The 72,089-nt window shown below is 41.3% G+C and overlaps 4 protein-coding genes and 1 long non-coding RNA gene across 9 annotated transcripts in view; 2 read left to right on the forward strand and 3 right to left on the reverse strand.

The window, feature by feature from the left end:
- The window catches only part of cfap58 (cilia and flagella associated protein 58), a 21,564-nt gene extending 21,333 nt beyond the window's left edge, over positions 1-231 (reverse strand). The window contains exon 1 of the mRNA XM_029776523.1: positions 70-231. Within this exon, the coding sequence (XP_029632383.1) occupies positions 70-75 (6 nt within the window). The 5' untranslated portion in view covers positions 76-231. The remainder of the gene's footprint in view (positions 1-69) is intronic.
- An 11,075-nt stretch (positions 232-11,306) lies between these two features.
- Positions 11,307-36,945, reverse strand: bdh2 (3-hydroxybutyrate dehydrogenase, type 2). 2 transcript variants are annotated; one of them, XM_029776525.1, is made up of 10 exons: positions 36,871-36,945; positions 26,422-26,524; positions 25,384-25,462; positions 20,235-20,331; positions 19,580-19,688; positions 16,666-16,726; positions 12,760-12,873; positions 12,285-12,343; positions 11,998-12,090; positions 11,307-11,753 (listed from the first exon to the last, which is right to left on the reverse strand). In XM_029776525.1, the coding sequence occupies exons 2-10, from the start codon at positions 26,491-26,493 to the stop codon at positions 11,700-11,702; spliced, it is 738 nt and encodes a 245-aa protein (XP_029632385.1). In that variant the 5' UTR covers positions 26,494-26,524; positions 36,871-36,945; the 3' UTR covers positions 11,307-11,699. The 2 variants fall into 2 exon arrangements, with proteins under 2 accessions (XP_029632385.1, XP_029632384.1); XM_029776524.1 differs by lacking the exon at positions 36,871-36,945 and adding an exon at positions 35,148-35,237.
- On the forward strand, positions 36,679-45,741 carry LOC115208460 (acylphosphatase-2). 4 transcript variants are annotated; one of them, XM_029776526.1, is made up of 4 exons: positions 36,679-36,944; positions 37,697-37,713; positions 38,098-38,207; positions 45,274-45,741. In XM_029776526.1, exons 1-4 carry the CDS (start codon positions 36,812-36,814, stop codon positions 45,386-45,388), a joined length of 375 nt encoding a protein of 124 aa, XP_029632386.1. In that variant the 5' UTR covers positions 36,679-36,811; the 3' UTR covers positions 45,389-45,741. The 4 variants fall into 4 exon arrangements, with proteins under 4 accessions (XP_029632386.1, XP_029632388.1, XP_029632389.1 ...); XM_029776528.1 differs by having other exon boundaries at positions 36,904-37,010; XM_029776529.1 differs by having other exon boundaries at positions 36,942-36,996.
- Positions 45,742-51,556: 5,815 nt separating this feature from the next.
- Positions 51,557-55,236, reverse strand: LOC115208461 (uncharacterized). Its single transcript, XR_003881181.1, has 3 exons — positions 55,044-55,236; positions 53,012-53,149; positions 51,557-52,574 (listed from the first exon to the last, which is right to left on the reverse strand). It is a non-coding gene; the product is annotated as an uncharacterized LOC115208461 (long non-coding RNA).
- Positions 55,237-68,531: 13,295 nt separating this feature from the next.
- Positions 68,532-72,089, forward strand: part of LOC115208462 (uncharacterized) — a 5,867-nt gene continuing 2,309 nt past the window's right edge. Inside the window, exons 1-4 of the mRNA XM_029776530.1 lie at positions 68,532-68,645; positions 68,990-69,212; positions 69,356-69,512; positions 69,777-69,883. Coding sequence (XP_029632390.1) covers positions 68,578-68,645; positions 68,990-69,212; positions 69,356-69,512; positions 69,777-69,883 — 555 coding nt within the window. The 5' untranslated portion in view covers positions 68,532-68,577. The remainder of the gene's footprint in view (positions 68,646-68,989; positions 69,213-69,355; positions 69,513-69,776; positions 69,884-72,089) is intronic.

The raw sequence follows: 72,089 nt of genomic DNA on the forward strand, positions 1-72,089 counted from the left end.
GCTTTTGTTTTGGCAAAACAAAACGAAGCGTTAGCTATCTAGCTAGCTATACAAACCAGCACAACCTACCTCCATGTTTCCTGTCCCGTTAGTCAAAAGCGCTTAGTTATAATACACAAGATTGTAATTTCCAAATGTCTGCGACTCGTTTGTTAGGAAACTGACAGCTGGCTAGCTCCAGTAGCTAAACTATCCCTCTGCATGTTGTTCATTCATACACTCCAAGGAAACGCGTCCCGTTACCTGGCAACGACTGCCGGTTCTCTGCGCTCGAGTGGGTGGGGCATGAAGATGATGACTTGAGCCTGCCCTGGGACAAAATTACTTTAATACGTTTCAACTAACTTCACTTTGTAATATCCACTATTTGTTATGAACATTAATAAGCACTCATTGTAACTTAGAAATATATACGTTGTTTTACCGTGGTAAAACGTTTGTTTGATATTCAATATTCGCCGGACATTCGAGCCTTCAAAATCACAGACCTCAGATTAGGCTCTTCATGAAGGAAAAAAAATGTACATCATTGCTCAGGTCTTTTCCCAATTCTGAACCGAGCTTCGTAATCACATGGCTACGGTGTACGCATCCTACAGCACAGTCGATGCAACTATACTGAACAAAAATCTAAACACAATATGCAACAATTTCAAAGGTTTCACTGAGTTACAGTTCATATAAGGAAATCAGTCAGTTGAAATCAATTCATTAGGCCCTAAACTATGGATTTCACGTGACTGGGAATACAGATATGCATCTGTTGGTCACATATACATTCAAAGAAAAAGGAAGCCATGTGGATCAGAAATAAAAATGTCAGTATCTGGTGTGAGCACCATTTGCCTCATGCAGTGCAACACATCTCCTTTGCATAGAGTTGATCAGGATGTTGATTGTGGCTGGAACTGGAACACGTTGTCATACACGTCAATCCAGAGCATCCCAGACATGCTCAATGGGTGACATGTCTGGTGAGTATGCAGGCCATGGAAGAACTGAGACATTTTCAGCTTCCAGGAATTGTGTACAGTTCCTTGTGACATTGTGCCGTGCATTATCATACTGAAGTATGAGGTGCTGGCGGCGGATGAATGGCACGACAATGGGCCTCAGGCTCTCGTCACGGTATCTCTGTGCATTTAAATTGCCATAGATAAAATGCAATTGTGTTCGTTGTCCATAGTTTATGCCTGCCAATACCATAACCCCACCGCCACCATGGGGCACTCTGTTCACAATGGTGACATCAGCAAACCGCTCACTCACACAACGCCATACACGTGGTCTTTGGTTGTGAGGCCGGTTGGGCATACTGCCAAATTCTCTAAAACAACGTTGGAGGCGGATTATGGTAGAGAACTTAGCATTCAATTCTCTGGCAACAGCTCTTGTGGACATTCCTGCAGTCACAATGTCAATGGGGTGGCAGGTAGCCTAGTGGTTAGAGCATTGGACTAGTACCTGAAAGGTTGCAAGATCAAATCCCCGAGCTGACAAGGTAAAAATCTGTTGTTTTGCACCTGAACAAGGCACTGTTCCTAGGCCGTCATTGAAAATAAGAATTTGTTCTTAACTGACTTGCCTAGTTAAATAAAGGTAAAATAAAATGTAATGCTCCCTCAAATTTGGAGACATATGTGGCATTGTGTTTTGGGACAAATCTGCACATTTTAGAGTGGCCTTTTATTGTCCCCAGCACAAGGTGCACCTATGTAATGATCATGCTGTTTAACCAGCTTCTTGATATTACACACCTGTCAGGTGGATGGATTATCTTGGCATGGAGAAATGCTCACTAACAGTGATGTAATCAAATTTGTACACAAAATTTGAGAGAAATAAGCTTTTTTTGTGCAAATGAAACATTTCTGGGATATTTTATTTCATGAAACATGGGACCAATACTTTACATGTTGCGTTTATATTTTTTTTTCAGTGTAGTTAGTGACTGTCAACAAAGTGCAAGATCACAATATTACATTTCAATAACCCTTTGACCACATCACCCTAGCCATTGACAGGGAAGAGAACATTTAAGCCAAGTGCAGTCAAAAATTAGATTTTCCTGTGTTTTATATATATTTCCACACTATGAGGTTGGAATAATACTGTGAAATTGTGAAAGTGATGATAATCCCCTTTTAGTGTAAGAGATGTTTGAAAAGGCTGTGACAACACCAGGCAGTAAATTAGTCAATAGATCAATAAGAAAAAAAATTCCAAACCTCTCTGCCAATGACAGCTAGTTTTCAGTTTTCCGCTTCCCACTCAGACCACTCCCAGACAGTCTTAGTGAAATTCTTGCTTGAGAAATTGCTCTTTGCTTAGATGCTATTTTAGTTTATTTTGACAATTTTAATGGAAAACAATCACAGTAAGGTACTTCCTTGTCACCTAGAAATGATTTGATATTGATATAAAAATGGCTGCGTTGGACCTTTTAAGTTTTAAAGTAAATGTCCTGTTGTAGTTTTAAAGCAAGTTTTCTGCAATTCTACACATTTTGCCATGGGGATTTTTGCCGTTTTAAGGCTAATTTCCTGAAATTCTACACATTTTGCCATGACTATTGCAATGTTAATATGATATCTGAGTAAGAGTGAATAGCAAAATCAATGGGGGCCCACTGGAAGTCAGGCCGCTGGGCACATGCCCTTCATGTCCGGTCGGTAATTCGGCCGTGATTAGATAGCTGGCTAGACTAACTTAACAATTCAGATTTTTTTTAGCAGACATGGGCTAATTAAGTGACTGATGCACAACCACATTTTTAAATTGCACCTTGTGTATTCTATTATTCTAACTCTCAACAGTAAGTTGAGACCCCGACTGAGTTCCGCTTATATCGCTTATGTCTATGGCCAGCCCTGACATCGCCTAGAAACTTCAAACCAACTTTAAACTGTCCAGAAGGGAGAGAAACATGCTGAACATCCTTTGTTCTTATTTCATAAGAATTTTTATATTCAAAGTTTGGTTTTACATTTTAATTGCCCAACCGTGTGACCTAGACACCTCAAATCAAATTTGGACTGTTTACAGGATAGGGACACACATTGCACACCATTTGGTTTTCCCATAAAGCCCTTACACAATTATATACACATTTTAATAGCTCTTCACCATGGGATTTAGAAACCTCTATTCACCTTTATATTATTCCTTAAATAGAGGCATGCTGCACACCATTTAGTTTTTACAATAATAATTTTTTGAAAATCACTTTAATATGCAATAGCTCCTTCACCACATGACCTAGACACATCGAACAATGACCCTAAGCACACAGCCAAGACAACGCAGGAATGGTTTTGGGACAAGTCTCTGAATGTCCTTGAGTGGCCCAGCCAGAGCCCGGACTTGAACCCGATCGAACATCTCTAGAGAGACCTGAAAATTGCTGTGCACCGACGCTCACCATCCAACATGACAGAGCTTGAGAGGATCTGCAGAAAAGAATGGGAGAAACTGCCCAAATACAGGTATGCCAAGCGTGTAGCGTCATACAGAAGAAGACTCGAGGCTGTAATCGCTGCCAAATGTGCTTCAACAAAGTACTGAGTAAAGGGTCTGAATGCTTTTGTAAATGTGATATTTTTCTATTTTTCTATTTTTTATAAATTTGGGGTATTGTGTGTAGATTGATGAGGGGGAAAAACAATTTAATCAATTTTAGAATAAGGCTGTAACGTAACAAAATGTTGAAAAACTCAAGGGGTCTGAATACTTTCCGAATGCACTGTAGACCTATCACAAGAAATATGCTTAGTGGTGAACTAGAATTGTTGTGGGGGTGCTTTGCTGCAGGAGGGACTCGTGCACTTCACAAAATAGATGGCATCATGAGGGAGGAAAATTATGTGGATATATTGAAGCAACATCTCAAGACATAAGTCAGGAAGTTAAAGCTTGGTCGCAAATAGGTCTTCCAAATGGACAATGACCCCAAGAATACTTCAAAAGTTGTGGCAAAATCGCTTAAGGACAACAAAGTCAAGGTATTGGAGTGGCCATCACAAAGCCCTGACCTCAATCCCATAGAAAAATGGTGGGCAGAACTGAAAAAGCCTGTGCGAGCAAGGAGGCCTACAAACCTGACTCAGTTATACCAGCTCTGTCAGGATGAATGGGCCAAAATTCACCCAACTTATTGTGGGAAGCTTGTGGAAGGCTACCTGAAACGTTTGACCAAAGTTAAACAATTTAAAGGCAATGCTACCAAATACTGATTGAGTGTATGTAAACTTCTGACCCACTGGGAACGTGATGAAAGAAATAAAAGCTGAAAGAAATAAAAGCTGAAATAAATCATTCTCTCTTTTCTATTATTCTGACATTTCACATTCTTAAAATAAAGTGGTGATCCTAACTGACCTAAGATAGGGAATTTGTACTGGGATTACATGTCAGGAATTGTAAAAAACTGAGTTTAAATGTATTTGGCTAAGGTGTCTGTAAACTTCCGACTTCAACTGTACATGTAAAACCACTTGATGTTTGGTCACTGACCTCCCTCCTCCATAGTGCACCCATTAGAAATGCTATTTTTCATTTAACTGATTTCCCATGAATATTTCCTGTGATAGATATAATTTTCAATAGATCACTGTCCATATGAGCTATGGATCTACAATGCGGTGGGTTCTTCGACCTCACTTATAAAGCATACACCTTTTATTTTTTCAAAATTCCTGACCTGTGGTTATTCATTAATGTACAGATTTAGTTTTCAATAGCTTCCTGTCCAAATGACATGAGTGTGGTCTATGGCATTTCAGATTTAGATATGATAATTTATCAGAAAGTATTTTGGATGTACTGATCTACTTTTTTAAAGTAACTTTAAAAAGTAAACTATTTTTTTTCAAGGGTAGCTTTAGTGTATACCTTTTTCCAGTATGAAGTAATTGGTAGCTTGGTGAACTATGTTTCACAGTAGCTTCTCCGACATTGTCCTATCTTTTTTCGGAACCACCAACAAAAAAGGCAGAAATTGTACATTTATTGAGAGCTAGAAAGTGAAATAGTGCCATCAACATGTTTTGCCAATTACACAGTGAGGAAGTTTCAAAGATATAGCACACATTGAATTTACACATCGAATTTAAGTAGTTATTTACATTTTAATATGCAATTAACATTCTTGCATTTCGTTTTCCTAAATTCCAAAACGTTTTATGTGCAAAACATGTATTGGCAGGCCTACAGTGAATATATAAATGCTATGATTTATATGTTGAGGGGTTTTAAAGTCAATCTTTAGGGGGGTTTAATAAGTAGTTGCCAGAATGCAGAATGACTGTTAGATGAGTTGGTATTTAATATGGCTTTTTTTTACATTTTACATTTTACATTTAAGTCATTTAGCAGACGCTCTTATCCAGAGCGACTTACAAATTGGTGCATTCACCTTATGATATCCAGTGGAACAACCACTTTACAATAGTGCATCTAAATCTGTTAAGGGGGGTTTAGAAGGATTACTTTATCCTATCCCAGGTATTCCTTAAAGAGGTGGGGTTTCAGGTGTCTCCGGAAGGTGGTGATTGACTCCGCTGTCCTGGCGTCGTGAGGGAGCTTGTTCCACCATTGGGGTGCTAGAGCAGCGAACAGTTTTGACTGGGCTGAGCGGGAACTGTGCTTCCTCAGAGGTAGGGAGGCGAGCAGGCCAGAGGTGGATGAACGCAGTGCCCTTGTTTGGGTGTAGGGCCTGATCAGAGCCTGAAGGTACGGAGGTGCCGTTCCCCTCACAGCTCCGTAGGCAAGCACCATGGTCTTGTAGCGGATGCGAGCTTCAACTGGAAGCCAGTGGAGAGAGCGGAGGAGCGGGGTGACGTGAGAGAACTTGGGAAGGTTGAACACCAGACGGGCTGCGGCGTTCTGGATGAGTTGTAGGGGTTTAATGGCACAGGCAGGGAGCCCAGCCAACAGCGAGTTGCAGTAATCCAGACGGGAGATGACAAGTGCCTGGATTAAGACCTGCGCCGCTTCCTGTGTGAGGCAGGGTCGTACTCTGCGAATGTTGTAGAGCATGAACCTACAGGATCGGGTCACCGCCTTGATGTTAGTGGAGAACGACAGGGTGTTGTCCAGGGTCACGCCAAGGTTCTTAGCACTCTGGGAGGAGGACACAAGGGAGTTGTCAACCGTGATGGCGAGATCATGGAACGGCCAGTCCTTCCCCGGGAGGAAGAGCAGCTCCGTCTTGTCGAGGTTCAGCTTGAGGTGGTGATCCGTCATCCACACTGATATGTCTGCCAGACATGCAGAGATGTGATTCGCCACCTGGTTATCAGAAGGGGGAAAGGAGAAGATTAATTGTGTGTCGTCTGCATAGCAATGATAGGAGAGACCATGTGAGGATATGACAGAGCCAAGCGACTTGGTGTAAAGCGAGAATAGGAGAGGGCCTAGAACAGAGCCCTGGGGGACACCAGTGGTGAGAGCACGTGGTGCGGAGACAGATTCTCGCCACGCCACCTGGTAGGAGAGACCTGTCAGGTAGGACGCAATCCAAGCGTGGGCCGCGCCGGAGATGCCCAGCTCGGAGAGGGTGGAGAGGAGGATCTGATGGTTCACAGTATCAAAGGCAGCAGATAGGTCTATTGCTAAATTTCAACATGTTTATGAAGACTTACACCCAACTGTTAACTCTAGGGTAGGTGGGACGAAATCTTCCCGCACTATTCAATAGCCAGTGACACATCAGAGCGCCAAATTTAAAACCACAAAATGTCATAATTCAACGTTCTCAAACATAGGACTATTTTACACCATTTGAAAGATAAGACTCTCGTTAATCTAACCACATTGTCCGATTTCAAAAAGGCTTTACAGCGAAAGCAAAACATTAGATTATGTTAGGAGAGTACATAGCCAGAAATAACCACACAGCCATTTTTCAAGCAAGCATATATGTCACAAAAACCAAAAACACAGCTAAATGCAGCACTAACCTTTGATGATCTTCATCAGATGACACTCCTAGGACATTATGTTATACAATGCATGCATGTTTTGTTCAATCAAGTTCATATTTATATCAAAAACCAGCTTTTTACATTAGCATGTGATGTTCAGAACTAGCAACTAGCATACACACCGCAAACTTCTGGTGAATTTACTTAATTACTCAGCATAAAACGTTCACAAAATACATAACAATTATTTTAAGAATTATTGATACAGAACTCCTTCATGCAATCGCGGTGTCAGATTTTAAAATAGCTTTTCGGCGAAAGCACATTTTGCAATATTCTGAGTAGATAGCCCGGCCATCACGGCTAGCTAATTTGACACGCACCAAGTTTGGCCCTCACCAAACTCAGATTTACTATAAGAAAAATTGGATTACCTTTGCTGTTCTTCGTCAGAATGCACTCCCAGGACTTCTACTTCAACAACAAATGTTGTTTTGGTTCGAAATAATCCATAGTTATATTGAAATAGCTCCGTTTTGTTCGTGTTTTCAGGTCACAATCCGAAGGGTGACGCGCGAGCGCATTTCGTGACAAAAAAAATGCTAAATATTCCATTACCGTACTTTGAAGCATGTCAAACTCTGTTTAAAATCAATTTTTATGCGATTTTTCTCGTAAAATAGCGATAATATTCCAACCGGGCGACGTTGTATTCATTCAAAGACTGAAAGAACAAAATGGAGAATTCACATGAACGCGCATCTCCAGTGTCACTGTCCCCAGGCAGGCCAGTAACAAACAGAGCTGCTGTACTTAGCCCAGAGACGGCAGACATCTCATTACACTTTCTGGCGCCTTCTGAGAGCCAATGGAAGCCTTAGAAAATGTCACGTTACAGCACAGATGCTGTATTTTCGATAGAGAAGCTACAGAAGGACAATAAATTGTCAGACAGGGCACTTCCTGTATGGAATCTTCTCAGGTTTTGGCCTGCCATATGAGTTCTGTCATACTCACAGACACCATTCAAACAGTTTTAGAAACTTTAGAGTGTTTTCTATCCAAATCTACTAATTATATGCATATTCTCGTTTCTGGGCAAGAGTAGTAACCAGTTTAAATAGGGTACGTTTTTTATCCGGCCGTGCAAATACTGCCCCGTAGCCCCAACAGGTTTTAATGTGACATTGTCAATGTGACATTAATGTGAAATTGTAAAGGATTTTTGTAGGATTTCAGATTATTTTGTGATTTTAAATTAGAAATGTGTGACATTTATGAAATAATTTTATTTGATATTTATTATATTTATTTACCAAATTGATAGGTTATTTAAGCAATAAGGCACGAGAGGGTGTGGTATATGGCCAATATACCATGGCTAAGGACTGTTCTTAAACACGATGCAACGCGGAGTGTCTGAACACAGCCCTTAGCCGTGGTATATTGGCCATATACCACAAACCCCCGAGATTCCTATTTGCTATTATAAACTGGTTACCAACGTAATTAGAGCAGTGAAAATAAATGTTTTCTCATACCCATGGTATGTCAGCCAATCAGCATTCAGGGCTTGAACCACCCAATTTATAATGTGTATTAGGTACTTTAAAGTTTAATAAACATATACACATTTTGTACTACCTTGTCTCTATTCCTTTTGAATTGTCTCATTATCCATTGAGTCATCGTTTACCGAATTGTGGGGTGCAACCCCTTGGGGCGGGGAGAGGTAACTTAACTAAATTGTTGCACCTACTCGAGCAAATACAGTAGTTGGAACTATTGCAATATTGCTTGTCAAATCCACCCAGATCTATAGGGTATAGGGTCTAGGGGTTAGACCATAAACCACTTCCAGGACCATTTGGTGTGTAATACCAAATTTCTAACCATATAGGCTGCCCAGCTCACTTCATGCAGAGGCAAGTCAGCATTTGGGGTAAAGGAATTTAATGTCGCAGAGTGGTCATAGTGACCTTAAACTATGAAATGTTAGTTTTAAAATGTGGAAAGAAGTGGAAGGCGAAAAAAAACAAAGCGAGTAATTTAATTACTAGTTACTTTTGTCTTATTCTTATCCATATTTTTTTAAACTGCACTGTCGGTTAGGGGCTCGTAAGTAAGCATTTCACTATTGTATTCGGCGCATGTGACTAATCAAATTTGATTTGAGTAAAAAAATATATATATAATAAAAAAAATAAGGCTGTAACCTAACAAAATGTGGATAAAGTCAAGGGGTCTGAATACTTTCCGAAGGCACTGCTGACCTATCACAAGAAATATGCTTATAAAATCAGGGAAGTGGTGAACTGGAATTCAAAGGAATGGGGGGGGGGGAAATTCATATTCAGTGAATTCATATTGTGGTTTTTACATCTCGAATGGATAGGAAGCTTTTGAATAGTATCCTTGTAAATGGGTCAAATATAACACAGTAGTTACAGGTAACCAATAAAAATGTTGGGCCATTTAGCGACTGAAGGTCCTTTGCAGTGTGTGTAATATTCATATAGTGCTAATCCTCCTGGATGGGAAAGAAAAAACATATTTCGGTCCCTAAAACACCTTTGCGCCAGAAAAGTTTGTCTTATTGATTTAAGCCTGAAATCTTAAAATTACACCAGCAATCAGGTCTTTCAAGTTATTGAATAACAAAAAAAAGACACAGACAGGTGAGGAAACTTATTTTCCTATTGTAAGCAAGTGAGATAGATCAAGTACAGTATGCTGAAATATTTTGGTCTGTATTGTCTTTCGTTATTTGTCGGACCCCAGTAAGACTAGATGTCGCCATTGGCGTCGGCTAATGGGGATCCTAATAAATCATATCAACGGTGCATGTGGAGGATGCATACAAGGTAATGTGGATGGAGAAGTAAATGCGTTGCTTTACAATGACCCTCAGGGTGTACCCTTTCCATGCATACTAAATGTTTGCTCTTTTTGGTGACTTGACCTACATTGCATACTCTATGACTATGACCTTTATGGTGGGTGGGTGGGTGGGGGGGGGGGGGTGAGATTCTTACGACATCGCCAGCAGTATGATTTGAGTTCAATATCCAAAAGACAAGGGCTGTAGCTTTCAAATGTCAATTTATATTTTCTGCTGCCTCTTCCTGGGGTCCAAACAAGATTAAAGCATTTTTAAAAAATCTAAATGAAACAGTACATCATACAACACATTATTACACCACTACTCTACCACTACATATCTACAATACATGTATAATACAACATTACAATGTACGTGTGTGTGTAGTGCGTGTTAGTGTGTGTGCGTATTCTTGTGTGTGTGCCTGTATGTCTCTTCACAGTCCGCATTGTACCATAAGGAATAGTTTTAAATAAAACATTTTAAACCTGATTTTACTGCTTGGAATATAGTTCCATGTAGTCATGGCTCTATGTAATATTGTGCATTTCCCAGAGTTTGTTTTGGACTTGGAAAGAAACCCCTGGTGTCATGTCTTGTGGGGCATGAGACTCCTGAACAGGTAATCAAATGGCTACCTGGACTATTTGCATTGTGTGCCCCAACCCCTCTTTTTACACTGCTGCTACTCTGTTTATCATATATGCATAGTCACTTTAACTATACATTCATGTACATACTACCTCAATTGGGCCGACCAACCAGTGCTCCCGCACAGTGGCTAACCGGGCTATCTGCATTGTGTCCCACCCACTACCCCCTCTTTTACACTACTGCTCCTCTGTTCATCATATATGCATAGTCACTTTAACCATATCTACATACTACCTCAATCAGCCTGACTAACCGGTGTCTGTATGTAGCCTCGCTACTGTATATGACCTGTCTTTTTACTGTTGTTTTATTTCTTTACCTACCTATTGTTCACCTAATACCTTTTTGCACTATCGGTTAGAGCCTGTAAGAAAGCATTTCACTGTAAGGTCTACACCTGTTGTATTCAGCGCACGTGACAAATAAACTTGATGCATGGTATCTGTGCTGTGTGCTAGTCGCTTGAAAGGCTCTGCACAGGTAGCAGTGGATAAGTGAGGATCTTTACTGAGCTGATCAGCACCCCAGAGAAGGCACTCTGAGCCCAGGAGAAGACTGAAGTGAGTTTGACTAAAGAACTCCTGGAACAACTGGAGCAGGAGGCCACTGAGTTGAGACGCTAAGCTGGAGTAACTTTCACACACACAGAGGATCACAGAGAAAAAAACATTTAAGCTATACACAGTGTGACGGCACAGAAGGATAGCGGTTGTCACGATTGGTTTCACTCAGCCAATCAACTGCTTGCAAACACCTAAACACTTATCAATTGTGATTACCGGTATGCTTCACAAACTAGCAGTTACAACACATTACAAAATGTTTTAAATGAGTTACAAAAATAACAGTCAAGTATTGCATTTTGTTTATTAGCTATATGTAATCATTGTGTCAATGAGCACAAAAATCACATGTACAATGAGATGGGTGTTTAAAGCTAGTTGATTACAGTATATTATTGTACACTTACGAGGTACTATTGGTGCTACAAAACAAGGAAACCAGAAGTCATTATTCTTAAATTATTTTTGAAGAGACTATTAAATGTACACCACATAATCAAACACTTCATGAAAAATTTGAAAAATCTGTAAAAATGTCAGCAGCTTCTGCATGATTTCAAAATAAGTCAAGATTTTGGCATACCATAAGGCATAGGCCACTGAAATTTCTATTACTGTAACTAACAGTAACTCATGGCAGTTTTCTAGAGCTTCCTTGTGCTCTGTACTGTAGGTTCTTCAGAGCCTCCATCCTCCATCAATGATATGCTCAGTTCCAGTGACATAGGCAGACTAGAGGGAGGTGGAATAAAGAGTTACAGTTTACTTGGATGCTACGTCATAAGGGCGACAACGTCATAACTTAGCTTAACAGATGTTTCAAATAAATTGTTGAAGAACGTAACTAAACCCCGGCTACATCAGCTATCATTTAGCACCCAGTGGCATGCTAACAGAAACAAAACATTAACCCAACATTCAGATACTTTTTATTGTTGTTGCTGCTGTGGGCTCTGCAGACCATGAATGCGCTCACCTCGTCTGAGGCCAGGTAGACACAGAGGTGTGCCACCTCCTCGGCAGTGCACATTCGTCCCGTCTTCTGTCTCGCCATGAAGTCTTTTAGGGCCTGCAGAGATGAAGCAGGACATATATCATATAAATATATTTACTATTGGCATCTTTCTAATGGAGCGTTTCCCACTGTGGGTTAAAAGGGCCACGTAAAATAGCCATCGAATCTAGTCAGCGTTGGTACTTCGTACATGCAACACTGACAGAAATCTGTTAATGATAGTAGTAGTTGTGGAAGGTAGAGAGTACCTGTTCTGGATCAGGCTGAGCCTGGATTCTCCCCCTCAGAGACGGGGTGTCCACAGTCCCTGTTTAGCAGAGAGGACACTTACATTTTGTACATAATCACTATTCTTTATACAGTGTATGGTACATCACAATGATTAAACAAAAACAATACACTTTTCACAGGGAGACATCTCTGTACTGTGAACTCGGGCGTGAGCGGCATGTCAAATTCTTGAAAATAGAACCCGAGCGTAATTTTAAGATGTGGCTCTGCGAGTGGCTCGCGCTGCTCATGGCTTATGCCCAGGTTTCATTGAAATAAATGGGAGCGTATCATGATTGACAAAAGTTCCCTGTCCAGTGTAGCATTCCTGTAAACAGTGTGTGTTATAATCTAACACAGATCATGCCATTCCTGAGTCATGCTAGGGTATGATTAAAAAGGAAAGGCACGTTAATCAGATTTTATACAAGGAATGTAGGGTTCAGTGCTTACCAGGACATATGCAGTTACAGCGAATGCCTTGCTCGAGAAAATCGGCTGCTATAGATTTGGTGAGTCCAATGACAGCAGCCTTGGAGGTGCTGTACACGCATCGATTCACCACACCTATGGAGGGAACACACGCAGCCACAAAGGTTTTGCTTGACTAAATACAGAGGATTGGATAGAGTGGACATGGACTGTGACCAAATTTCATTGGATGTTCATGATGAATTACCATACATACATACATACATACATACATACAGTGTGTGTGTGTATTTATTTATATATACACACATATATATATATATATATACACACATACACACATACACAGTGGGGAGAACAAGTATTTGATAACCTGCAAAATCGTCAGTGTTTCCTACTTACAAAGCATGTAGAGGTCTGTAATTTTTATCATAGGTACACTTCAACTGTGAGAGACGGAATCTAAAACAAAAATCCAGAAAATCACATTGTATGATTTTTAAGTAATTAATTAGCATTTTATTGCATGACATAACTATTTGATACATCAGAAAAGCAGAACTTAATATTTGGTACAGAAACCTTTGTTTGCAATTACAGAGATCATACGTTTCCTGTAGTTCTTGACCAGGTTTGCACACACTGCAGCAGGGATTTTGGCCCACTCCTCCATACAGACCTTCTCCAGATCCTTCAGGTTTCGGGGCTGTCGCTGGGCAATACGGACTTTCAGCTCCCTCCAAAGATTTTCTATTGGGTTCAGTTCTGGAGACTGGCTAGGCCACTCCAGGACCTTGAGATGCTTCTTACGGAGCCACTCCTTAGTTGCCCTGGCTGTGTGTTTCGGGTTGTTGTCATGCTGGAAGACCCAGCCACAACCCATCTTCAATGCTCTTACTGAGGGAAGGAGGTTGTTTGCCAAGATCTCACGATACATGGCCCCATCCATCCTCCCCTCAATACGGTGCAGTCGTCCTGTCCAGGTTGCAGAAAAGCATCCCCAAAGAATGATGTTTCCACCTCCATGCTTCACGGTTGGGATGGTGTTCTTGGGGTTGTACTCATCCTTCTTCCTCCAAACACGGCGAGTGGAGTTTAGACCAAAAAGCTCTATTTTTGTCTCATCAGACCACATGACCTTCTCCCATTCCTCCTCTGGATCATCCAGATGGTCATTGGCAAACTTCAGACGGGCCTGGACATGCGCTGGCTTAAGCCGGGGGACCTTGCGTGCGCTGCAGGATTTTAATCCATGACGGCGTAGTGTGTTACTAATGGTTTTCTTTGAGACTGTGGTCCCAGCTCTCTTCAGGTCATTGCCCAGGTCCTGCCGTGTAGTTCTGGGCTGATCCCTCACCTTCCTCATGAGCATTGATGCCCCACGAGGTGAGATCTTGCATGGAGCCCCAGACCGAGGGTGATTGACCGTCATCTTGATCTTCTTCCATTTTCTAATAATTGCACCAACAGTTGTTGCCTTCTCACCAAGCTGCTTGCCTATTGTCCTGTAGCCCATCCCAGCCTTGTGCAGGTCTACAATTTTATCCCTGATGTCCTTACACAGCTCTCTGGTCTTGGCCATTGTGGAGAGGTTGGAGTCTGTTTGATTGAATGTGTGGACAGGTGTCTTTTATACAGGTAACGAGTTCAAACAGGTGCAGTTAATACAGGTAATGAGTGGAGAACAGGAGGGCTTCTTAAAGAAAACTAACAGGTCTGTGAGAGACGTTATTCTTATTAGTGATCAAATAATAATGTCATGCAATAAAATGCAAATTTGATGTGATTTTCTGGATTTTTGTTTTAGATTCCAGTTGAAGTGTACCTATGATAAAAATTACAGACCTCTACATGCTTTGTAAGTAGGAAAACCTGCCAAATCGGCAGTGTATCAAATACTTGTTCTACCCACTGTACACACACACACACACACACACACACACACACACACACACACACACACACACACATATACACAGTATATCTATCACACACACAGGGTTGGGGAGTAACGGATTACATGTAAGGGATTACAAAAAACGGTAACTAACCCGTTACCAGCTAAAATATTGTAATCAGATTACAGATACTTTTGAAAAACTAGACGATTACTTTAAATCCAGAAAGGATGTTCGCGTAAAAAAATCTTTGGCACTTCTGTTTTCTAAATGACATTCAAATCAGCATTGAAAAAAGCCGCAAGTTTAAGTTTGTTCCACCTGAGTGAGTCTGACCACAAGTCAGAGACCACTATGATGACACCAAATGTGTTTGATGGATCGCGGGAAAAGAACAGGAATAGTCTTTTGTAGGCTACAGTCCAAGCTATGGCTTCCAATGGTGCGACTGCTGTTGGCATCCAATGACTATCCAATTTGAATAAACGTTTGGAGGTAAGGATGACAGCAGTGGTGTAGTGTGCGGCGATACGAATATCACTTATTATTGATATCTACATAGCGCATTGATGTGAATCACACTGCTGCTCTCTCATTTAGCTATTTGCACCTCATGAATTGTGGATGGCTGCTCAAAAATCTAAATGTGTATTTGATCCCAATAATGGTTGAATTCAAGAAGCTTAAGCAGCCCATCAATCATTGTTTTTTAAACCAGTGGACAGCCAGTGAAAAATGCGCTCTTGCAACAGCTGCATAGTGCAGATCCCAACCTATGAAATAAAAGTGGGTCTGATTTAAAAAAAATCCATAGGCCTAATGGACACATGCTCAAACACTTTTGATAGACTTAAAAGGGGCAATCTGTAGTTGCTACATCCATTTTTGGACTAATATATAAAACACACAAACACATTGATTCTTGAGGAATATAACTTATAAATGCCTCATGAGCTTAGTTCAACTGTCACACTCCATGAAAACCCAAAATATAAGCCAGTTTTTCTCCAATGTTAGTAAACCTTGTAAATGTAAACAAACACTGTGTAGTCTCATAACATGGTGAAAACAATCATTTTGATATCATGGATGGTCAGTCCTTGCATCCATAGCTGTCTATTAATCTGAGAGTGGTTACATTTCTCCAGGCCCATCCCTCAGCTTTTCACCAAAACAGAGGCGGGGCGACCGTTTTGTTACTGTTTCATCTGTGCATTTGCCCTTTAAACAACTTCATATTATGAAGATATTTTGTTGTCACCAACAAAAAAGTAAACATATGTAATTTATTTTCCCAGTGTAAGTAGCACTTTTCAGTAGTGCTCAAAGCATGCCATTCCATGAGCACAGCATTTATTTTTCAACTTGAATCAATGAGCCCATTCAGTCCTCCATGACAACTAAATCATAAACAGAGTAATCTATACTTCCATATTTCCAAGTCCTATTCTTGAAGATCAAGGGGTATAACATTTATTGGAATTCTGATAGACTTTGTTTTCTAATGTAAAGATATCATTTAATCGTATTGTTATATGTAGTCGAAAGCGATGGGTTAGAAGAAGCCTACATAACCAACCCATAAAGTAAAATTTTACATCCATATATGGCCAGCTATGTAAACTTTAACATTGGTTTATCCTGCAATAGATACCGTTCAATTGGTAACATACATTTCCGTCTTCTTCTAATGTCTCTTAAGGGGAAAGAACCCTAAAAGTAACAGAATGTAATCAGAATTCGTTACTGAGTTTGGGTAATCCAAAAGTTACGTTACTGATTACAATTTTGGACAAGTAACAAGCAACTGCAACAGATTACATTTAGAAAGTAACCTACCCAACCCTGTACACATTGAACAAAAATATAAACACAACATGTGTTGGACCCATATTTCATGAGCTGAAATAAAAGGTCCCAGAAACGTTCCATACGCACAGAAATCTTCAAATGTTGTGCACAAATTTGTTGCATTTATATTTTAGTTCAGTATTACAATTTAAAAAAAAAATTTAAATCACATCCTTACCTTTTATACTGGAGGCCACAGATGCCATGTTAATGATATTCCCAGACTTCTTGGCCAACATCTGAGTTGAGAAAAAAATGTGTTGATCAACAGGACAGTGTTATCCAAGTAAGTGATCTAATTTATCTGTATATATCAAAATGTTTAATTATTAAGTCTACATAGTAGATAAGACACTGCACTATACACATCTTGGGAAGGTTTCCACTACAATATCTGCTGCAGTAACTACAAAAATAATGTCCCTACACGGTCATGGCCAATGCATTCGCCAAGTAGTCAAAACAATCGATAAAGGGTTTGGCTCATGAGACCGCTTTGAAATAAATCTTAAATCACAAAAGCTTTATTAAAAGGTTGTTTGGCAGCAGCAAAACAGTGAGCAGACATCTCATTTTTATCTACAGTATGTAGGCTATGACATAATTGTATCCAGAACCTGGCAGGTAGCCGAGAGTCGACTAGGTGAAAAATCTGTCTGTGCCCTTGAGCAAGGCAATGAACCCTAATCGCTCCTGTAAATTGGTCTGGATAAGAGAGTCTGCTAAATCACTAAAATGTAACATTACAAAAATCCCTGACTATATACCCATCATGGAACGAGAGATAATCCGATGACTCGTATTTAGAAACATTTAAGTTATTTTCCTGTAACAATCATATTTTCCGTTTCGTTTAATTAATAAAAAACTTGCCCTACTATAACAAAAAAGCTGGTTCAGCAGCAATGTGTCTGGTGTTTTTCTTATCCTGGCTATGCACAAATAGCCTATCCATAAATGGTTTTCAATGGTCTACTCGTATTAGTCAAAATTCACAGACAAGGGTAGAACATCGAGGAACATTTATGGATAGGCTACTGTGTGTGTGTGTGTGTGTTTAATTTGGCTTGTATCCATCCCCATATCCAAAGAGCGTCTCTTGTTCGATTACCAAAGACACGCTCCTCCAAACATAGGCTATTCATCAATTTATCAGAACGTGCCTCACACACAACAAATACGAAAGCTCCAGTAAATTGTATTTGACTACAAGTACAATGCGTAAAGGCATCGCTGAAGCCCATTACAACAATGTTGATTGTCAACACTTCAAAAATATTGAGCAAACACTGGATGTATTTTTTTGTACTCATTATTAGTCTGTGCTATTTAATAAACTGTAGGATTAATTCACAATGGACTAGGTTGAGAATAATCCAGGGAATTAACGTAGTAGGTTAGGAGAATGATAATCTCAGTGCTGGCGGTAGGCTATAGGTTGGTATAGGTTCGGGGTATCAGAAATATTTATTTTCACAACCAGAATTATGGGCGCAGTAGCTGGCGGATGCGTGAAAGGACTGGGTTTTGATGAATTAATTATTTGGAAGTGTGACATTACGTTTCATGGTTTAATGCTGTGTGCCGTTGTCTCAAGTTCTGTAGGTTATTGGCGGTCTTTGCGTCATCATTATCAACTCTAATTCAGCTGGGTGCACAGAATATTCTCATCCCAGTACATTGTGGATTGATACTAGTTTAAATAGCATAAGCTCCTTTAACGAGTAATACACCCCCCCCCCCCCCAATATGTTTGGAGTGTTGACAGTTAACGTCGCAAACGAGCTCATAAAGACAGGTGGTCAAAATTGCGCTGTCTTATTAAAGCCAGTTGAAAATAGAGCCCATAGTGTCAACTTTTTTGTATTATTATTATTATTATTATTATTCTTTTTTTTTTTTTTCAATTTCATGGTATCCAAAATAATAGTTAAAGTCTTGTCCCATCGCTGCAACTCCCATACGAACTCGGGAGAGGTGAAGGTCAAGAGCCATGCATCCTCCGAAACACAACCCAGCCGCACTTGACCAGGAAGCTAGCCGCACCAATGTGTCGGAGGAAACACCATACACCAGGTGAATGTGTCAGTGTGCGTTTTGCCCGGCCCGCCACAGGAGTTGCTAGAGCACGATGACACAAGAACATCCCTGCCAGCCAAACCCTCCCCTAACACAGACAACGCTGGGCCAATTGTGCGCCGCCCCATGGGTCTGCCGGTCGCGGCCGTTTGCGACAGAGCCTGGACTCGAACCAGGATCTCCAGTTAGACCACTGCGCCACTCGGGAGGCCCTAGTGTCACAAACTTGATGCAGTCATTGTGTGCAAGGGATCCACGCATCCACCATACGGACTAAATACAATACTTTAGATTACTTGACATACTATAAGTGAAGTTGTCCAAATACTTGTGATTTCTTCAAGGGGGGGGGGGGGGGGGCGCGACACACTTCATACATAGGGCCTTTATTTCTAAATGGTAAAACGGATAGAAATTACAATACCTTAAAAAAAGTGACATTCTGTACTGTCACCTCATTCATAATTTAATCTCAAATTCAAAATGCTGCCGTAAAATAAATGTACAGTGCCTTCAGAAAGTATTCACACCCCTTTACTTTTTCCACATTTTGTTGTGTTACAGCCTGAATTTAAAATGTATTAGACTGGGTAACGGATCTACACACAATACCCCATAATGTCAAAGTGGAATTGTTTGTAGATTTTTTTTATTTTATTATTATTGATAAAGAAAATGAATAGCTGACAGAGACAAGTACAAAGCTCTCCCTCGCCATCCATTTGGTAAATCCGACCACAACTCTATCCTCCTGATTCCTACTTACAAACAAAAATTAAAGCAGGAAGCACCAGTGACTCGGTCTATAAAAAAGTAGTCAGATGAAGCAGATGCTAAACTACAGGACTGTTTCTAAACTCAGGCTGTAACAACAAAATGTAGAATAAGTCAAGGGGTATGAATACTTTCTGAAGGCACTGTAGCTTCAGTTGAAATTCATATGGTGAGGACTGTGTGTTCCTTAATTCTGGGGTCAGAGGTCGGTGGAGTAAAGAAGCGGGGTGGTTGGTCACCTTGGGCAGGAAAGCCCTGCTCATGAGGTACATGCTGCGGACGTTGACGTTCATGGTGAAGTCCCAGTCCGCCTCCTCGCAGTCCAGGATGGAGCCGTGATGGACAAACCTGGGAGGGGTGATGGGTAGTGGTCAATCATGGATGAACCAAAATGGCGGTGTTCCCAGTCAGCTTGATAACTAGTATTAGCACAATGCCTGTAAGTCTATGATAACTGCTAGCATGCTAGTAGATACTGCAGACTTCCAGTCATTGGCTCACAAAACTTCCTCCAACTTCCTTCAAACTGAATGCAGAGACATTAAAATGGTATCCATGAGTTAATCTGACTATGTAAGCAGAAAATGCTTCATTGCCAAAATCCCAAAGTAAACCTTTAAATTGTATTTGCAGTGGTCTTAAAAAGTGTGAAATGTGACCTGTTGAAATTGTGCAGATGGAAAATGTGAAGACAAATAATTTACCTGGTTGACACAAAATAAAATGTAGACAGTGCCATAGCTACTTCGGTACAGGGGGCACCTTTTGGAAAATGGTGTGTGATGGTGCAACATCTGATCTGACATGTATTAATTCAGTGTGTCATCGATATAATTGAATCAATCCCTCAAAATATGTGAAAAAGGAACAGGAAAAAGCATTAAAAAAAAATACCCGGCAACATTGAACAGCACATCTATGTGGTCAAACTCCTTGGCCAGCGCTTCCACTTGGTCCTTCTTGGTCACATCCACCACCTTAGTCTTGATACCTAGGAGATATACGTAACATTAGCCCCAAAAACCATAGGTGGATGCGGGCTGGGTCATGTGAAGTGATGTCTAGATTTTAAAAGTTCTACATAGATTTGGAAACGTTAACTGTGTTGGAGCGTTCTCAACAAACACTTTTCAGACCAGGTAGCTATTACTCTTTTCAGAGTCAAGACAGAACTTAATTTATTGATAAGATAGAGAGCCAAATTTACCATCCATCGAGTAAGACCCAACCATTACTTCCACGGTAATCGTCCCAGTCGTTTACTGGCCAACAAGCTATGCAGTAATGAGCAATGAGCTGATAAAGCAACTACTGAAATAGGGGAATTACCATCACAACCCAAATTAATCAAAGATTCTCCTTCTATAAATAACTGTAAACCTCTGATTGTATATCCATACCAAGCAATACTAAGTATTTTACTAAAATAATAAAAAAACTTCTCTCAGAGGAAGCCACCTTTCTCGAACTCAAAAGAGCATTGGATAGCATGAATAAAGGCAAATCACCTGGATGGGACAGTATTCCTCATAAGGTCTATTTAAAATGTTGGAATCAATTACAGTTGAAGTCAGAAGTTTACATACACCTTAGCCAAATACATTTAAACTCAGTTTTTCACAATTCCTGACATTTAAAAAAATTCCCTGTCTTAGGATCACCACTTTATTTTAATAATGTGAAATCACAGAATAATAGTAGAGGAAATGATTTCAGCGTTTATTTCTTTCACCACATTCCCAGTGGGTCAGAAGTTTACAATTAGCATTTGGTAGCATTGCCTTTAAATTGTTTAACTTCGGTCAAACGTTTTGGGTAGCCTTCTACAAGCTTCCCACAATAAGTTGGGTGTATTTTGGGCCATTCCTCCTGACAGAGCTGGTGTAACAGTCAGGTTTGTAGGCCTCCTTGCTGCACACGCTTTTTCAGTTCTGCCTACAGATTTTCTATGGGATTGAGGTCAGGGCTTTGTGATGGCCACTCCAATACCTTGACTTTGTCGTCCTTAAGCCATTTTGCCACAACTTTGGAAGATTGCTTGGGGTCATTGTCCATTTGGAAGATCCATTTGCGACCAAGCTATAACTTCCTGACTGATGTCGTGAGATGTTGCTTCAATATATCCACATCATTTTCCTGCCTCATGATGCCATCTATTTTGTGAAGTGCATCATTAAATTATGTCAATTAGCCTATCAGAAGCTTCTAAAGCCATGACAATTTTCTGGAATTTTCCAAGCTGTTTAAAAAAGGCACAGTCAACAAAGTGTACGTAAACTTCTGACCCACTGGAATTGCGATACAGTGAATTATAAGTGAAATAAGTCTGAAAACAATGCTACCAAATACTAATTGAGTGTATGTAAACTTCTGACCCACTGGGAATGTGATGAAAGAAAAAATAAACTGAAATAAATCACTATTATTCTGACATTTCACATTCTTAAAATAAAGTGGTGATCCTAACTGACCTAAGACAGGGAATTTTTACTAGGATTAAATGTCAGGAATTGTGGAAAAACTGAGTTTAAATGTATTTGGCTAAGGTGTATGTAAACTTCTGACTTCAACTGTACGTTGTAAACTTTCATTTATAGGCTAGGTTGTAGCAACCTAATGATAGCTGCTGGGAAAATGTTAGTATCATGTAGTAGCCTAAACCTATCGATGTTACATTGAATTGAATATGAATGACTGTCATCCAACATGCTGTAATAAAAATAAGGCCATGCTCAAAAGTATCATCCTGCCTTAACTTAAACGGCACCGACCACCACTGTTTAAATATCAATACATTGGCAAGGCCTAAAAAAAAATATATATTCTTAAAGTGGGGGGTGTATTAGGCCCTATATATGTACAATTATTTACCATTGAGGTCCTTGAATTACAATTAAGTGGTAGAAAAGATCTCTGAAAGTCCTTGAATTTGACTTGTCAATGTCTGTATGAACACAGCTTAATGGACGTATAGTCCTAGGCTGTACAGGTGGAGTTATGGGCCAATTTGCAAGTACACCTCTGGAACTGCATGAAAATCGTTACTTTAGTTTCAAACCATTTACAAATGTTGATCCCAATGTCACACATTGGCCCCATTATTTATAGAAAAACCCATATACATTTCCTTCCTTAAACCATTGGCAGAAACTTTAACAGGGGGCCTCCCGAGTGGTGCAGCAGTCTAAGACACTGCATCGCAGTGCTATAGGTGTCACTACAGACCCGGGTTCAATCCCAGGCTGTGTCACGAGGCAGCGCACAATTGGCCCTGCGTCGTCCGGGTTAGAGGAGGGTTTGGTCAACCGGGATGTCCTTGTCCCATCGCGCTCTAGCGACTCCTTGTGGCGGGCCGGGCGCATGCATGCTGACTTTGGTCTCCAGTTGTATAGCGTTCCCTCTGACACATTGGTGCGGCTGGCTTCCGGATTAAGCGAGCAGTGTTTCAAGAAGCAGTGCGGCTAGGCAGGGTCACGTTTCGGAAGGATGCATGGCTCTCGACCTTCGCCTCTCCCGAGTCCGTACGGGAGTTGCAGCTGCCTCATGTGACACAGCCTGGGATTGAACCCAGGTCTGTAGTGACACCTCTAGCACTGCGATGCAGTGTCTTAGACTGCTGCACCACTCGGGAGGCCCCCTGTTAAAGTTTCTGCCGATGGTTTTATCTAGACAAGACTAACTAAACAATTAAAAACAATTTCACTCTGAATCAAAATGGCAACTACCAATATTTCACAATAATGCCTTGCGATTTGGAGGGTGGCCTTTGGTCCAAATGTGGAATCCATACACTTACTGATATCATGGACAGTAATAGTTTGAGAACATTCCAAGATACATGCACATTATCAGACAACTCCTTTTTTCTATATTTACAACTTAGATCAGCTACGCTGGCTTATGGAGTCCCTTGGGAAACCAAACGACCGAACCATCCAATTATTGGTTTTATGAATAAACTCTGGGCTCCCGAAAGAACTGATATCAAAAATATATAAACTTCTGGAAAGCTCATTATGAGCTAGCCATTAAAAAAAAGTATGTTCCACAGATCTAATTGAATCGGAACAACCCTTTAACTGGAACAGAATATGGAAAAATATTACTTTGGCATCCCGTAATCCGAACCATTCATTTATAAATGTTAAGTTTGTTCGCAGACTGTATTTAAGTGGGAGTGGCCTTTAGTTAAATTCTTCTGGGGCAAAGTTTAAATTAATTTAGAAGTGCATGAATTTAAATATTCAATGCTTTGCATATATTATGTTTCTTAAAGTGGATACAGTTACTATTAGAAGTTCTAACAATTATCGACAGTGAGAATGAATGGTGCTAATCAAGGAACAATTGAGGCCTTGACATATATACTTGACTCTAAAGAACAATCTCAGCTAAAGCCCCACACATAATTTGTATAATTTATTTACTTTTTGCTTTCAGGCCCACAGGCTGGTACATTTTAGATAAGTATTTAATTATCCTAAATCTATATACTATAACTTTAATATCTGAAGCATTCTAACTTCTGTTGCATTCCTTTTATCCATTTATTCTCGCTGTTATCCAAAATATCTAAGCATGTGGGCAACCCAGTGTACCTTCAGAGCGCAGCCACAAATTGGAAGGAACAAACGTGTAGGGCAGGCATGAAATGTTGAGTAGCTTTATCCACTAAGACAGGACACCAGATGGTATATAATGCATGTATGAACCATACATAGGCACTTCGTGTCCAAATCGTGAGATTTGAAAAAGATCCCGCTGCATCTTTTTAATACATTAGTAGGTGTGGGAAGATGAACATGCACGGAAGGAAGTGGTACACTGTCCCTTTTAAGTAACTCACTTTGAGAGGACTATCTACCATAACTAAACATCCATGCCTCAAACATAGGCATGGTTGGGTAATGTACTGTGATCATCGCACATGTGTCATAGAAATGCATTTAAGCATTGGAATGTATTGTAATAGGAGCAGTTCATAACCCCTAAAACAATACAACTACCCATTACACCTAAACAGTATGGTTAGAGATTAAACCATGGACATTGTTTTAATGTAGCCTTTGAAAATACCAGGGTTTTTCTATCCTCAAAAGGTAAGCGTTAATAACTTTAAGGGCAATCTGCAAATGGTACATCAATTTTGCACTTTTAAATTAATATACTTATCCTTTCCAATCCGATTCGATGTAATTTCATCTTTGTGGACTGGAACCATCACAGAATCGTTCACTCAATAGCCCCCACTGCAAAGCACAAGTTCAGGCTACTAATAAGCTATTTGCAACTCCCCGTTTATTTAAAACGTTATGGTTAATTTGCTCATGTAAAAATATCACCCTGTTTGAAATATTAAACAATTAATTGGTTTAAAATGTAACTGGGTGTGCAGAGCTATGGCTGAGTGGTAACTCTCCCTGTGCTCATCACATATGCAACTCCCCGCCAGAGACCAGGATTCTTTCCAGAGTTAACCTGGAAGGGTTATCTCCCCTCTTTACCCCCTTTTAAATGTCTAATATGTCTAAAGAAAAGTTGGAAAATGTGAGACTGCAATTCAAAACAAAGTGGCCAGTGGCATTTCCCCAGATGACATGCTTCTTGAGGCCCTAAAATGAAGAAAATTTAAGCAAAATTGTAGGAAATCCCACTGCAATTTTGTGGCTCACGGTATAATATAGATACCCCATTAGGACCCAAAATATAAGCTTTTTTTTTTTTAATTAAATGTGTAAAGAATGTAATTTGTAAACAAACATGGTTAAAACTAAACTTTTGAAATCACGGATGGTCAGTCCTTACATAGTTCCTTCTATGAACCTGAGAGTAGTTACATTTCTCCAGCACCATCTCTCAGCAGTTCACCAAAACAGTGGCAGGGCTCCTACTCTATAAAACAGGAACATTCATTGGGGTGTACTGAGGGTATTGCATTCAAACTAATGTCTTGATGGATTTTAAGATTTGATATGAATGAAGGGCACGCCTTAATTCTCGGGATCCCCAGTAAATGGCGGTAGTAAACAAAAATAAACTGTACCAGGGTGGCCATCCAGTTCCTTCAGCTTCTCTCCATTGATATCTGTTGCAGTGACTTGAGCTCCTTCTTTGGCAAAGGCCTACAGTTAAAATGACAGAATATTACTTTCATGGTTATTTACAGTTCACTCAATATCAGTAAAATGTTCAAATTAATACATCATGAATACTTTACATCATTGTACAAGTCTTAGAGTAGGGGTAGGCAACTAGGTTTAGCCGCGTAAATTGACTGCAAGTAAACCCAAATAGATGCAAAAATATCATACCTTGATTGAGACATGATCACATAGGTCTGTATTTGTGGGAATAGTTTGGAATGGAATTCTTGGTTACAGTCTTTGGGAGGCCTAATAAAAATGCTAATAGGACAAATTTGGCAAGTGGGCTGCTTGTTGCCGACCCACCATATCTACACTGAATGTACAAAACATTAGGAACACTTGCTCTATCCATGACAGACTGACCAGATGAATCCAGGTGAAAGCTATGGTCCCTTATTGGTGTCACTTGTTTAATCCACTTCAAATCAGTGTAGATGAAGGGGGCGAGACAGGTTAAAGAAGTAATTTTAAGCCTCGAGTCATGGATTGTGTATCTGCCATTCAGAGGGTGAATGAGCAAGACAAAATATTTAAGTGCCTTTGAACAGGGTATGGTAGTGGGGGCCAGGCGCACCAGTTTGAGTGTGTCAAGAATTGCAAAGCTGCTGGGTTTTCATGCGCAATAGTTGTGTGTGTGTGTGTGTGTGTGTGTGTGTGTGTGTGTGTGTGTGTATCAAGAATGGTCCACCATCCAAAGGACATCAAGCCAACTTGACAACTGTGGGAAACATTGGCGTCAACATGGGGCAGCATCCCTGTGGAAGGCATTCAACACCTTGTTGAGTCCATGCGCCGATTAATTGAGGCTCTTGTTGGCAAAAGGGGGTGCAACCCTATATTAGGAAGGTGTTCCTAATGTATTGTACACTCAGTGTATACTTGTTAAGCAAATGTAGCCTAGCTGTGTGGCAAATGGTAAATTAAGTAAATATTACAATGGCTGCAGCTCTTCCAATGCCCTGGGCTCCTGCTGACAACACAATGACTTTCCCGTCCAGGCGGCCCATGATGACGCAGTGTTTAATTATACAGGCAATTCTGCAAATGAACAAAAACAATGTCATTATTGTTGTTAAGATCACAGTCAAGGTAGTAGAGTTGAAGTTGCCGTGGTGGATTTATTATCCAAAAACAGTGGTGGAATGTTCTTAAATACATATTTAGGGAACATAATGCTTTATTATTGTGAAATGTTTGATGTTTGTGTGTGAAAGATGTTTATTGGTTGGGTAAAATTGCATTATCAGCTGCAGCAGGTATTCTCACACCCCCAAAGCCCTATACTACGTACTTGGTTCGAGTTAGCGAGGTAACTTTAGTCAAATCTGAGTTCTACTCGGGATAACCAGTACCACAAAAGTGGCTCACCTTTTAGCCAGGTCAATTTCTATGGCAACAAATCCTTCAGAAATAACCTACTCTGGCCCAGGTTAACTCAGGGCTAACAACATTTTTCGTGAATGACGTGTCTGAGCCGCGAGTTGAGGACCAATGAAATCAGATTCCCTTCTACTCTAGATTGTATCATTCCCTTCATTTGAGGAAGACTGATTCAATATTTTATTCATTAAATGTTTGTGTGTCTTTTTTATGTCAAAATACCTATCACATTACACATTTAGTAATGACAGAATGCATTTGAAACTTCATGCACAGTAAAACTTGTATGACCTTATAATACAAGTATTTATTTCATAAAAGTGGGGAAAAAGGTGCTAGGGATTTCCCCAACAATGAAAATCTTGGTCAACCAAAAGTCGTCCGTTCTTTCGACCAATCGGTTGGCTGAAATTCTTAAAACGTGTATTTTTACATAAAGTGATAAAACGGCAGCCATCTCCTCTGGCGCCGTTCTACGGGCGCCTAACCTAGTGTTTTCTTGCGTTATTTGTACATAATGTTTCTGCCACCGTCTCTTATGACCGAAAAGAGCTTCTGGATATCAGGACAGCAACTACTTACCTCGTACTGGACTAAGATTTTTTCTTTAACGAGTCGGACGCAAAGGATTTACTTCAGACACCCGACAAGGCCCAAATCCCTGTAATTCGCATGAGAAAGAGACATCGGGGACGTAGATCGGGGTGCCTTCTAAGGAGCTGACAACGAGTAGGTAATCTGCCTCAACCATCAGTCTTATTAGCCAACGTAAAATCATTTGACAACAAAACAGACGAGCTACGATCACAAATATCCTACCAACGGGACATTAAAAACTGTAATATCTTATGTTTCACCGAGGCATAGCTGAACGACAACATAGATAACATACAGTTGGAGTGGTTTACTCTGCATCGGCAAGATTGAACAGCCGCCTCCAGTAAAACAAGGGATGGCGGACTGTGTATATTTGTAAACAGCTGGTGCACGAAATCTAATATTAAGGAAGACTCTAGGTTTTACGCCTGAGGTAGTTAATCTCACAATAAGCTGTAGACCACACTATTTATCATAGCTGTCTATTTACCACCACAAACCGATACTGGCACTAAGACCTCACTAAATGAGCTGTATAAGACCATAAGCAAACAGGAAAACGCTCATCCAGAGGCAGCGCTCCTGGTGGCCTTAAAATCCGTTGTACTTCATTTCTACCAGCATGTTAAACGTGCAACAAGAGGGAAGAAAAATTAAATAACTCTAGACCACCTTAACTCCACACACAGAGACGTGTACAAAGCTCCTCCTCGCCCTCCATTTGGCTAATCTGACCATAATTCTACCCTACTGAGTCCTGCTTACAAGCAAAAACTAAAGCAGGAAGCACCAGTGACTCGGTCAATAACAAACTGGTCAGATGACGCAGATGCTAAGCTACAGGACTGTTTTGCTAGCACAGACCGGAAGAATCCCAGAACATATTCCAATGGCATTGAGGAGTACATCAGTCATTGGCTTCATCAATAAGTGCATCGATGATGTCGTCCCCACAGTGACCGTGCGTACATACACCAACCAGAAGCCATGGATTTCAGGCAACATCCGCACTGAGCTAAAGGGTAGAGCTGCCACTTTCAAGGAGCGGGACCCTAACCCGGGCGCTAATAAGAAATCCCGCTATGCCCTCGGAAGAACCATGAAACAGGCAAAGCGTCAATACAAGCTCCGAAGCTCGCTGGATGTGAAAAGGTTTGCAAACTATTACAGACTACAAAAGGGAAATACAGCCGCGAGCTGTCCAGTGTCACGAGTAGAGGTCGACCGATTATGATTTTTCAACGCCGATACCGATTATTGGAGGACCAAAAAAGCCGATACCGCTTAAAAATCGGCCAATTTTTTTTATTTATTTGTAATAATGACAATTACAACACTGAATGAACACTTATTTTAAGTTAGTACATCAATAAAATCAATTTAGCCTCAAATAAATAATGAAACATGTTCAATTTGGTTTAAATAATGCAAAAACAAAGTGTTGGAGAAGAAAGTAAAAGTGCATTATGTGCCATGTAAGAAAGCTAAAGTTTAAGTTCCTTGCTCAGAACATGACAACATATGAAAGCTGGTGGTTCCTTTTAACATGAGTCTTCAATATTCCCAGGTAAGAAGTTTTAGGTTGTAGTTATTATAGGAATTATAGGACTATTTCTCTCTATACCAGTTGTATTTCATATACCTGATGTTCTTATAGGCACTTTAGTATTGCCAGTGTAACAGTATAGCTTCCGTCCCTCTCCTCGCTCCTACCTGGGCTCGAACCAGTAACACATCGACAACAGCCACCCTCGAAGAATCGTTACCCATGTAGAGCAAGGGGAACAACTACTCCAAGTCTCAGAGCGAGTGACGTTGAAATGCTATTAGCGCGCACCTGGCTAACTAGCCAGCCATTTCATATCGGTTACACCAGCCTAATCTTGGGAGTTGATAGGCTTGAAGTCATAAACAGCGCAATGCATTGCGAAGGGCTTCTGGCAAAACGCACGAAAGTGCTATTTTGAATGAATGCTTACGAGCCTGCTGCTGCCTACCACCGCTCAGTTAGACTGCTCTATCAAATCATAGACTTAATTATAACATAACACACAGAAACACGAGCCTTAGGTCAATAATATGGTCGAATCCGGAAATTATCACGTTTATTCTTTCAGTGAAATACAGAACCGTTACGTATTTTACCTAACGGGTGGCATTCATAAGTCTAAATATTGCTGTTACATTGCACAACCTTCAATGTTATGTCATAATTACGTAAAATTCTGGCAAATTAGTTCGCAACGAGCCAGGCGACCCAAACTGTTGTATATACCCTGACTCCGCGTGCAATGAACGGAAGTGACAATTTCACCTGGTTAATATTGCCTGCTAACCTGGATTTCTTTTAGCTAAATATGCAGGTTTAAAAATATATACAGTTCTGTGTATTGATTTTAAGAAAGGCATTGATGTTTATGGTTAGGTACAGTCGTGCAACGATTGTGCTTTTTTCGCAAATGCGCTTTTGTTAAATCATCCCCCGTTTGGCGAAGTCGGCTGTCTTTGTTAGGAAGAGGTCTTCAAAGTTAGTCTTCACAGTTCGCAACGAGCCAGGCGGCCCAAACTGCTGCATATACCCTGACTCTGTTGCAGAGGTAACACATTTTCCCTAGTTAAAAGAAATTAATGTTAGCAGGCAATATTAACTAAAGATGCAGGTTTAAAAATATATACTTGTGTATTGATTTTAAGAAAGACATTGATGTTTATGGTTAGGTACAAGTTGGAGCCACGACAGACCTTTTTCGTGAATGCGCACCGCATCGATTATATGCAACGCAGGACAGGCTAGATAAACTAGTAATATCATCAACCATGTGTAGTTAACTAGTGATTATGATTGATTGATTGTTTTTCTAAGATAAGTTTAATGCTAGCTAGCAACTTACCTTGGCTTCTTACTGCATTCGCGTAACAGGCAGGCTACTCGTGGAGTGCAATGTAAAGCAGGTGGTTAGAGCATTGGACTAGTTAACCGTAAGGTTGCATCCCCAAGCTGACAAGGCAAAAATCTGTCATTCTGCCCCTGAACAAGGCAGTTAACCCACCGTTCCTAGGCCGTCATTGAAAATAAGAATGTGTTCTTAACTGACTTGCCTAGTTAACCTGTTGGGGATAGGGGGCAGTATTTGCACGGCCGGATAAAAAACGTACCCGATTTAATCTGGTTACTACTCCTGCCCAGTAACTAGAATATGCATATAATTGTTTGATTTGGATAGAAAACACCCTAAAGTTTCTAAAACTGTTTGAATGGTGTCTGTGAGTAACAGAACTCATTTGGCAGGCCAAAACCTGAGAAGATTCCAAACAGGAAGCACTCTCTCTGACCATTTCTTGGCCTTCTTTGTCATCTCTATCCAAAACAAAGGATCTCTGCTGTAACGTGACATTTTCTAAGGCTCCCATAGGCTCTCAGAAGGCGCCAGAACGTTGAATGATGACTCTGCAGTTACTGTCTGAAAAACAGTAGCGCATTTGGTAAGTGGTCGATCTGAGAACAATGAGATGGGTGCGCGCGTGCACGTGAAGAGTCCATTTTACTTTCTCAGTCTTTGAACGAAAACAACGACTCCCGGTCGGAATATTATCGCTATTTTACGAGAAAAATCGCATAAAAATTGATTTTAAACAGCGTTTGACATGCTTCGAAGTACTGTAATGGAATATTTTGCATTTCTTTGTCACGAAACGCGCGTCACCCTTCTTTACCCATCGGATAGTGTCTTGAACGCACAAACAAAACGCTGCTATTTGGATATAACTATGGATTATTTGGAACCAAACCAACATTTGTTGTTTAAGTAGAAGTCCTGGGAGTGCATTCTGACGAAGAACAGCAAAGGTAATCCAATTTTTCTTATAGTAAATCTGAGTTTGGTGAGTACCAAACTTGGTGGGTGTCAAAATAGCTAGCCTGTGATGGCCGGGCTACCTACTCAGAATATTGCAAAATGTGCTTTCACCGAAAAGCTATTTTAAAATCGGACACCGCGATTGCATAAAGGAGTTCTGTATCTATAATTCTTAAAATAATTATGTTTTTTGTGAACGTTTATTGTGAGTAATTTAGTAAATTCACCTTAAGTGTTCGGTGAGAATGCTAGTCACATGCTAATGTAAAAAGCTGGTTTTTGATATAAATATGAACTTGATTGAACAAAACATGCATGTATTGTATAACATAATGTCCTAGGATTGTCATCTGATGAAGATCATCAAAGGTTAGTGCTGCATTTAGCTGTGGTTTCGGTTTATGTGACATTATATGCTAGCTTGAAAAATGGGTGTCTGATTATTTCTGGCTGGGTACTCTGCTGACATAATCTAATGTTTTGCTTTCGTTGTAAAGCCTTTTTGAAATCGGACAGTGTGGTTAGATTAACGAGAGTCTTGTCTTTAAAATGGTGTAAAATAGTCATATGTTTGAGAAATTGAAGTAATAGCATTTCTAAGGTATTTGAATATCGCGCCACGGGATTACACTGGCTGTTGAGTAGGTGGGACGCAAGCGTCCCACTGGCCCAGAGAGGTTAAGGGCTGGTAAGTAAGCATTTCACTTTAAGGTTTACACAGGTTGGATTTGGCACATGTGACAAATAAAAGTTGATTTGATAGACATACCCTATGTGTTTAAATAAAATCAACTACATACATTGAGCTTGTCTGAGGCTTTAAGATTTGATGAAATAAGCCAAATGCCTCAAGAGGGCGCCAGAGATCTAGATAAATCAGAAAAAAACAAGAAAAAAAAAAAACAACTTAACCTGAACCAACTATTCTCCTCCCGCTCTTGCTGGCTTTCGCAGATTCTGCCATTACTCTCCTGAATTTGCCAGTAATAGGCTACACAAGGAATCGGCAACCTTTGTCATGTTGAATGCCAATTTATCTTACAATTTCTAACGATCTGCATGCCAGTTATGGTGTTCATGTGCAAATTTCGTGAAAAAGTTATTATAAACGTCTTCATATCTCAAAATCATTGTCATGTGGTTAATCAAAATTCTATCCAAATGACACAAACCTAAAAAGTTACCTCTATTGCCAACAACTAAAAACTTGCAGTCTGCATGTAGAAAATATCCTGACAAAAATAAATATATTATAAATCACATTGTTGAAAACAGGACATGTGTAGCCAAATTTGAGAATATTGTATCAACTATTAACTTGGGTCCAGCCCAAAGCTTGCACTAAGGAACTTGCAACATTTAATAAATATTCTGGGCCCTCAAATTTTGTGCACCAGTTATCTCGGGACAGACAACTGTAGGCTATTTGCGCAAGGGATAAGAAGCAGTGCTTGACTTGGGCAGGAGCTCACCGGAGCTGATTACCGGCACCTCAAATTGTCTTCTGCTGTTACTCTTATAGAATGTTAGTTCAAAAGTATTGTGGAGTTCCTGCATCTAAATAAACAGTACCAGCACCCAAAATGAGTACAGGGACTTATTTCAGTCCAAGTCAAGCACTAATAAGTCATTTATTTTATGACATTTATCAAAAGGGAGAGAGCTGGAAAGATTTTTCAAATACATTGAGGAACTATTGTAATTATCAATGGATGTAAAAGACTGTTTGCTTGCTGTTTGAGGTGAAGAAAACATTACTTTGAGAAGCTTCACAGGTGGTGTGTGGTGGTGCATTAAGCTGCGTTAAGCCAATCAGAAATATTATCAGATCCCCAAATGTGCACATTTATATGCCTACATTTGCACTCAGGCCAGATAGACTATAGGCCTACTTCTATGCATGCACGTCCTTACTCTACATTGACAGGAGCGGTCCAAACAAAAGACAATGACTAAATTGACAAAACTCATAAATGGAATGAAATAAACCAAAACTTGTTTCTCACAAGTGTAGCATAGGTTGTGCACTCTGCAAACAATGTGTTCACTCAGACAATGAGAACAGGAAGACTGGAATAATAATATTGAATGCATTAAAATAAATTACAGTAAGCAAAGTAACAAACATTGTAGATTAGAAATTATAGGGTTTAACAGTAAATGTACTACTGGTGACATGTAATAGGGAATTGATATACACTAATACTCAAATGCAAAAAACTTAGACAATGAAGTTATGAAACAATGAATGTGCACAAATTGGCAGGAGAGCACACATTCTGGAGAGAGAAGTGCATTGTGCATCTGAGCGCATTTTCAATCCGACATCTGCATTGGCCATGCAGCATTTAAGGGGACATGGCCTCAGTAGAAGTCAGGGCATTCAATCATGTCAATGCGGAGTTATACAGAGCCCTCCGCTTTGTTAGAACATTTGGGAAGCACATAGCGATGCGGTACGGAGCTCGATTTGGCATCTGCATGCTTTTGGAGGCTCAGCAAATGCGTCACACCCTCCATATGGAGCCTCTGACCACATTTTCAGATCAAGCATAAATTGGCTTTTAGTCTAGGCCTCCGCAATGGATTAGGTCACTGAGATGTGCGTAAATATACAGTGCCAGTCAAAAGTTCAGACACACCTACTCATTCCAGGATTTTTCATATATATATATATATATATATTTTTTTTTTTCAAAGTAGCCACCCTAATTTAAGTTTATATGGGTTAAATGGAATAGTAACTCAAATATGGACACTGACTGTAGGCCTACAACCTCTCACATAGCGTAATATAATATTGACTCCAGCAGAATTATGCATTTCTTGCAGTAAAATTATACAAATGTTAATTATCTCAGGAACATGAGTGAAGAAATATGATTTCTTTCTTTCAGCATCTCTAGAGAAAATATGAATCTGCGTGTAATGTATTATCTTTGACACTTACGGAAGCAGACAGTATTTCAACCACAAAATATGCAACCAAAACTAACAGAAGTCTAATGAGAAATGTTTCTTCATTTTCTCAGCTTTTAAATTTCCTTCAAACGGGTCAAACTGATGACATTTGGACTATTGCACAGGACCCATCTTTCCACTGTTTTGGAGTTATTGCGTTCTCCCCCGGTCCCTAAACAAAACATACCACTTTACCGGTGTCAATTAGATTACTAATGCATTCATTTTATCGATGTAAGACATTCTGGTGAGCACTACCTTAGTCTTCTGGGGCAACAAGTTATGACAGAAGAGAATCTACATGCATCAAACTATAGTTGGAAATTTGATACTGAACAAAAATATTTAAAAAATTCCAAGATTTTACTGCGTTACTGTACTTTATTGTTTAGTTACATAAACTGAAATTAGGTAAACGATTATATTTTAGCAACCAGGAAATGGCTGAGCGACTTCTGCCTAGTGCATCTAGAAACAGAGGTAAGGTCTTTGGACTAAGGAGTAATGTTAGGCTCCTTTAGTACCATATTGGGCTAGGTTTGACAAGAATTGATGGCATGTCAACCTCATCTCTTTTTTTCCCATGACATTTCCTCGCAGTTTAAAAAAACACTTTCCTATAGTACTTTGTTATTCATTTGCAAGTTAATTCAATAGCTAGAATCATACTCTTTTGTTTTAACTATTCAGCGTGCAAAATTGTTGTTACAACCAAATACTATTTTGATCTACAGCAAACGTGTGCAACGGAGATACATAACGTTATATTTGCAATTAAATATCTAACTATTCATATGAGTGATACATGCTGTTTCGACCGGGCAAAAATAACTTTGTAGGACAATTTTGAACTTGAAACAACTTACCAACGCTCTGCAACAACAGATCATGAACTTTAGTCAGGTGATGCCTCGTGCCCATTTACTAAGTTCCTATTGGCTTATGTAGAAGGAAGTAGCTCGCGAGCTGATTCTTCTTCTTTAAAATTTGCACTTGTGGATCGTAACCAACTGAAAGGTGCATACACCGCCACCTACCTGAAAGGACAGCACACCACCACTCAACACACCCTGTAACTCTATCACCATATTCTGTTACTTAACCCAGTATTTGCAACATCGGTGTAAGAAGTGGGATGGCCCCCGGTTGCGGCCCTCTAAAGGTACGTGGAGCAGTGAAGCACAAAGATGCATTCTCCAGACAACCCATCCTATATTGAAGAAATCTATATCTCTTGGTGTAACGGCTATGCTGTTGGGTTGACAGGTTCAAGGTCGTGGGTTCAAGCCCTAGTTGGGATTGACATCTCCGCAATAAAACACTTTTTTTTTAATACAGGAGGCAAAATATTCTGTAAACTTGAAAAATTATATTCGTTATTTGCAGTACTGGTAATACTGATAAGTGAAAATATACTGTAGCCTATTTATTTTTTCAACAAATGTTGGAACATGTTCAAAGCTGTTACCTATGAGTTGAGAATGATGTACATTACTATACAATATCAATTCCAATATACTGTGTGAAATTACTCACATTTAGTGACCTTATAAATTAAAACGTAAATTCATTAAATTAGGATTTTGTTTCACTGATCTACAGAACCAACTGTACCTTCAAAACATTATAGCAAATACTCTATCCAGAGTAATTTATAGTAGTAAATGCATTCATTTTCATACTGGTCCCCCATGGGAACTGAACCCACAGCCCTGGTATTGCAAGGGCCATGCTCTACCAACTGAGCCAACCAGAACCCTAATGTATAAAGAATGAAGATCTAAATAAAATATTTTCCATCCTTTTATTGAGACTTCATCTACAGATAATTTTGTACCGTCCAATATGTATGCTAAATCAATGTTTCTCAACCTTTTTCTACCAGCAGCTGGGGTGCTTCTGCCATGGGGGACCGCTAACATTAAAATTTGAGTACTTGAGCACAAAATCAGTGTCAGCTAAACATCATCTAAACATCAGAATAAGGGATGGCAGGTACCCTTGAGGTTAGAGTGCTGCGCCAGTAACTGTAAAGGTTGCTATTTGAATACCGGAGCAGACAAAGTAAAAAATATATATAGATATTTTGCTGTACTTTTGAGCATGGCCTTTAGCCCTAATTGCCCCAGAGGTACTTTATAATTGTGGGTGTCTCAGGGGGAGTTGGGATATGCAAAACAATACATTGCCATTACGCACTTGTGTGTAACAGGACAAATATAAGCCCCTACACAAAATATATATATATATTATCACAGGGTTTAACCTCTCGTGGATAGACGGTATGGAGGATCTGACGCAGTTACTCACGATTTTAGATCAGGGTTTCCGAGATTAGGCAGGTTTTAGACCTTCTCTGTCTGGTCCAGTAGGTGGTAGTAAATCACCACTAAAGTTGCTTAAATTAGAAGAAGACGCATAAGCAAAAGAAAAATGGTGGCAGTGAGCAGGGCATAGCTCAGACTTATCTTTGAGGAAAGCAACTAACGTAGCTACATCTGTTAGCCGGGAGAGGGGCTGGGGTTATTGCATGGGTAGTGTGGAAAGCCTTTATAGTTTAGTTTTATCCTCAGTGGTTATTTTACTTGCCATGTCTACCAACGTTGATGTTGGAGGTGAAAAGCTTGCCTCTGTAGATTTCGAGATATTCGGGAACGTCCAGGGTAGGTAGGCTTACAAGGCTACCCTGCGCATGTTCAGTTGTCTGCCTTGGGGGTGAGCCTGTGCCTGTATGTAAAATCGTCAACTCACACAATACTCACTGCCTGAAGTAGATTCACTGAGTAGGCAAGTTTGGTAACAATTTTCACTGTGCAACCGAAACATAGCATGCTGCTATCCATATTTTCAAACGCAATTGTTTTCCCCTATGGCATGATGCAAGTTAGCCCTTCTGCAAGTTAGCCTATTGAATATTGTTGAGGGGAATTGATCAAGGCATGAAATGCTCTTGATTAAAAACAATTTATCCTTGATTGCGAACTTAATTATCATCCCAAAATAACTTTACAAATACAAAAGATGCACACAAAAAAAGACCAGGGGAAGAAGTGTAATAGCTTCGAGACAACGTTATAATTTTGTTTTGCTTTAGATTGGAATCAATGTTAAAACGGTGCACAGTAAGTGTATATTTTGTATTTGAAAAAAATATTTTGGTGTGATATGAAAGTAGAATTTATGATGTTTCCAAAACCGTATTACACGCGTCAGGACTGTTGTACACATTGGCCGTGCTGTGGTCAATGGTTTGAATGAGAACCAAAGAGGACTCTGTATGGCCCCATGGATTCTCTACAGTTTCTAGTCTCTGAAAGGATCAGGTCATCAAGTCAATAAAGCAAGATATAGCTAATCTGGAATATTTGGATATGAATTACCTCTATTTATTTTCATGTTTGTTTTGTTCTTACAGGTGTTTGCTTCAGAATGGTGAGCAACTTCACTTACATTTTCCTCAACATGTAAAAGGCTATTTAAAAAAAGACAATACTAATATTAAAGAAAAGTAGAACAAAATATATATTTTAAAACCTATCACATTCCATTTTGATTTGCAACGTGTTAGTATTTTCCCCTCTTCCATCTAACTGTACTCTTCTTTTTAAATTCTGTGTTCCATACTGTTCCATATTGATAAAGTGAAGTGTGTTAGCATTTTCATGTAGCCTACATACAGTGTAGAGAATCTTTGGTTCTGTTTCTAACATACATTGTACAGTGTTATCTTTATAAGATGATAACCCCAGTTACTGCAATAACATTACACCCCCTGTGCCGTTTTTCCTTCCTTCCTTTTGGTCCTGTGTTTTCCAGTACACAGAAGACCAGGGGAAGAAGCTGGGTGTTAATGGCTGGGTGAAGAACACAAGAGAAGGAACAGTGGTTGGCCAGTTACAGGGGCCCCATGACAAGGTCAATGAAATGTAAGTCCACTCTGAGATAGACAATACAATTCATTAGACAGGACACGATTCAATGAATCATTCCCATTTTAATGTATAAGCCATGCCTTGGTTTACAAACAACTGCACACCAGAAGAGGCTGGTGGGAGGAGCTATAGGAGGAGGGGCTCATTGAAATGTCTGGAAAGGAATTCATGGAACGGAGTCAAACCAGCCTCCTCTGCTGAACGGATCTTATTCTGTAAACAAATCAGCTACCTGAGGGGCGGGTCTACCTGTTATTATTTATTTTTATTTTTTACAGCACCCCAATCTGTTGGGGGAATTTTTATATGATACTGCAATGCTGGTTCAGTGGAATTTAGCCCTCAGCATCACAACACTCAATATTTTTATTTCGCATTACCATTTAAATACAGTTTTTGAGTTGGTTGCCACACAGAGCGATAACATATTATAAGCCTTATTCTAATCATAAAGGCTCACATGCTTTTGACAACTAATACCATTTCATACTTGTAAGTAAAGTGTTTAATGATACCTATACTACATGTATCAAATCAAATTGTATTTTGCACATGCGTTGCATGCAACAGGTGTAGACCTTGCTGTGAAATGCTTACTTACGAGCCCTTAGCCAACAATGCAACGTTTTAATAAAGTAAGAAACATTTGCTAAATAAACTAAAGGAAAAACAGTAACACAATAAAATAACAATTACGAGCCTATATAAAAGGGGTACTGGTACAGAGTCAATGTGCAAGGGTACGGGGTTAGTCGAGGTAATTGAGGTAATATGTACATGTAGGTAGGGGTAAAGTGACTATAGATAATAAACAGAGTAGCAGCAGTGTGTGTGTGTGTGGCGTGTGTGTGTGTGTGTGTGTGTGTGTGTGTGTGTGTGTGTGTGTGTGTGTGTGTGTGTGTGGTTAGAGTCCAGTGAGTGTACATCGAGCCTATGCAAGAGTCAGTGCAAAAAATAGTAATTAAATGTAGGCATACCTCAGAGCAGTTACTTTGGCCGAAACCAGGCAAGAGTATCACTGACACCATGCAGCTACTTTAATATCATCACACTTGTGAGAGCTTAACAGAGGACATACATTTTTACTTACTTACTGTCTTTATTAGAGATAATACCTTTGTGTATTGAGAATGCAAAGTAGTACTTTGCCAGTAGGTGTCATCATATGCCCAGACTATTACCAAATGCCAGGGTTCCCCAACTAGTGTTTTTTTTTAGGGGATTTAAAAAATAAAAATGTTTTATTATTGGATAAAAAAAAAAATATGCTAATCAGCTCTAAGTGATTTTTATTTATACAATCTGTTCCAAAGTATTCCCAGACATAATAGAGAGATATATGTGATCATATACAAATGTAAGCAATGTTTGAAAGGATTATGTTTTAGTCAAATGTTATATCTGTTTGTGCTTCTTGTGGTCAATTTGCAGTCCAAAAAATATTTTTTGGTATGTTCGGGCCCCCTGACCATCCGCTCAAGAAGGAATTGGCACACATCTGAATCTAGTTGATGATCCCTGCCCCATGGAATACTCTAGAATAGAGCTTCCCATGCCTAGTCACAGGCTGTGGCCTGATTCTCTATCCCCAAAGGGTGCGCTCACAAACTCCCCCTCGTGGATTTAAAAGGAATAGACTGGTGTATGGTAGAAACTCCCTCTTGAAGAAAAGGAGGGTGATATGCACATCCTAAACTTCTGACTACCGGTGCTTGACTAAAGGATATTACTGAGAAAAAGGAATTAGTATTTGGGTGCCAAAATAAAGCACTGGGGAGCAGCAATATTCTGTGTGCCGGCTTCTCATTTGTTTATCTCAGGGAACTCCCTTTTGCCCATGCTTGTACAAAACTGAAGGATGCTAAACTGACTTCAGATAAGTGTTGAGGGGCAACTTCATCTTACTACTTCCCTGACCTGCTTGGTGGGTGTGGCTCAGCCTGTAGTTCCTAAAACCGAGGTACATGGGAAAGTAAGTCAGCCTGGGTCGAGCTGTGGATTACATCACCAGGTTCTCTACGAACTGGGAAATGGGAACAAGATGTACTGGAGAGCTGGAGGAGGGTCCGGCCAGCAGGGGAGTATTTCCTTTCACAAAGCCTGACCATGTGTGTGTGAGATTCATTGCAATGGATCCTCCAAATCCATGGGCTTGTTTCTAATTTCTATTGTATTGTGACTTACATCATGGTAAATGTGCTATGTGATGAAAAATGGTACATTATAGGAACTACCTTAACATTAATCTCTCTGGGCAGCTCCTCCACCCATTGGCTTTAGAGTATTTATCTAGCTCTGAAATTTGGGGGAAGGGTTCCTCTTGAAGTATGTGTATTTTTTTATGTACACACTGCAGTGTTTGTAGTCATTCAACTGTGCCTGACATTGCCTTTTGAGGGTTGAGCTTTTGCTGCACAAAAAAGTGGACCTTTTCATTCCGGCCTGCGAACACGAGATGTGAGAACAGAAATGTGTTTGGTCATTAAATATTGAAACAGACAGAGCAGGCGGGGTTGGAATCTGCTGGAGTCTGCCTGCATTCCCCCCCTCTTTTTTCTCTCTCTCATGAACAATAAATATTTCCCCTGTCCTACTATCCACCTCTCTTTGGCAGGGTTGGAATTGCTAGTCTGCTGACTTAACTCCTTTCGTTCCATGTCTTAGTCCTGATATCCACCACTTCATCACTTCATCTGTATTTTTTGGGGCCTTTTATCTGAATTATCATTTTCAGGAGTGTGGAGATGAGGCTAGCTTAATTTGAACTAATCCAAGGTGTTGTTGGAATGTTAGATCTAGCTATTGTCAAGCAGTACACAAAGTACTGGTACCACTTTACGATGAAGGCACTTTACTGACTCATCCACACAATGTGTAGCAGGATCAGCAATATGCCCCCCCCCCACCCCCCCCCCACACACACACACACACTTTCAAAGCTATCTAACTTCCCCAAACCAGTGAGAGGGTTGGAGCCTCCCAGTTCTTCCCTTGAAAACAATGAGCAGCAGCCTGCGCTTGAGCACACAGATGGGCTTCACTGTGTACATGGGGTGGGGGGGTTATTGACCAGCGGATGTGGTAGAGTGAGAGAGAAGGAGCATGTTTTCAAAGCTCTTACTCACACCTCTATAGAAAACGCAAAGGGGAAAGAAAGGTTATAGACATCCAATAAAGGTATTCCTCTGCCAACTACTCAGAGATTGAGATAGGGAAATGTAAACAAGCAAGGGTGGGTGTTCTTAAAGGATTAATTTGGCTAAATACCTCCCTCCCTTGGCAGCTAGCAAGTGCAATTATTTTCCAATTTCCCTGTTTTCTTTTGTTAGGGTTTAGTTTCCTGAAAAACTGGGCAGATCTATGCACTTAATACATTGTGTATAATACTGTAATAGCCTGTGTCCGAATGTAGTACCTATTTAAAATGCTCTGTTTGTATGTGTGTGGTCTGTGATTCAGAAATGTGCTATAGTAGTTTGTCAATGTATATTGAACAAAAAATATAAATGCTACATGCAACAATTTAAAAGATTTTACTGAGTTACACAGTTCATATAAGGAAATCATTCAATTTAAATAAATTGATTAGGCCCTAATCTATGGATTTCACATGCCTGGGCAGGGGCGCAGCCATGGGTGGGCTGGCTATTTTTTTCCCCTCAAAAAAGGGCTTTATTACAGACATAAATAATCTACAGTTTCATCAGCTGCGGGTGGCTGGTCTCAGATGATCCCGCAGGTGAAGAAGCCGGACGTGGAGGTCCTGAGCTGGCAAATCCGACCACGACGCCATCTTGCTCCTACCGTCTTATAGGCAGAAACTCAAACCGGATGTACCAGTGACTAGAACCATTCAACGCTGGTCTGACCAATCGGAATCCAGGCTTCAAGATTGTTTTGATCACACGGACTGGGATATGTTCCGGTCAGCCTCAGAGAACAACATCAATCTATACGCTGACTCAGTGAGTGAGTTTATAAGGAAGTGCATTGGAGATAAGGTACCCTCTGTGACTATTAAAACCTACCCTAACCAGAAACCATGGATTGATGGCGGCATTCGCGCAAAACTGAAAGTGCGAACCACCGCATTTAACAATGGAAAGAGGTCTGGGAATATGTCTGAATATTAACAGTGTAGTTATTCTCTCCGCAAGGCAATCAAACAAGCAAAATGCCGGTACAGGGACAAGGTGGAGTCGCAGTTCAACGGCTCAGACACGAGACGTTGGTGGCAGGGTCTACAGGAAGTTGAAGACTACAAAAAAGAAAACTAGCCACGTCACGGACAACGACGTCACGCTTCCAGACAAACTAAACACCTTTGTCCGCTTTGACAAACTGAAATGGTCCACCCATACAGACATTGTGGTGAAGAAGGCGCAACAGCGCCTCTTCAACATCAGGAGGCTGAAAAAATTTGGCTTGTCACCCAAAACCCTGACAAACCTTTACAGGTGCACAATCGAGAGCATCCTGTCGGGCTATATCACAGTCTGTTACGGCAACTGCACCACCCTAAACCGCAAGGCTCTCCAGAGTGTGGTACGGTCTGCACAACGCATCACTGGGGACAAACTACCTGCCCTCCATGACACCTACAGCACCCGATGTCACAGGAAGGCCAAAAGAATCATCAAGGACAACAACCAGCCGAGCCACTGCCTGTTCACACCGCTACCATCCAGAAGGCGAGGTCAGTACAGGTCCATCAAAGCTGGCACCGAGAGACTGAAAAACAGCTTCTCTCTCAAGGCCATCAGACTGCTAAACAGTAATCACTAACTCAGAGAGGCTGCTGCCTACATTGAGACCCAATCACTGGCCACTTTAATAAATGGATCACTAGTCAGTTTAAACAATGCCACTTTAAATAATGCCACTTTAATAATGTTTACATATCTTACATTCATCATATATGTATATACTGTATTTTATACCGTCTATTGCACCTTGCCTATGCCGCTCTGCCATCGCTCATCCATATATTTATATGTACATAGTCTCATTCAGCCCTTTTTAGATTTGTGTGTATTAGGTAGTTGTTGGGGAATTGTTAGATTACTTGTTAGATATTACTGCACTGTCGGAACTAGAAGCACAAGCCTTTCGCTACACTCCCATTAACATCTGTTGTGTATGTGACCAATAAAATTTGATTTGATTAAGGCCGGTTTAACGTACAGTCAAAGTCTTTAAAACGATGTTGGAGGTGGCTTAAGGTAGAAAAATGAACAATTAAATTCTCTGGCAACCACTCTAGTGGATATTTATGCAGTCAGCATGCCAATTGCGCGCTCCCTCAAAAGTTGAGACATCTGTGTCAGAAAGTTCCCTCAAAAGTCGAGACATTATGTGCGCAGAAAGCTACATTTGTATGTGTTCATCTACAAAGCCCTTTTGAGTATACTCCCTCTGTAGTCTGGTCTCCTTCACCACCAGCAGTTACCATACCCAGTCTGCTAGGTGGTTACTACTTAAAGTCCCTAGGACATTTACAGTATTTAGCAAGACTGCCTTCTCGTCTTGTGCACCAGAGGCATGGAATAGTCTACAATCCATGCTTCATCTAGATATGTTAGTGCCACTGAATGCATGTAAAATATTGATGGGAGACTCTGTTACAGAGGAGTGTAAATGCTTTTTTAGGCTGGATCATGCTGTATTGTTGTTTGTTTTAATTCTGTAATGTATTGATTGTTGCTGCCTTCTTGGCCAGGACTCCCTTGAAAAAGAGACTATGGGTCCCAATGGGCTTTTCCTGGTTGAATAAAATAAATAAATCTGTTGTGTGACAAAACTGCACATTTTAGTGGCCTTTTATTGTCCCCAGCACTCGGTGCAACCTGTGTAATGATCATGCTGTTTAACCAGCTTCTTGATATGCCACACCTGTCAGGTAGAAATGCTCACTAACAAATTTGTGCACAAAATTTGTGAGAAATAAGCTTTTTGTGCGTATGCAACATTTCTGGGACCTTTCATTTCAGCTCATGAAACATGGGACCAACACTTTACATGTTGCGTTTATTTTTTTATTTAGTAGATTTGTAATTTCCAGTTATTTTTTTATTTTATACACTTGGTGTGTATCCTATATTTACAATGTCAGTATTGATAACATTTTAGTTATTTATATAGTTTTTGTCAGGGACAATGCACAATAATCAACATATTTGACAGCACTGTGGTATAACATTGTCAGAGTTAACTAGACAGCATTTATTTTATTACTGGGTAGTCTGTATTTTCTAGGCTTTTTTTTATCCTGTATTCCCAAAGCTCAGACACTCCCTGTGCTCAACTTGAAAATGCATAGCCTAGTGAACCACCAGTAGAATTACTTGTATTTCATTGAAAGGCAAAACAGTAGGGGAATATCAATGCGCCCTTGTAAGAGAGAATGAGACATCTCTTCCATGGCAACAATACATACATCTCTCTTTTGTTGTTAGTCAATTTCCTCCATCGTAGCCTCCAATGCAAGATGTTTCCCAGCAGTCTCAACACAGGCGCACCTTGAAAAAAGCTTCCGACTGCCAACCGGTGCGCCTTCCTGCTCGCACTCATCCAATAAGAATGGAGTGATGGGCCCTCAGAGGACCATAATGCATTTAGTGACCTCTTGATTCACTAGAATACAGCATGAGGGATTTAGTGTACAGACTGCGAGGAAAGGGAACATAGGTCCTCTGGTGTTAGCGCATCGCTTTCACCCATGAGATGATTATCACCAACATGAATTGATCCCATTGTGTTTGCGTTATGCTGGGGACTCAAAACATATGGCCTATTACAGCCAAATCTTGGCTGTAGCTGGCAATATTTATTGTTATGTCTGTCAATGCATTGACACCAGACCTGGGTCAAATAGATTGTTTAATACATTGTCTGCTCTTTAATTTGTTTAGTCCAGTACAATGGAATCAATGGAGTAGTCCCAAAAGCCCCAAAAAATCATTTTACGTGTCTTTTATAGAACTGGTTTTGAATAGCAGTGACAGTTTGTTAGGGGTTGTTTTGACTCGGAATTGTGGGCCTTTTCTGTCTCTCTCCGTAGGAAGGTGTGGCTGAGTAAGGTGGGGAGTCCCAGCTCACGCATTGACCACGCCAAGTTCTCTAACGAGAGGGACATCCCCAAACTGGAAATCCATGGCTTTGGCACTCGCTACTGACAGCCAGAGCAGCGACAAAGCACCGCAGCAGCAAGTATCCACCCTGAGGCCTGCCCCAAAGGAATTAGTAGCTTCTCAACTTCTAAGGTGCTTGATTTGACCTGTAATATTCATATCTTCACAGTTTTAAATGTAATTCTGAGGCCTGTTATGCCTTTTATTTATTGTTTGAAGAATAGTCATTTGAATGCTCTGTTATCATGTAACCCACAAAAGAAGTTTGACATGATTAGTTTGCTAAATGCAACTTTTAAATTGCACTTAAATGCCACCATGTATGTCAATAATAGTCAACGTTTACAATGTTGAGTTCATCCCATCAAAGACAGAAATAAAATAATTTAGTGAAACCACTGTGTGAACATTTTCAGTAGTTTTAAATATTACAAATATTTTGAGGATCTGCAGAGTTGTTTTTCTCAACATGGATGCAACATACACTCACCGGACAATTTATTAGGTACATACATCTAGTACCAGGTCGGACCCCCCTTTGCCTCTTTAACAGTCTCAATTCTTCAGGGCATTCTACAAGGTGTCGGAAACGTTCCACATGGATGTTGGTCCAAGCTGACGCGATGGCATTACGCAGTTGCTGCAGATTGGACAGCAGTACATTCATGCTGTGAACAGCCCGTTCCATCTCATCCCAAAGATGCTCCATTGGGTTGAGGTTTGGGGTCTGCGCAGGCCACTCGAGTAAACTGAACTTGCTGTCATGTTCCAGCCAATGTTTTTCCACTCCTCAATTTTCCAGTGTAGGTCATCGCATGTCCATTGGAGCCGCTTCTTGTTTTTAGCTGATAGGAGTGGAACCCAGTGTGGTCATCAGATGCAATAGCCCATCCGTGACAAGGATCGACGAGTTGTGCGTTCCGAGATGCCGTTCTGCACACCACTGTTGTACTGCACCGTTATGTCAGTTTGTGGCCCGCCTGTTAGCTTGCACGATTCTTACCATTATCCTTTTGACCTCTCTCATCAATGAGCAGTTTTTTCCCACAGGACTGCCGCTGACTGGATATTGTTTGTCGCACCATTCTCTGTAAACCCTAAACACTGTCGTGCGTGAAATACTCAGGAGCACGACCGTTTGAGATACTGGATCCGGCGCACCTACCACTGACGATTATACCACACTCAAAGTCGCTTAGGTCACTCGTTTTGCCCATTCTAACGTTCAATCAAACAGTAACTGGATGCCTGTCTGCCTGCTTTTTATACAGTGCCTTCAGAAAGTATTCACACCCCTTTACTTTTTCCAAATGTTGTAGGATTACAGGCTGAATTTGAAATTGATTAAATTGAGATTTTTTGGTCACTGGCCTACACACAATTGCTACTGATCATACATCAGTAGCAATACAAGGATATACCATTTATAGAAGAGACAGACATGCTTATGGGGGAGGACTTGCTGTATATATTCAGAGCCATATCCCTGTAATGCTAAGAGAAGATCTTATGTCAAGTGTTATTGAAGTGTTGTGGTTGCAGGTTCACTTGGCACCTCTAATGCCTTTTCTTTTGGGGTGTTGCTATAGGCCACCAAGTGCTAGCAGACTGTATCTAAATAATATGTGAGAAATGGTTGATAGTGTATGTGATGTAAACAGAGAAGTCTACTTTCTTGGGGACCTGAATATTGACTGGTTTTCATCAAGCTGTCTGCTCAAGAGGAAGCTTCTTACTGTAGCCAGTGCCTGTAATCTGGTTCAGGTTATTAATCAACCTACCAGAGTGTTTACAAACTCTACATGAACAAGATCATCCACATGTATCGATCACATTTTTACTAATGCTGTAGAACTTTGTTCTAAAGCTATATCCGTACCCATTGGATGCAGTGATCACAATATAGTGGCTATATCCAGGAAAGCCACATTTCCAACAGCTGGGCCTTAAATAGTGTATAAGAGATCATACAAAATATTTGGCTGTGACTCTTATGTGGATGATGATAAAAATATTTGTTGGTCAGGTGTGATTGAGGAGCATCCAGACGCTGCACTTGATGAATTTATGAAATTGCTTATTCCAATTATTGATAAACATGCACCTGTTCAGAAACTGACAGTTAAGGCTCCATTGATTGATGAGGAATTAAAAAACTGTATGGTTGAAAGAGATGGGGCAAAAGGAGTGGCTAAAAAGTCTGGCTGTACATCTGACTGGCTTACATACTGCAAATTGAGAAATTTTGTAACTAAACTCAACAAAAAGAAGAAGAAACTTTATTATGAAGCCAAGATCAATGATGGGGAAAAAACTTGAGTACTTTAAATGAAATTATGGGCAGAAAGACAAATTCAAAGCCATCTTTCATCGAATCAGATGGCTTATTCATCACAAAACCATTTGATGTTGCCAATTATTTTAATGATTATTTCATTTGCAAAGTGGGAAAACTTAGGCAGGAAATGCCCACAACAAAAAGTGAGCAATTATATTTATGTATAAAAAAACAAATACTGAAAGAAAAGCAGTGCAAGTTTGAATTTTGTAAAGTTAGTGTGGGAGAGGTGGAAAAATTGTTAACGATCAATAATGACAAACCTCCTGGCATTGACAACTTAGATGGAAAGCTACTGAGGATGGTGGCTGACTCTATAGCCACTCCTATCTGTCATTTTTAATCTGAGCATAGAGGAAAGTCTTTGTCCTCAGGCCTGGAGGGAAGCCAAAGTAATTCCACTACCCAAGAGTGGTAAAGCGGCCTTTACTGGTTCTAAGAGCAGACCTATAAGCTTGCTGCCAGCTCTTGGCAAACTGTTGGGGAAAAAATGTATTTGACCAAATACAATACTATTTCTCTGTAAACAAATTAACAACAGAGTTTCAGCATGCTTATAGAGACGAGCACTCAACATGTACTGCACTGACACAAATGACTGATGATTGAAGGAAATTGATAAGAAGATTGTGGGAGCTGTACTGTTAGATTTCAATGCAGCCTTTGATATTATTGACCATAACCTGTTGTTGAAAAAACTTAAGTGATATGGCTTTTCAACCTCTGCTATATCGTGAATTCAGAGCTATCTATCTAATAGAACAAAGGGTTTTCTTTTAATGGAAGCATCTCTAATGACAAACATGTAAAGTGTGGTGTACTGCAGGGAAGCTCTCTAGGCCCTCTACTCTTTTCTATTTTTACCAATGACCTGCCACGGGCATTAAACAAAGCATGTGTGTCCATGTATGCTGATGAGTCAACCATAAATGCATCAGCAACCACAGCTAATGAAGTCACTGAAACCCTTAACAAAGAGTTGCAGTCTGTTTTGGAATGGGTGGCCATTAATAAACTGGTCCTGAACATCTCTAAAACTAAGAGCATTGTATTTGGTACAAATCATTCCTTAAGTGCTAGACCTCAGCTGAATCTGGTAATGAATGGTGTGGCTGTTGAACAAGTTGAGGAGACTAATTACTTGGCGTTACCTTAGATTGTAAACTCATGGTCAAAACATATAGATTCAATGGTTGGAAAGGTCGGGAGAGGTCCAGCCGTAATAAAGAGATGCTCTGCTTTTTTGACACCACACTCCAAAAAGCAAGTTCTGCAGGCTCTAGTTTTGTCGAATCTTGATTATTGTCCAGTCTTGTGGTCCAGTGCTGCAAGAAAAGACCTAGTTAAGCTGCAGCTGGCCCAGAACAGAGCGGGACCTTTTGCTCTTCATTGTAATCAGAGGGCTAATATTAATAATATGCATGCCAGTCTCTCTTGGCTAAGAGTTGAGGAGAGACTGACTGCATCACTTCTTCTTTTTATAAGAAACATTGTGTTGAAAATCCCAAATTGTTTGCATAGTCAACTTACACACAGCTCTGACACACACTTATCCCACCAGACATGCCACCAGGGGTCTTTTCATAGTCCCCAAATCCAGAACAAATTCAAGAAAACGTACAGTATTATATAGAGCCCTTATTGCATGGAACTTCCTTCCGTCTCATATTGCTCAAATAAACAGCAAACCTGATTTCAAAAAACAGATAAGCAACACCTCGCGGCACAACACCTCCCCTATTTGACCTAGATAGTTTGTGTGGATGCATTGATATGTAGGCTACGTGTGCTTTTTAAAAATGTATGTAGTTCTGTCCTTGAGCTGTTCTTGTCTAATGATGTTCTGTATTATGTCATTCTGTATTATGTTTCATGTTTTGTGTGGACCCCAGAAAGAGTAGCTGCTGCTTTTGCAACAGCTAATGGGGATCCTAATAAAATACCAAAATACCAAACAAATTATGGCAAATTGGAATAATGTTTTCAATTTTTTTTCAACCCCTTTGTTATGGCAAGCCTAAATACGTTTGAATGACTACCTCCTCTCTCAGATTCAACCACAGACACCAGGGAGGTTTTCCAATGCCTCGCAAAGAAGGGCACCTATTGGTAGATGTTAAATGAGAAAACACCTGAGGATGGATCAACAACATTGAAGTGACTCTACAATACTAACCTAAATGACAGGGTGAAAAGAAGGAAGCCTGTAAAGAATAAAAATATTCCAAAACATGCATCCTGTTGGCAATGAGGCACTTAAGTAATACGGCAAAATACTGTATGTGGCAAAGAAATACACTTTTTGTCCTGAATGCAAAGCGTTATATTTGGGGCAAATCCAACACATCACTGAGTACCATTCTTCATATTTCCAAGCATAGTGGTGGCTGCATCATGTTATGGTTATGCTTGTAATCGTTAAGGACTGGGGAGTTTTTCAGGATATAAAAGAAACAGCATAGAGTTAAGTACACAGCAAAATCATAGAGAAAAACCTGGTTCAGTCTGCTTTCCACCAGACACAGGTAGATTAATTCACCTTTCAGCAGGACAAAAACCTAAAACACAAGGCCAACTCTACATTGGAGTTGCTTACCAAGAAGACAGTGAATGTTCCTGAGCGGCTGGGTTACAGTTTTGACTTAAATCTACTGAAAATCTATGCTAAGACCTGTAAATGTTTGTCTAGCAATGTTCAACAACCAATTTGACAAAGCTTGAAGAATTTTATGAAGAATAACGGGCAAAGGTTGCACAATCCAGGTGTGGAAAGCTCTTAGAGAATTACCAAGAAAGACCCACAGCTGTAATCGCTGCCAAAGGTGCTTCTACAAAGTATTGACTTTGTAGTGAGTACTTATGTAAATTAGACATTTCTGTATTTCATTTTCTATAAATTTGCAAAAACCTCTAAAAACATGTTTTGCCTTTGTCATTATTGGGTATCGTGTGTAGATGGTTGAGAATTTTATTTTTTAATCCATTTTGAATTCAGGCTGTAACACAACAAAATGTGGAATAAGTCAAGAAGTATGAATACTTTCTGAAGGCATTGTAGCAAGCCACGGAAAATGGAGTGATCCACTTTCATGAACAGGTGTTACCTAATAAACTGCCCAGTAAGTGTGTCATTGAACTTTATCATTATAGAATGCCCTTCATACAAGTTCACTACACTAATGTCCATGATCCAAATAACAACATTAATGTTATTGTATTGGGATGTAGGTTACAGTAAAGTAAAATCATCACAAGCTGTGAGCCTGTCCAGTCATCACAAGCTGAAAGCCTGCCTATTTGAGCAAGACGTAGGGCTCCACCTGTGGGAGAAATCAACCAATAGTGGCAGTGCTTTGCCCTCCTCACAACTCTGTTTCCGATGCAAGGATAGCCAGCCTTTGTGTACATCCCTTAAAGGGAAACTTCACCACTAGAGACTTTTTGGGGTGTTTTTCCAGAGTGATGAGAGGGTGATTCAGACAATTATGTCATTGGTTGATTGAGCCTGCTGTCAAAAAAATTAATGGAGTTACGTTTCTAAGCAATTATTGTGGCCTTTGTGTTTCGCCGACTGCACGATCACGCGAGTAGATATGGTTGTCCTTGTTCAATAGAGCCATTGGATTTTTCTCAACGATGTTCCTATCTGCCAGGACATTGCAGGATATCTAGATTGACTCATTTTACCTGGCTTTGTATAGACTATAGCCTGACGGGAGCCATACTTCCTTGTTCCCACCCTCGAAGGCAAGCTTTTAAAAATGGGGGCAATACTAGTTTACAGGTTCACAGGAGCTATGTTACCGAGAATGCTCAATAATTTGCTACAATGGCTGCTTCCTCTTTCCAAGAAGAGCTGAACGACAAAACCTTTATTTTCTTTTACATAAAAACCTTTATTTTCTTTTACATAGGAACGTACAGGCCTATTTATTTTATGGCTTGATGATTCATATTAGACTTGGGGTACCTACGTATACCTGTGTGTTGTAGCTAGCTAGCTAGTTAACATGTCTGTGAGATGTCTCATATTCTACAGCATGCTGCTACAGTAGGAATACAGACAGTAAACAACGATTGCCCATGAATGTGTAATAGAGTTTTCTTCTTTCTCTCACAGACAAGAAATATAATTGATGACTCAAGACAAGATGTGAAAGGTCCCATAACAGCAAACTCCCATTGTATCAAAGTGACTCCGAACACCTCACTGCACCACCCAAACACACCATATGCAAGTATTCCCTTTGTAGAACTGTAGTATTTATTAAAAGCGTTAGTATTAGTATTTCTTCTACTGTAAATACTGTATTCCTGCATACTGCTGTGTAAAATTACCACGGTCCCCAGAACAAATAAACTTTGTCCTGAATACAAGACATGTCTACTTATTTGCTACATTGACAGACTAATCTCATCTGAGATTTCCACCTTCGCCGTCCAGACCGGCCCGCTCTTCGCCCTCGGGGCCGGTGTCGTCCTGCGGCTGGGGCCGCACGTCGGAGGGGGGAGGTCATCACTTCCCTGATTACTCCCCGTTCATCTAGCACTCCGAGGAGGAGCTCCCTGCGTCTCCGTTACAATTCTATATTATACTACAACATCAGTCTAACAGAATATGGATGTTGTGTTGGTTGAATGTTCCAGGCAAGTTCCAGAATGTTCTTCAGCTGGTGAACCTCTCCTTGTTTTGGGTAATGGCGGCTGGTTTAGCAAGCTTTGCGGCTGTGGCGATGTTGGCAGTGATGTTAGGTTTGGGGGGATGTGACTCTGGCTCCTTGTAGACAACAGTCTGGTCCTTTCTGCACTCCACAGCCAAGTAGAAAAGCCTCTCTTTCTTCACCACCCACTGCTTCAACCTCATGCAGAAGATTTGTTTGTTCTATAAGTCTCCTGGAAAGACATGAAGACTGACCATGAGGATGTGTAAAACATGAAGACCGATCATGAGGATGTGTAACCATACAATAAAACATGTTAATCTGTAAACAAAAAAGGCTATAGTAGACTGGTATGTGTTTAATTACACTCAAGAGTCAATAATGGGGCATTGAGATGGACTGTTAACAAAGGTGTGAAAAGTTTGAGTGGGGCTTGACTTGTAGAGAGTCTATTGACTTGTAGAGAGTATTGTTGTGTATGACCACCTACAGTTGTGCTGTTGACGAGACAAGCACTGCCAACAGTAGAGTGAATAAGCTCGACGTGGATACTAACAGCCCCTCTCCCCCATGCCTAAGAACTGACTGCAAGAATGTGAAAAGTTTGAGGAGCACTTGGTGTATTAGTGATTTTGTTTTCTCAAGAGGGTATTGTGCTTTCATAAATACCTTTGGCTGTCGGCTTGTTTCAAAGTCAGATCATTTTGAGCTTGAGTTTATTCCAGGCTGAACACTTTCATCCAATGGGTCTACAGGCTCTGTACTACTAAAGCTGGTGTCAACATCAGCAGCAGCAGCTGGATTAGTCTGTAGGACACAGTCTGTGATTAGCCAACGTTTTACTATATTGAACAAACAATTTCAATGATTTACAATTCATATAAGGAAATCAGTCAATTTAAATAAATAAATTAGGCCCAAATCTATGGATTTCACATGACTGGGTAGGGGTACAGCTATGGGTGGGCATGGGAGGGCATAGGCCCACCCACTTGGGAGACTGGCCCACCTACTGTGGAGCAAGGCCCAGCAAATCAGAGTGAGGTTTTCCCCACAAAAGGGCTTTATTGCAGACAGAAATACTCCTCAGTTCCATCAGATGTTCGCGTGGCTAGTCTCAGACGATCCCGCAGGTGAAAAAGCCAGATGTGGAGATCCTGGGCTGGCGTGGTTACACGAGGTCTGCGGTTGTGAGGCCGGTTGGACTTACTGCCAAAGTCTCTAAAACAACGTTGGAGGCAGCTTAAGGTAAAAAAATGAACATTAAATTCTCTGGCAACAGCTCTGGTGGATATTTATGCAGTCAGCATGCCAATTGCGCGCTCCCTCAAAAGTTGAGACATCTGTGTCAGAAAGTTCCCTCAGAAGTCGAGACATTATATGCTCAGAAAGCTACATTTGTATGTGTTCATCTACAAAGCCCTTTTGGGTATACTCCCTCTGTAGTCTGGTCTCCTTCACCACCAGCAGTTACCATACACAGTCTGCTAGGTGGTTGCTACTTAAAGTCCCTAGGACATTTACAGTATTAGGCAAGACTTCCTTCTCGTCTTGTGCACCAGAGGCATGGAATAGTCTACAATCCATGCTTCATCTAGGTATGTTAGTGCCACTGAATTCATTTAAAATATTGATGGGAGACTCTGTTACAGAGGATTCCGTAGTCTGTATTCCGTGGTTATATGAGGTCTGTGGTTGTGAGGCAGGCGGTTGGACATACTGCCAAAGTCTCTAAAACAACGTTGGAGGCGGCTTAAGGTAGAACAATTAACATTAAATTCTCTGGCAACAGTCTCTGGTGGACATTTCTACAGTCAGCATGCCAATTTGTGGCTCCCTCAAAAGTTGACACATCTATGGCATTGTGTTGTGTGATAAAAATGCACATTTTAGTGTCCTTTTATTGTCCCCAGCAGATCGGGAGGTAATGGGGATAGATGCCATAAAGAGGTCAATGGAATCCAGACCGTGGGGGATAGGATGCTGGATTGGCCTACAAATCAACAAATCTGATCTAACAAAGTAGATATGTCAAATCTGTCATGATTGATTGTAAAATGCCCACAATGGGGTTACTAAAATAAGATTTAGATATATTTGGCTGCATAACATTTAGAAGTTGTCCCTTTTTAGATTTAGAAAAAGTAGCTGCTAAATGCTAACTCCCGTTCGTATAAACTGGTAGCATAGCTAGTATACAGTCTCCAGTGGGGGATGAAGTCCATTCCATCTATGTAATGTATTTCAGGTTATGGACAGGTGCAATCAGGTGGCAGGAGGGGTGGAGTGCACTCCATCCTGGATATGACAGAGTTTGCCTCAACCCATGGGTCCAGAAGGCAGAGTTCAATAACCACAGACAGATAGATGTGAGATGCAAGGAGGACGGCACTCTTCTCATACCACTCTCTAGGCTACTGCCAAATTCAAAGTTATCTCCAGGAGGAAGCTGATAAACAAAGTGTTTTGATAACTTTCAAGTGTAACAGTTCCATGTAGAATAAACCATACGACACATAATATTGTTAGAAGCAATGTTCTGCTAATATAACAATGTACAAATATTATACCTGTCTTATTTGTAGTCAACTTTTGTCCCTTCTGACATGCTACATCCCATTACACGTTAGCTTGATGTATTTAGCTCGCTAGCATTATCAAATAATGTTGTATAGTAACAACTATCTACTAACGTACTCACCATCACCAGTAGTTTGACGGTTGACAGGCAGCAGAAGTAACCATGTTGAATGTAACTCAAGGGTGTGCCGCAATTGCGGAGCTCCGTACCGTCTCGCCATGGCCTCACAAATGTTGTAACAATGTGAGGGCTCCGTATAGCTCCGATTTAACATTGGCTGACTGTAGGTGGGGGCGATACGTCCTGTATAAACACAAACTCACTTCCTTGACAACTTCATTCACAACAGCTCTGCTCTGAGAAGCACAAGTATGAATGCCCTGACTTCTGCAGAGGCCGCATCGCAGTAAATGCTGTAGGTTCAATGCAGACACCAGAATGTCCATAAATCGGCGTTAAATAATCCATACCCAACCCTCCAGTAGTTGTGATGAACTCACTTACAAAACACAGTTTTATACTTTGTCGTCAATTTTGACACTGAAATGAATGTTTCTGACTCATATCGATGCCACATAGGCCGTTTCAAACCAGAGAAGTTGGTTCTAAGAGGCAGTTGACCCTCTAGGCATGAGTTTTTGCTCTTGCTCCACAACAAAATATACACTGAAATCAGAGTCAGCTATCCTTTACTCTGCAGGCTTTGATTTTGAAAAAAAAAGACCAGGCAAAATGCATGGAAACAGATGTACCTGCGCAGGAACTGGAATACAAATTTGCAGAATAAAAAATGTTATGTATTTAAAAGGAAATTGCTTTCCCATCATAATAAAAAAACCTTCCCAGCATGGCCGTCTGTAGTAAATCTGCATATACACTGCCAGCCAGGCCAGAATCCTTTTAACTGACAGCGATGAGATTAGATCAGAGGCTTAAGGGTTTAAATACAGGTTTACCACCCAGATGGAAAAAAACAACAATACAAGGTCAATATTTGGTGTCTGTGTGTGTGTGTGTGTCTCTGGAAAGCATCGTGTCCTGCAGTCCAAGCAGATAGATGCACTTTGCACTGGTTAAACTCTTACTGCTCCAGCTTTATTAGTGTAAAGCCATTTTGCATTTGGATCATTAAGCTACGCCATGGATGGAGCAAGGGTATCTAAATTATATTTTATCCTATCAATTTCGTAATAATTTTGAAATAAATGTCATTGTTTGCACTTCGCGCTGTTATTTAACAACATACATAGATGTGAGTAACTTGGAATGTAATATTCTCAGTTTAGAGCTACAGTGCGATTCGAAAAACAATAAATAGGCTGCTACGCCGCTTATTTTGATATACAGCTGAGTTGAGGGATGGGGTTTGAGAAATGTAACCCCTCTCAAATTCATAGACAGCACTCTAGATGCAATGACTGCCTGTTCATGACATCCAGAGGATAGTTTCAACAATGTTTTCAAGCTACCACAAAGCCGCCATTTAGTGGTCCGAACACACGCACACCCACACACAAGAAGACTGACTCCCTTGGCTTGTGTGCTGTGATTTGATTAGTTAGTTTAGTTTTATTTAAAGTAACTTTCCAGTGAAAATCTCACTTTTAAAAGTTAATATTCTGCTAACTCATACCCAAATAATGTTGTTGACTCATCCTACTGTATACTCGTATCTGTGGCCAAAGCATGAATTGAAGAAAAAAATACTTTAAAAAACCCACCTCAAACTTGTATCTCAACCAGACTGTTTTAAAAATGCTTGCTATTTCCTCATAGTGTATGAGTCAACAAGTGGCCAATCAGTGGTCTATTTGCAATGGCTGGTATACTGGCCACACCATTCTGTTGTTGGCCACACCATTCCAACACCAGTGCTGAGCAATTAACCGAAATGTACTTTTTTTGTTTGTTATTAATTGAACAACTAATTGACCGACATTGCTTCAAATACTTGAATTACATTTAGTTCTGTTTTTTTGTGAGCCCAATACTATGTTTCTCTAGAGAGGAGTCAAATAATTCACGAGAAAAATCAACTCAAGAATTATGTGGGACCCTGGGCTATCTTAAGGTCTGTGGTCGCTTAGTGGTTAGGGCCACTGCCTTCAGCACGCAGATATAGACCTACTGTATCAGTGTGGGTCCAATTCTAGACCTCAAATATGAACGGTCCATGGTTATTTTACCCCCAATATAGGTAAGAAATTCCCATCCCAAATGCTTTTGTATAACATAAATAGGAAACAAAATAATAGCAGTCAGTAGGTGTAACTGCTGTCGTAGAGAGGGGACCAAAGCGCGGCGTGTTGATTGCTCATGATTAATATTTATTTAAACTCAGAACACTAAAGAAAAAATAACAAAGAGAAAACAAAAGCGCACATTTCTGTCAGGTACATAAACTAAACACAAGACAACTACCCACCAACACAGGTGGGAAAAAAACCTACTTAAGTATGATCTCCAATTAGAGACAACGAGGACCAGCTGCCTCTAATTGGAGATCATCCCAAAAAAAACATAGAAATAGAACCTAAACATAGATATACAAAACATAGAAAAACACAAAACACGCCCTGACCTACTCTACCATAGAAAATAACATCTTACTATGGTCAGGACGTGACAGTAACCCCCCCCCCCAAAGGTGCAGACTCCGAATGCCACTAAAAAACAAAAAAGGGAGGGTAGGGTGGGTAACTCCTGTCTATGGCGGCTCTAGTGCAGTCCACATAACCTTATCCTCCAGTGGATCTTCCAGCAGAGGAGGCGGCTCCGGTTCGGGGCTCCACCCCCGCTCCACCCACTGATCCCTCTGCTTTAGTACCACCGGACCGTGGATCGTCGAAGGAACTGGACTGTAGATCATCGCTGGAGGTTCTGGGCTGCAGGCCGCCACTGGAGGTTCTGGGCTGCTGGCCGCCGCTGGAGGTTCTGGGCTGGGGAGCGCCGCTGGAGACTCCGGGCTGGGGAGCGCCGCTGAAGACTCCGGGCAGGGGAGCGCCGCTAAAGACTCCGGGCCGGGGAGCGCCGCTGAAGACTCCGGGCCGGGGAGTGCCGCTGAAGACTCCGGGCCGGGGAGCGCCGCTGGAGGCTCCGGACCGGGGACCGCCGCTGGTGGCTCTGGACCGGGGACCGTCGCTGCAGGCTCCGTGCCATGGATCGTCTCTACAGGTTCTGCGCCATGGATTGTCACTACAGGTTCCGCGCCATGGATCATCACTGGAGGCTTTGTGCCATGGATCATCACTGGAGGCTCCGGGCCATGGATCATCCCTACAGGCTTCTTGACATGGATTATCCCTACAGGCTCCGGGCCATGGATCATCACTGGAGGCTTCGTGCCATGGATCATCACTGGAGGCTTCGGACCATAGATCATCACTGGAGGCTTCTTTCGTGGAGCTGGAACAGGTCTCACCGGACTGGGGAGACACACTGGAGACCGCATGCGCGGAGCTGGCACAGGGTATACTGGGCCGTGGAGGCGCACTGGCGGGAGAGTGCGAGGAGCAGGCACAGGACGTACTGGGCTGTGGAGGTACACGGGGAGGGAGAGTGCGAGGAGTAGGCACATGCTCACCCCGATAAGCACTTGGAGTTGGCTCAGGTCTCAACCCTGACTCCGCCAATCTACCCGTGTGCCCCCCCCCCAATTGTTTTTGGAGGCTGTCTCTCGTGCTTCCCCGGCAGGCTTCTGTATCTGTCCAATACTTGCCCCCAAGTCCAGTCTATCCTCTCTCGCAACTCCTCCAGAGACCAGGAATCCATCTTCTCCTGGGCACGCTGCTTGATCCAGTCGTGGTGGGTAGTTCTGTATCGGCTGTTGTAGAGAGGGGACCAAAGCACAGTGTGTTGATTGCCCATGATGAATATTTATTTAAACTCAGAACACTAAAGAAAAATAACAAAGAGAAAACGAAAGCACACAGTTCTGTCAGGTACATAAACTAAACAGAAGACAACTACCCACCAACACAGGTGGGAAAAAAACCCTACTTAAGTATGATCTCCAATTAGAGACAACAAGGACCAGTTGTCTCTAATTGGAGATCATCCCAAAAAACAACATAGAAATTAAAAACTAGAACCTAAACATAGATATAGAAAACATAGAAAAACACAAAACACCCCCTGTCACGCTCTGACCTACTCTACCATAGAAAATAACATCTTACTATGGTCAGGACGTGACAGTAGGCTATACCAACAGTAGTTTCCGTTCAAACAAAGTGTTGGCTAAATTGCCACAGTAGAGGAAATAGTTTATTTCTATTGTACGAAATGCTTGTCTATAACCACGTTTCCATCTATAGTTTTTATGTGAGTAAAGTCATACCTTATAACAAAATAAATAATGGCAGCTGTGATAGAAACAGGAAGTTTTGCTACAGTTTTATAAATGTCGACAGATAATTTGTTCATTCGACATGGTGGGATCTGTTTGTGTATGTAAAATTAATTAGAAACCAGATAATGGGACAGTTAGAAAAGATATCATGACACCTTGCAATCATAACGCAATATGCACCTACCCACACAGACCGTATTTTCTACAAAGTTACAGAAAGCTAAACCAACAACCACACAAACTGAAATTGGATACATTGTAAACGCAGGTCCAACCAGGAAAAACGTAGATAGCTAGTTAACTAGCATTTGTGTTTTTGCAGAAGACATGTTTTTTTCGATCATCTGATGACATAACGCGTAACGGTCTTGAGACAATAGACTCTGGGACACGGGAAGCAAGTACAGGGTGAGGATTTAATAATAAATAGACATGAAAGCATAAACAGCGTCTGGACAAGAGAAACAAAACAACATCAGTGCAGACACGGAGATGAAACTGAGGAAGTGACAGATATAGGGGAGGCAATCAATGACATGATGGAGTCCAGTTGAGTCCGATGAAGCGCTGGTGCGTGTAACGATGGTGACAGGTGTGCGTAATGATGAGCAGCCTGGCAGCCTCGAGCACCAGAAGGGGGAGCAGGGGCAGACTTGACAGTACCACCCCTCTAGGGGTGCCACCTGGCGTCCTACCTGGGTGAGCCGGACGGGCCGGCCGAGACGCAGGAACCCACAAGCCAGCCGAGGCATGGGAGCATGACAAGCCAGGTGAGGCATCCAAAGATTGCTTTGGCAGCGGCACCCGAGTCCGACATCACCAACAACAACAAAAAATCCCTGATGCTTCCAATTGTGGTGTCTGCATTCTGTAACGGTCTTGAGATGACAGACGCTGGGAGACAGGAATCAAGTACAGGGTGAGAATTTAATAATAAACAGATTAAACAACGCAAAAACAGCGTCTGGACAAGAGAAACAAAACATCAATGCAGACACTGGGATGAAACTGAGGAAGTGACAGATATAGGGGAGGTAATCACTGATGTGATGGAGTCCAGGTGAGTCCGATGTAACGATGGTGACAGTTGTGCGTAATGAGCAGACTGGCGGCCTCGAGCGCCAGAGAGGGGGAGCGGGAGCAGACGTAACATAACGTGGGGAGTGATGAACATGAATTTCACAGGTCTCTAATGTTACTGTTGCAGTCATGTTGCAGTCATGACAGAAGTGCTGTTAAATCCTACCACATGTTTCTAGTTTGACCAGCTGTTATCAGCAACTGGTATTTTTGAATTCAGTTGTCATATTGGCAGGTTTGTTAGCAACAAATTATTTAGCTAGCTTCTAGCCTAGTGTTTGATATGCAATGTAATGAACAGTGTTGAGTGTCCTGATGAGAAGGCAAACTTTTCTAGCAATGCCAGGCAAAATCTGGCACCATCAGCTCATTGTTATGTATGTATCCAAATGAATGTCAAGCAACAAACTATTTAGCTAGCCTAGCAATTGATATGCAATGCGATCTCCTCGTAATGAACATTGTCGAGTGTCCTGGCAAGAAGGCAAACTTTTCTAGCGGTGCCAGGCAAAATCGGGCATCATCAGCTCATTGTAATGTATCCAAATGAATTTCAATATAAAAAATCTTAAACTAATGCATTTGCAGCAACTTTGCTGTTATTCTGCATTCAGAGGTCATGACTGTGTTAGCTTTAACTAGTTGGCTAGCTAGCAAGCAAGGGACAAGAACATTGCCAGCAAGCATGGCAACAGAACATATAACGAACTGGGTCACGTCTCTTGCAACCCAAAGATAAGAAAGTATGAATTCTCTTATAAGAAGGAAAATATGAACGTTTTTTTTTATTTCTACCATAGAAATGTGTGTGCTTTAGTATTGTTTTCATTACCTTGGAGAAATGAACTCTGCAAAGGGGCTCAACTCGGTGTCACGCCCTGACCATAGACAGCCCTTGGTTTTCTATGGTGTTGTAGGTCAGTGACTAGGGGGTGTTCTAGTCAATTATATTTCTATGTTTGGGTTTGAGTATGGTTCCCAATTAGAGGCAGCTGATTATCGTTGTCTCTAATTGGGGATCATACTTAAGGAGTCCCTGTTTCCACCTGCATTGTGGGATATTGTTTTTGTGTTGAGCACTATGACTTCACATTCGTTGCATGTTTGTTGTTTTCTTAGTTTCACTGTATATTAAAGATGTGGAACTCAACTCACGCTATGCCTTGGTCCATCAATATCAACAAACGTGACAGAATATCCCACCAAAAGAGGACCATGCAGCGTGTTCATGAGGTAAAGGAGTTTTGGACATGGGAGGAGGTCATGAGTGGATGCGAGACCCTTCCTTGGCGGGAGTCGCAGAGGACTCAGGAAGGATAGCGACGACGCCGGGGACCGCGGCCACAGAAACCCCAAGATTTTTTGGGGGGAGGGCATGAGGGGTGGTTGGCCGAGCCAAGGAGAGAGTCTGGGAGTCGATGGAGCGGTGTAAAGAGGGATATCGGAGAATGACTTTGGCGAGGAGTATGCTGCAGCGCAGGCGTGCTGAAGAGCGTGACACCAGTCCGGTGCCATCTGTGCCAGCTCCCCACACTCGCCCTGAAGAGCCAGAGACCATCAGGGAGGCGATGGAGAAGTTGAGAGAGAGAGAGGAGAGAAATGTTATGTAAGTGTGTTCTGCACGGCATCCGACCTGAAGAGCAGTCTGGTGAGTCCTGTGCCAGCTCCCCGCACCCTTCCTGAAGTGCGTGTTGACAGTCCGGTGCCACCTGCGTCGGCTCCACGCACCAGGCCTCCAGTGCGCCTCCCCAGTCCGGTACTTCCTGTGCCAGCTCCCCGCACCCTCCCTGAAGTGCGTGTCACCAGTCCGGTGCCACCTGTTCCGGCTCCACGCACCAGGCCTCCAGTGCGCCTCCCCAGTCCGGTACATCCTGTGCCAGCTCCTCGCACTCGCCCTGAAGTGCGTGTCACCAGTCCGGTGCCACCTGTGCCAGCTCCACGCACCAGGCCTCCAGTGCGCCTCCCCCAACCCGGTACGTCCTGTGCCGGCTCCACGCACCAGGCCTCCAGTGTGCCTCCGCAGCCCGGTACATCCTGTGCCTGCTCCCCGCACTAGGCCTCCCGTGCGCCTCTAAAGCCTGGAACCTCCAGCGACGGTTTACAGTCCAGAGCTTCCAACGACGGTTCACAGTCCAGAGCTTCCAGTGACGGTCAACGGCCCGCAGCTTCCAGTGACGGTCAACGGCCCGCAGCTTCCAGTGACGGTCAACGGCCCGGAGCTTCCAGTGACGGTCAACGGTCCGGAGCTTCCAGTGACGGTCAGCGGCCCGGAGCTTCCAGTGACAGTCAACGGCCCGGAGCTTCCAGGGATGGTCAATGGCCCGGAGCTTCCAGTGACGGTCAACGGCCCGGAGCTTCCAGTGAGAGGCCATGGCCGGATCCGGAGTCTGGGCAGGGGCTACGACCCGCACCGGAGCCGCCACCGACACTTGTCATCCCCCCCTACCCTCCCCATTTGGTTTCAGATTTTGCGGCCGGAGTCCGTACCTTTGGGGGGGTACTGTCATGCCCTGACCATAGAGAGCCCTTGGTTCTCTATGGTGTTTATGTCAGAGCGTGACTAGGGGGGTGTTCTAGTCTTTCCATTTCTATGTTGGTGCTCTTAGTATGGTTCCCAATTAGAGGCAGCTGATGTTCGTTGTCTCTAATTGGGGATCATACTTAAGGGTTCCCACCTGCTTTGTGGGATATTGTTTGTTTGTGGTGGTTCTTGTTACACCACGTAGTCACATTGTGTTGCTTGTTTATTGTTTTGGTTGAAGAAGTTTCACTTTAAATAAATATGTGGAACTCAACAAACACTGCGCCTTGGTCCGTCTCTTATCACCACTGTGTCGTCCATCATTTCCAAGGTAATGTACAGAACAGCAGTGTTTATCCCTTATATATTCTCCCTCTATGCATAATAATCTCATCATGTAGACTAGCCTACCCGCACTGTATCTGTGAGCTGTTGGCTAGAGCGCAAGTGCCAAGACCAGAGTAGGCACATTTGCTATTTATTTGGTACAATAAAACGTAAGCGAAAAAAGTCAATTTTGTGTGCACTACATCATCACACACTGATGTTTATCCACAAGAAGTCTGTTTGTTGGAAACATACCACTGGTGGGAAAATGCACATATTTTCTTTATGCAGATTATTTTATATTCTCATGAAAATCTGTCGCCAATTGGATGGAAATCTAGCTCATGTCAAATAGATCAATCGCCCTTAGTCTGTTCAAAAAGGACCCAGTTGTGATGACAATACCATCCAGAGGGCAACATATCTTGAAAGACTTTTAGGGAGCGGTAATGATGTGACCTTTAATGGTTGCAATATAGATCAGCTGTGCAGGTGAATTTAGCATCTTTGATTGTTTAACGAGAGATCAGAATTGGCATGTTCCAATCCCATGTATCCTTCACCGAAGAGGCTATCCTATTACACCTTGTGGCGCAGCGGGGAAAAAATTACATTCCTGAATTAATGGCGGACAGAAGTCCCTGCTTCGGATTACATTTTCTAGAAGAATAAGGAATAACTTCGGGAAATGTAAGTATAACGTTTATTTATTCACCAAATGGTGAACATTTTCCACAAATTACTTTCATTGTGTCACGTTGGCATGAATGATTCGGGAGACAGGCGCAGGAATACGTAATATGGGTTTTTATTTCACCCAAATTACGGCGTGCCGTGTAAAAGCATGGGGACGAAGACCAAACAAACACGTAACAAAAACACAGCGTTGAAACCCAAACAAAAGAGCGAGGAGTACCTTGAATAAATAACACACACGCACGATGATTAACACACGGGATGAGACCCGTAATAATCTGCGCAATGCACAAGAGCACGAAAGCTCAAAACACACAGCACAGGTACTCACATGCACCAATGGACATTGGAACAACAATCGACAGCACCATGGTGAACAAAGGGCACATACATACAAATACAATCAGTGGGAATGGGGCCAGGTGTGCGCAATGAAAGCTCCAGAGGGATCCGTGACACATAGCTATGAATTTTTAATTCAAATGTTGAGTAACTGGTATTTATCAGCCCGGTGCAAAGCTAGCTAGCTAGCTAACACCTTGGCCGCTATAGCTAGCTAGCAGGTGATCTTATCCTGCTTTTTGGCTGTATAGAGAGGAACAACTAAACTAACTAATCGTAGATTCGGAAATGTTTCAATTGTGAAGACCCAATAATTTTTTATATCATGAATTGGTGAACTTGCTAGCCCACTAAAGACATATAGCAAATTGTTTTTTCCCCATTTGTTTTCAGGGACTAAAGTGGGCACCTAATTGGCCAAGCCTTGGCCAATTGCACATTAATAAAGGTAGTTGTGGGTTCAGCAACTTGAACCAGCAGTGACATTTTAGCAGTGAGGTTAATTTCTTCTTCATTGTCTCTGCTTGTTCCAGGTTGAAGCACATCCCACAATGACACCCTGCAGATGTAAAGAACTTGTTGTGAACCACCCAGCCACCAGGATAATTACCATATCCCAGGGTATTATTCAGGAGCCAACACCACAATTTAGATAGAAATAAATTCACCCATGTTATTGTTTATCATGCAGATTTGTCATGACATTGTAATTTATGAAGCCCCTTCTAAATTACAGACATGTTTTATGTCCCGGGGGATTACACTGTGTGCAAGTCTTCAATTTAGACCACAATTACTTTTAAAAAAAAACTAAATTTGCCCTTGTACTGAACAAGCTTATGAATGTTGGAGGTTAATCTCCTTGAGATGTCCCTCATTTGGGAATTACTTATTTTGTACAATGGACTGTTTTAAGGACTCAAAAACCCAAACAATTTTAACATTAAAAATGACAAGTGTTGATGTCTCCACTTGTTTCTGGTTTTGAGGTTTGGGCAGCTGGTGACTGCAGTTCATATGTCTAATCCCCTGCAAGGAGAGAGAAAAGCATCAATAATTTTACAATGCTGTATTAATTTAAATGAATATGTATTCTTGTTTGATATGCATTTATTTAATTATATTATCATCTTTTATAACATGCCAACATTTGTTTTGGATCCAATGTATTTAGCGTACATTAGGTTGAAGTAGCTTAGGCCTTCTCATCTAGTTAGATTGCATCATATCACCTTTCTATATTAGTTATCAATTAATTTAAAAGCATGTTATATCTTGAACATCGGTGTCATTTAATAATATGCACGGGTGTGATAGTTGTATGAATTAATCACAATGCAAGCCTATTCAGTAGAAAAAAACATCAGCTCTAATGCAATATTAGCTTCACAGTGAAACACCACTATTCTGACTATTCATCATTCTTAAACAGTCAATAAAATAGATGATTTAGCTATCTCAAAAAAACATAGCCTGTATGATATCATGCATGCAAGCTTACCTATGTCCACAACGATGGAGCAGCAGACCAAGCAATATGCGAGAGGAGGACCCTGTACTGTAGGATAATTATTCTAGTCGGTGTCAACTTCATTCATTAACAGGCACTGAGAGATCTGTTCTACTTGTTTACTTGAGTTGATCAATGAATTCCTAGCACTTCATTTCATAATGCATTTGTTGAAAAAGATTATCGAAAACCATTAAATTATGTTTTAATCATCGAACCGAAACTGAACCGACCTCAAAAAGCACTAATCGCTCAGCACTATCCAACACAGAAACACTGCTTTCTAACATATTTAATTACATTTTCTTGGAAGGAAAACTATTTCACTCATATTGTAATTAATTATAGGTCATATTTAATAGAAATCTGGGAACACTGGACAGTTACTTTAAGAGTAATTAGTTGAATAGCCTAAGTCAATTAGGGCATAATCAGGAAGACACATTTCCCTTGTCTGTATAATGGACTAATACAGTAGGCCTAGGTGTCACGACTTCCGCCGCAGTTGGTCCCTCTCCTTGTTCGGGCAGTGTTCGGAGGTCGACGTCACCGGGCTTCTAGCCATCGCTGATCTATTTTTCATTTTCCATTGGTTTTGTTTTGTCTTACTTCATACCTGGTTTCAATCCCATCAATTACATGTTGTGTATTTAACCCTCTGTTTCCCCTCATGTCTTTGTCGGTGATTGTTTGTTGTATGTTTTGTGCAAGTCATGTTTTGGTGTGCGATGGGTTTTGTACCCTTTTATATTATTTTTGTATATATTGGTTTTCAGAGTTTTTTTGCATTTATTAAACTGCTCTGTTTATACCAAGTTCACTTTCCTGCGCCTGACTTCCCTGCCACCAGCACGAACCCATTACAGAATCACCAACCCATTTATGGAGTCAGCAGGACAAGGTACCTCGGCCATAGAGGTCGAGGAGCGCGTCCAGGAGCATGCAGCAATACTTCACCATCTTGGTATTGCCATGGACCGCGTTGTCCAGAAAATGGACCGCTGGGAGAGACAGGGAGTTCTTCCAGCGCCTCCACCAGCACAACCGGGGTCTCCCCTGAGCGCCCATTTTCCACCTGGTTCCAGTGGGATTCGTCTTTCCCTGCCCCAGGAGTACGACGGAGAGGCTGCAGGCTGCCGGGGGTTCGTACTTCAACTGGACCTATACCTGGCCACCGTCCACCCGGCTCCATCTGGCCATGAGAGGGTGTCTGCCCTCGTCTCATGCCTCACCGGGAAAGCCCTGGAGTGGGCCAACGCCGTGTGGAGAGAGGGAGATGCGGCGTTGAACCATTTTGAGGAGTTCACCCGCCGTTTCCGGGCAGTCTTCGACCACCCGCCCGAGGGTAGAGCGAGAGATGAACGCCTCTACTATCTGAGGCAGGAGACGAGGAGTTGTCACTGGAGTTTAGGACCCTGGCTGCCGGCGCGGGATGGAACAACCGGGCCCTGATCGACCATTACCGCTGCAGTTTGCGCGAGGACGTCCATCGGGAGCTGGCCTGCAGAGACACCACCCTCACGTTTGACCAGCTGGTGGACCTGTCCATCCGGCTGGACAACCTGCTGGCTACTCGCGGACGTTCATATCGGGGTCTGGTGGTTCCATCTTCTCGCACCCCCTCTCCAATACCCATGGAGCTGGGAGGGGCGGTGCGCAGGGAGACCGGAGGGGGTTCCCGCTCGTGCACCATCTGTGGCCGCAGAGGTCACACTACCGGTCGGTGCAGGGTTTGTTCCTCTAAGAATCAATATCTATTCAATCATTAGTCATAAGTTCTGAACATCGATCTAGGACTTTCTTCTTTCTTGGCAAGCAGATTTCAGCACTAAGCGTATATATATATATATATATATATATATATATATATATATATATATATATCGGGTTGTTGTTTAGGGGGGTTTTGTTGTTGGTTTTGTAGGTGGGGGTACCTTTGGGAGGGGGAGGGGGGTACTGTCACGTCCTGACCATAGTAAGTTGTTATTTTCTATGGTAGAGTAGGTCAGGGTTTGACAGGGGGTGTTTGTCCGTTTTTGTATTTCTATGTTTAGTTTCTAGTTTTGTATTTCTAGGTTGGTTTTTGTTTGGCATTATCTCCAATTAGAGGCAGCCAGTTGTCGTTGTCTCTAATTGGAGGTCATATTTAAGTTGATGTTTGTCCCACTTGTGTTTTGTGGGTGATTATACTTTGTGAGTAGTGTTTGTTCCTCCTGCGTCACGGTTTGTTGTTTTGTCCTTAAGTGTATTTTTGTATTTCATTAAGTTTCACAGTCCAATAAATGTGTGGAACGAAACCGACGCTGCATTTTGGTCCGATCATTCAGACAGCCGTGACACTAGGCTAGTACTCAGATGTATCCAATATCGACCTAATGGTTCAGTTAGTTGCCCTACTGTAAAAATACATATTTTTTTTACTCAACGTTTATTTGCACAAGGAGTCCCGTTGAGGCCAAGGCCTCTTTCGCAAGGGAGCCCTGCATACACAATTTATCGGCAACAAGTTATACGATTTACCACAAATAATTTTCCTATGTATTTCTTATTTGGCAATTGTGGAAGGGTTGTCACTTATGATTTAAGAGTGAACGTTATTTGACATTGGTTTAGCAGAAATAGTTTCAAGACCTTGTATTGATTTTTACCTAGGTTGCTAACTGTCGAAATATATGTACAATATATATACGGTTAGTGTTACATTGACCATTATTACAACTTGTTGACTGGCTGCTGCGCAATAATTAAGTTGCTTAGCAACCTGGAAATAATGAATTCGCTGCCAAAGTCCATACGACATTTTCTTTCACACACATTTCACTTTATCATGAGTAAAATGTATCAGTGTGCTGAAATCTGCTTGCCAAGAAAGAAGAAAGTCTGCGAGTCTTTCCAGTAAGTACAGTATTTCCGTTTGTAAAAGACCTAGATCGATGTTCAGAACTTATGACTAATGATTGAATAGATATTGATTCAATAAAATTTCTTCATAATCATTGTGTGCACACTTGCAAGTAATCCACGAGGTATTTTAATGACTATTTCAATCATTTTAAATTCGTGTTGTTTCTATGGCAGGAAATTATTTACAACCCAATGCTATACAGTTACATGTGAATTGTTTCTATTTGTTAGGCTATGTCCTATTGCAACAATGTGATTTGGAGGTAGGCTTATTTGCTGCCGTTAATTTGTTGTTGCAAACTTTAAGTAGATTGACTCTTTCCCTCTGTTTTTAGCTCAAATACATACAGGATATTTGATGAGAAGATACCTGACAGATTGGACCCTGATAAAGTCTATAAAGTCCATTCATATGCTCAGAGAGATCCCAAGGAATATGATCAGCTTAAAACACACAATACCCCACAACTGTACAATGCCAAGTTCATAAGAACCAATGTCAGGTTCATGAATGCACCCATTTCTCACATGGAGACAGAGAGTACAATGGCTGAGCAGGTATGTTCCATGAAATGTTATTCATAATTGCAACCATTCTGCAATGACCAGTTTAGTTACATGCCGGACAAATAAAATAACAGCCATTTTAGTTACATTTCATTCCCTGATAATTCATTTTCTCTCCATGAAACTTATAACAGTGTCACTGGTGGCCCAATACATCGTATCACGATGTGAGCACCCAGGCACCTTACAGAAAGGACAGCACTCAGAGACAAGACTACCAGGCCATTCAACAAACACACGCCCTGGTCAGACATGGGAGGAACAACAACAGAGTGCCTGCTTCAGGAATTGGTGAGCCGTGTGTGTGTTTGCGCAAGCACATTCATGATTGTTTGTGTTATGCAATTAAGCCTCTATCTTTTACATTCACTTACATTAGACTCAAATAAAGGCATTGATACTATGTCAGGTTGGCACTTAGGGTTGAAGGAGTGTATGGATTAGAACAAATATATTTGTGTGGCTTAGTTGCATCTAAAAGATGATCTGTGCAACAAAAATGTAACTATTTAACTGCAGTGAGTGACATTTTACTTCATGGCTTATGGTTCACAGTTCCCATGCTGAGCTCTATTGGTAGCCCAAAAGTGTTGCTGGAGCACATGTCTTTTATTCACCAATATGATTCAAGGAAATTACAGGACCAACCATACCAAGGAAGGGTAAGATTTATACAATCTCAGCAGAGTCATTTTGCTGCTTGCTATCCTCTGCAGCTAACATTTAATAAAGTTTTCTTCAATCGTGTTCCTGGAAACTCATAGGGCAGGTTTCCAAGACACAGATTAGGCCTAGTCCTGGCCATTCTCTATGGAGAATCTCCATTGAAAGCATTTTTTTTTTGTCCAGGACTAGGATTAATCTGTCTGAGAGATCAGCCCATGGGTTCAGTGTTAAATCATGTGTATTAGTAATGGCTTGGAATGTACAGTCGTGGCCAAAAGTTTTGAGAATGACACAAATATACATTTTCACAAAGTCTGCTGCCTCAGTTTGTATGATGGCAAGTTGCATATACTACAGAATGTTATGAAGAGTGATCAGATGAATTGCAATTAATTGCAAAGTCCCTCTTTGCCATGCAAATGATCTGAATCCCCCCCAAAACATTTCCACTGCATTTCAGCCCTGCCACAAAAGGACCAGCTGACATCATGTCAGTGTCACGTCCTGACCATAGAGAGCCCTTGTTTCTCTATGGTGTAGTAGGTCAGGGTGTGACGAGGGGGTGTTCTAGTTTAACGTTTCTATGTTGGTGTTTTGGTTTGGTTCCCAATTAGAGGAAGCTGGTAATCGTTGCCTCTAATTGGAGATCATATTTAAGTAACTGTTTTTCCCACCTGTGTTTGTGGGATATTGTTTTTGAGTGAGTGCATGTGCACCACGTAGTCACGTTTCATTGTTCATTTATTGTTTTGTTTTGCTGAAGTTTCACTTGATAATAAAGATGTGGAACTCTACGTACGCTGCGCCTTGGTCCAGTTCTTATGACAACCGTGACAGTAAGTGATTCTCTCATTAACACAGGTGTGAGTGTTGACGAGGACAAGGCTGGAGATCACTCTGTCATGCTGATTGAATTCGAATAACAGACTGGAAGCTTCAAAAGGAGGGTGGTGCTTGGAATCATTGTTCTTCCTCTGTCAACCATGCAACCTGCAAGGGAACATGTGCTGTCATCATTGCTTTGCACAAAAAGGGCTTCACAGGCAAGGATATTGCTGCCAGTAAGGTTGCACCTAAATCAACCATTTATTTCATCAAGAACTTCAAGGAAAGTGGTTCAATTGTTGTGAAGAAGGCTTCAGGGCTTCCAAGAAAGTCCAGCAAGTGCCAGGATCGTCTCCTAAAGTTGATTCAGCTGCAGGATCGGGGCACCACCTGTACAGAGCTTGCTCAGGAATGGCAGCAGGCAGGTGTGAGTGCATCTGCACGCACAGTGAGGCGAAGACTTTTGGAGGATGGCCTGGTGTCAAGAAGGGCAGCAAAGAAGCCACTTCTCTCCAGAAAAAACATCAGGGACAGACTGATATTCTGCAAAAGGTACAGGGATTGGACTGCTGAGGACTGGAGTAAAGTCATTTTCTCTGATGAATCCCTTTTCCGATTGTTTGGGGCATCCGGAAAAAAGCTTGTCCGGAGAAGACAAAGTGAGCGCTACCATCAGTCCTGTGTCATGCCAACAGTAAAGCATCCTGAGACCATTCATGTGTGGGGTTGCTTCTCAGCCAAGGGACTGGGCTCACTCTCACAATTTTGCCTAAGAACACAGCCATGAATAAAGAATGGTACCAACACATCCTCTGAGAGCAACTTCTCCCAACCACCCAGGAACAGTTTGGTAACAAACAATGCCTTTTCCAGCATGATGGAGCACCTTGCTATAAGGCAAAAGTGATAACTAAGTGGCTCGGGGAACAAAACATCGATATTTTGGGTCCATGGCCAGGAAACTCCCCAGACCTTAATCCCATTGAGAACTTGTGGTCAATCCTCAAGAGGTGGGTGGACAAACAAAAACCCACAAATTCTGACAAACTCCAAGCATTGATTATGCAAGAACGGGCTGCCATCAATCAGGATGTGGCCCAGAAGTTAATTGACAACATGCCAGGGCGGATTGCAGAGGTCTTGAAAAAGAAGGGTCAACACTGCAAATATTGACTATTTGCATCAACTTCATGTAATTGTCAATACATTTCTTTGACACTTATGAAATGCTTGTAATTATACTTCAGTATTCCATAGTAACATCTGCCAAAAATATCTAAAGACACTGAAGCAGCAAACATTGTGGAAATTAATATTTGTGTCATTCTCAAAACTTTTGGCCACGACTGTATAGTATTTTTCCAAAATCAAATGTAA

The sequence above is a fragment of the Salmo trutta genome, chromosome 14 (genome assembly GCF_901001165.1).
Source record: "Salmo trutta chromosome 14, fSalTru1.1, whole genome shotgun sequence".
Lineage (NCBI taxonomy): Eukaryota > Metazoa > Chordata > Actinopteri > Salmoniformes > Salmonidae > Salmo > Salmo trutta.

Excerpts from the sequence above, each read along its gene's own strand:
- bdh2 (XM_029776525.1), bottom strand. The coding sequence starts at position 26,493 with ATGGGCCGCCTGGACGGGAAAGTCATTGTGTTGTCAGCAGGAGCCCAG. Across the intron at positions 20,332-25,383 it reads GGAACTGGATGGCCACCCTG|GTATCAAGACTAAGGTGGTG; the intron begins GTACAGTTTATT and ends TATATCTCCTAG. Across the intron at positions 11,754-11,997 it reads TCTACCTGGCCTCAGACGAG|TCTGCCTATGTCACTGGAAC; the intron begins GTGAGCGCATTC and ends ACCTCCCTCTAG.
- LOC115208460 (XM_029776526.1), top strand. The coding sequence starts at position 36,812 with ATGGGTAGTGTGGAAAGCCTTTATAGTTTAGTTTTATCCTCAGTGGTT. Across the intron at positions 38,208-45,273 it reads CATGACAAGGTCAATGAAAT|GAAGGTGTGGCTGAGTAAGG; the intron begins GTAAGTCCACTC and ends CTCTCTCCGTAG.